Consider the following 72089-nt stretch of genomic DNA (forward strand, 5'->3'; position numbering starts at 1 on the left):
CAAAGTGCATTTAGAGTTGTCAGTTCTGTTTGAGGTTGCAGGAAGGCATGATGCTTAATGCTGTATCGCGGCCGACAGTTTCCATGTATTTGGACGCATGCATGTAATCAATCTCATTAATCAGAAGCTTGATTTTTGCTTCACAGCTCCTTTCAACTTCTGCAGAGTTTACTCCTGCTTTGTGCTAATTCAGAGGCCAGTTGCTGGCAGCCAGCATGTTGGAGGCCCCTGTCCTGCTTTTGGATCATGATGGTAACAAGAACAAGATCTGTCATTTCAAGTGTACTCTGCAAATTAGGGAGGGCTCCATGCAGTGCTCATGTTGCTGCTATTTTAATGGAAAAATTGGTAAATAAAAAAACTAGTATTCCTAGCGACCACCTTTCCCAACTAACATTTTCTCTGAGAAGATTTCTGAATATCTCCAGAGTCTGAGTTTTCCACAAGAAAAGACCACAGGTATTAAAGCTGCAAGAAGCTGAGACACAGATGATACACTCGCTTTTCTGTTTCTGTACCCTATTATAAGCCTTGTTGTTTTGGGTCATTTATTAGAGGTCTCATATATATAAAGAACTGGGAATCTCAATTTTTGTGTTTAATTGCACCTGATAAATATTTCTCCCATAATTTGCACTTTTTTACCCATTTATGATTTTTTCTACATTATTTTCTCATGATGTGGGCAAAGTGTCATTTCATAATGTTTGGCATAGAACAAGAACTTCTTTTTATTTGTTTTAAACACAGTGCCTAAGGATTTAATTCAGTGACTCTTTTCTTGTTTTGTGAGACAGAAGTTGAATCTGGATGACTTTCTTTAATATCCTGTGATGGGCCTTTAGGTAGTTATTAATCCTTTTAATCTCAAGGTAATTGAGACTCCTTATAAAGGTCTTCACAGTTCTTTCCTGAAAGACCTAGACAGAAGCATTAATGAAATATGAAAGTTTTTATAAATTGGATCATTTAGATACAAAGGAGCTTGATGAAGCCTCCAGGAGATGTGAGAAGGCACAGCTTCCTCATAAGGATTATACAATAGAATCATACAATAGGATCACAGAAACATTTAGGTTGGAAAAGACCTTTGAGATCATTGAGTCAGCCATTAACCCAGCCCTGCCAAGTGCACCACTAAACCAAGTCCCTGAGCACCACATCTACACATCTTTTAAACACCTCCAAGGGATGGGGACACAACCACTTCCCTGGGCACCTTCTTCCAATGCTGAACAACCCATTTGATGAAAGAAGTTTTCCTGATGTCCAATCTAAATTTTAATAGTGCAGATTGAGACCATTTCCTCTCATCCTACTGCTTGTTACCTGGGAGAACAGATCAAACTCCACCTGGCTACACCCTACCTTTACAGTTGTAAGGTCCCCCTGAGCCTCCTTTTCTCCAAGCTGAACAACTCCAGCTCCTTCAGCTACTCCTCACAGGACTTGTGCTCCAGAATTTTACCAGCTCCATTGCCCTTCTCTGGACACACTCCAGCATCTCAATGTCTTTCTTGCAGTGAGAGGCCCAGAACTGAACACAGAATTTGAGGTGTGCCCTCACTAGTGCTGAGTACAGGGAGACAATCAAGACCCTGGTGCTTTTGGCCAAACTATTGCTGATACAGGCCAGGATGGTATTAGTTCAGAGTTATTCATATGCCAAGTGATACTATTTTTTAGGTTATTTTTAAGTGGATTGTCTCAAATACAAATACCCTCTAAAGCCCTGCTCAAGATTTTGTACCTATTTGGCTGAGTTCAAAAAGTATTTGAATTTACCTCAAACTTAATGGGACAGTTGTTCAAGATATTCAGAGGTGAACAGAACTCAGGCAAGCTGATTTTATTACCCATTTTCTTTATATCAGCTTTTTTTTCCTCCTTCCAGCCATTCAATATGGGATAACTCTGCAGATCGGATTTTTGTAAAGAAAGTGGATGGATATGAATGTTTCCAAGCTCTTTGGTAGAGAAACTGCAAAAAAAAAGTTGCATTAGCATCTCTTTCGTGGCCTTTTTTTGTGATCCTCCTACTCCTTGGTAATCCTTCAGCTCTGCAGAACTTCCTAGTTCTTGTGGTCTAAGGTTTTATGAGTAACTTTTATACTTGCCTTTAGCAAGTTGTTCTACAAACTCTTCATTTGCGTTTTTAAGCCTAGGTTTTTAGTTTTCGGATCTGTGTAAGCTTCCTTGCTTGCACATAACTTCTGCTTCTGGAAAAATGTCTTTTACCTTCAGATAAAATCTCCTCTATTTAAAATCTCTTCTATTTATCATCTTATTTATCTAAGAATATTTCTCTTTTTTTTTTCCCCCAAGGAATTTGGATTTATTTTGCACCTCTTAAGTTGATGCTTTTAAGGAGTCCAAAATGTCAGCTTTCTAAAATCAGATGCCTAGGAGTGAGATGAAGGGGGACAGTTCAGAAGCCTTTACTATGGCAAGGTTCTGTCTCCAGCTTAAAGGGCAGCTTCAGCCTTTGATACATTGCTACATCCAGTTCCACAGCTGCTCAGATCCTATGAAAACCCAACTCAGCAAAGTTCTATCCCAGGGAAGGGCCATTGGCAGGAAGTTTTCTGCACGGCCCACCCACTGAGGTGGCCTACAGAGAAGGATGGTGCCCCTGCAGCTCCCCACTGCTCCCCAGGTGTAATCCCCTTCCCCTCCTGGCGGAACTGCCAGTGCCCACTGCAGAGAGCAAGACAGTCATAGAAGTCTGAATCTTGTTTTTGTTTCATTTTTACTTTACTTATGTCCTGTTTATCTTTAAAATTTTGGATGCCAAGTGGAACATGGAGCATGGTCACAGGACTAGCAAGGATCTGGGCCACTGACTTCTTTCCCTGTCTCCTTGGCACCACAGAAAACCATAATCTCCTTCATAAATTTCTCAACTGGAATTCAAAAGCAGTCATCTACAATATTTTCCTCACTGGTTTGTTTCCTGTGACAGCAATTGATTTCATTAGAAGCGTCTTTGGGAATCTGAAACTCCCAACAATAAGTACAATATAATATAAAGAAAGGTTTGGCATGAATATTATTAAAGTACACTATGATTTTTTCCTAATCCTGCAGATATTTGAAAATACAGAAATTGCACAGGGGTACAATATGAAATTATCCTCAGCAAGACTTACAAATACAAAATCTTTTTTTCAAGTGACTGATTTTGCTTCAAGAAAAGAGAAATTAAAATAAAGAAATAGTAGTTTTATTATAAAGAAATGAAAGAGATACCCAGTTGTGACTCAAAGTAGGAAGCTCCACATTTCTGTCACGGCATGCCCACAGCAGAAAATAAGTTGATCCCAGCTGCTTCAAAGCAGTTTTCCACTGCTGAACACCACTAAGGTATCTGATTCACTCCTTTGCAGAAAGGATTTTTCTCTCAGTGCCACACTGGGAACACACACATCCCTGAAAAACTTGTTGTCATGGAATAATCATCTCACTCCTAGGCATCAGTGGCTCCTCCAGGCGTTTGTGTTGGATCAGATTCAGAGCAGGTGTCTGCAGGGCTCTGCTCCAAACCCCACGCATGAAGTCCCACCTGCACACAGCAGATGCCAGCCGCATCAGGAAAGGTGAGGAGCATCTCCTGCTACCTCACAACTCCTACCACTGCCTCAGCCTGAAGGGATACACGGCTTGGGTTCTCCCTCAGAAGACATGACCTTGGCACTAAGACCTGTGTATTCTCCTTAGCTCACCTGTTCTCACACAAACAAAGCCCTGAAGGTGACCAGCACACTGGATTTCAGTTTCTGCTGAATGTAAATCTATAGTACAACTACTAACTTTGTGAGAGAATAACTGCAGAATCATTCTTCTGAATAAACCTTCCTTATAAACTGGAAAAGGAAAGACACCTACCAGTTATTTTTGTCATTAAGATAAAAATAGTAGTTTTAAGAGGATTTTTTGAGAAATCAAGCCATCTGCCCAAATAATGAAATAGATTGCAAAGAAATTAATCATTAAAGGAGATACAGCAAATTATATTCTAAGAAAAATATTTAGAGGGAGTGTTGGCAGGACTCCAAACTACAGCTCTTGTACTTTAAGAGGACATTTGGAAAGATCTAATAAAAATGCAACATAATCAACCAATTCTAAGCCATCACCTGAGTTATTTGGTGTTTAAAGTTCCCATTGTAAATAGGATTACTTTAACAACATGGCTTAAATAATCTTAAAAATAGATCCTAAGTATTCTAGGTCACGCCAGAAATATGTAAGAAATAAAACCAAGGGATTTCAGGTTCATGAAAGCCAACCTCATTTTCAAAATGGAATAAAAATCTAATCCTCTGTTTCTCTTTATTTGTTATCATAAATAAATATGATTAAAAGCTTGACATGGTTTGTAGTGTAAACACTGAGAAGCACAGGTAAGATACCCACCTCTATCTGCATTTGTCCAGTTCTCAGAATATAAATGGAAAGTTTCTGAGTATAAGTTGAAAATCTCTGTGCAGATTCTCTTTTCATTTGGCTCTGACTGGATATAGGGAAACAGCTGGATGAAGTCTCGTATGTATATGTATATAAATTGATAGATCAGAGTGTGATTTTCAAAACTGTTTAAAGTGATTTCTAAATAGATAATCTAGAGTCCTTTTGGTACAATTTTAAAAAAATAAAAAACAACCAACGAATCTATGCTATGCTTAAAATGTCTAGATCTTTTAAAAAGCTTTCAAAGCCAGTTTGGTATCATTTGGTAGAATATGACTGAAGATGTTAATTTTGTGTTTCCACTGAACACAGTCTTTAAGACGGAGAACTTCAGCACTCTTCACAGGGCACCATTTTAAGTGGAAAACTAAAGTGGAAGCTAAGACTGCTGATTCCAGGCCAAGGCTGGGTTTTTCCAAACTCCTGCATGAAGGCATGTCCCAGAGGCCAGCAGCCTTGACAGAGGCGTGCAGCTGCACCGCGGCCTCTCCCTGTGCGATGTAACAAGGCTCGGAGCCAAAAAGGGTCACATATGGCTACATCCAGGTGCCAACTTTTTGTCACACGCTCGCTGCTTGCGTCGGGCAGGAGTGGGAGGATGTCCTGTGTCATTTTGCTGGTGCAGTTTGAGGGACTGCAGCCAAAAAGAGGAGAAAGAAAAGGGAGTAAAGTCAGCAAAGCTCCAGGTAAGAGCTGTATCCCTGTTGTTTTCAGGGCACCGGGACCTGCTCCTTCCCCCCACATCAGTTTGCAGCGGGGCAGCTCTGTGCACCGTGAGGGCCGCGGGGGACAGGGACCCTCGGCAGGTGCGTCCCTCTGCGCCGGCTGCCGGGGACGGAGCCCGGTCCCAGCCCGCTCCCCTCTCCCGGCGGCAGCGGCAGCCTGAACCAGCCCTGCTCGGAGTTTTGGGGAATGGTGCCCCACGCCGGCCACCTCCGGGCCTGGCAGCCCCCGGGGCGCGGCCCCCGCGCTGCTCCCGCCGGGACGGGCTGTGGGGACGGGCGCGCCGGGGGGCGGGCACGGCTTCCCACCGCCTCCCGGCGCGGCACCCCGGCACCACATCCCGCGGCATCCCGCCGCCCCCGGGCACGGCCGCGGCTCCCGGCGCAGCGCCATCCGAGGGCAGGGACCTGCGGCGCCGGGTGAGGGCGGCGGCGGCGGCGGGCGGGGGAAGCCGGGGCCGGGCGGGGGGCGAGAGGCGCGGGCGGGTCCCGCTCCGCCCGGCCGTGGCTGCCGGGGCTGGGTCGGCCGCCCGGGCCGGCTGCCGGCCGGGAACATCCCGCAGGAGCGGTGGGGTCGCGGGAGGGGCCGCCCGCCCTGCGCCCGCAAACCGGAGCGTTCCCGGCGACGCGGAGTGCCCAGGTACCGTGCGCGTCCGTCCCGGCCCTGGGCAGCCCTTCGGGCATCGAAGGGAACGGGGAGAAGTTTGGAGCAGAGGGCGGGCGAGGAGCGGTGAAGCTGCGGGGGAGGGTGGTCCTGGGGACGTGATGTCCCGTGGCCGACCGCCGCGTCCCAGGCGTTCTTCGGGATAGGTCACGGGCGATCTGCCTGTGCCTCCCTGCCCTGGATGCTTCCCGACTGACCAGGCTTAATGTTTCTTAGCGCCAGGTATTATTAACCTTTCGGGGAAGCCGCTAATTGGTGTCATACACAGGCTGCCTCTCATCGGGAAGGAAACTGAAATGACTTTTTCTCCGGCAGAAAAGCAATCAGAAGTGCGCCAGGTGCAATTTTTAAGCACGTCTCCTTCCAGAAATTATTTTTATATGGTGAAATTAATCAGTGGTGACAACACGAAGGCTAGAGAGTAATTTACTGCTTAGGTATACTACAACACATATTTGAAACATAACCGTTGTGCATGAAATCCTTAATTTAACTTGCACAGACACGATAATGAACAACTAACATGGAGTTTGTGGATGCAAAATATATTCCTAGAAGACCAGTTAAAATACATCACCGACTTTCAGCTTTCTGTGTTTGCAAGGAATGTCCTTGTATTTAGATCACATGCGAGGCAGGATTTTTTTTCTTTCTGATTGCCATAGAATGTTTGCCATTAGAGAATTGTTTCTTAGTCAAGTTATAAATGATGCTTCTTAGCAGTTGTTGAAGTTATTTGTGGACTCTGCAGAGCAGGCAAGTGTTTCTAGCAAAGAGAGAAGTAAAAGAGTATTAAAAATTCCTGAAGCAATGGATAAAATTACTGTGTACTTTTGGGGTTAATGCGGAAATACACAGGGCATATTGACTTATACAGTATAACTTCATCACCTTCTGTATCTAGGAAAAAAAAAACATTTATTGATAAAAATTTGATCAAAACAGAGACCTTAAAAACAGCTGAAGGAAAGAAAATGACACTTTACCTTTTCTGACTGAAGAAGTCATGGGGATGAGAATGGTCTGAGTTACTGAGTTTTTTTTGTTTCAGCTTATAATATTCTCTTTGAAGTTTTGAATTTGAATATGCATGCCAGGATGGTTATGAAATATTACATTGTGGTTGATAGCAAATACTTACAAATTTAAGTAAGATAATTTGAAAATTAACTATAAATACTCACATAACTTCTAAAAGTACACACTTTAGTGTACTATTAGAGTGTTCTGTACCTTGGTTTTGTAATGCATCCTGTTGGAACAGAGACCAGTCTCTTTTCTTTTTTTCTTTTTCTTTTTTTTAATTAGATGTGTCATGACAGTTACAAATTAAGGCAAAACAGCATAACACATCAGTATGCTATAAAAATATGCATGAACTTGAAATTCACAACAAATGTAAAAATTGATGCAAGTCATGAAATGCAGAGAAACTCAGTCAGGTCGTATTGTTAATCTGTCTGAAAGTGCAAAACTCTTCCCTTGTGTCCATTCACTGACTATTCTGATAACAAATAATATTTTTTTGTTACTATACTGATGAGGGTTTTTAATGAGCCTTTCAGAATGTAACTGTTTCCTTCAGTTTCTAAAACCTGGGGTGAAAAATCTGTGAGGAATCATTTGTACAGTTATCTCCACCAGCTCAAGATCATATGTTCCCTGAACTCCTGCTGGCCTTTTTGCTGTACTTTGTTGATTTCTCCTCCTGGTGAAGATGCCTCAGGACCACTCTCAGTTCTCTGGGCGTGGCTTCCTCTTGGCTGGCTTTGGAGGGAAAGCGAGGGACATTGGTGTGTTCTCTCCGCTTCTTGATGTCCAAAGAACCTCTGTGCATTGCAGCTTCTCCCTAGGGTGCACCTCGTTCTCTCAGATAGTTTTGGGACCAGTGGAACAGTTCAGGATTTTGGACTGATATTTTGCATTCTGTGGCATCCAGACTGGCCACTCAGACCCATGGGATCACGCTCGTCACTGAAAGGGGAGAATTACAAAAATAAATCCAAGTGATCTTGTCTGGTAGAAGTATTTAGACAGTCAAACATCTGTGTTAGAATGGATTAAGATTCTGGCATTTGCGTTTTTACAAGAGGATCATCCTGATTTTCATTGCAGCCTAAGAGTGTGGCTTAGCAGAAATCCTAGAAAGTCAGAAATGGTGATCTGTTTGTGAAAAGCTCCCAAATCTGGCTTTCCTCACGTGAAATAATGTCTTCTGTACTTGACTTAAAAATTCTGGTTTTAGAAGTTTTTCCCATTTTAGATTCATGTTTGTTATTTCTTTCCTTCTGCCCTGACTTTATTAATTTCAGCATGGTTTCCTAAGCAGATGAAGCTGAAACAATAATAATGCTGTCTGACTGATAGCTCCCCTCATTGCCTTGGTGTATTTTGTTTACCCTTGGGGATTAATTTCTGCCAATATAAGCAGAAGAGCAGAGATTTCAAAGTGATGAAATTTTACAAACCTCAAGGCTTCTGGTGGCCAGGGAGATGAGGTTGATGCCTCCACTGAAGGAAACACTGTAACAAGCATTCAGCTTAATAGACATCCGAAAATTTGTATGGGTGCTCCATAGGATGCTGAGCTTTATAACTTCTGCTGCTCAAGGCTTGGTGATTATATTTTTCAATTTCTTTGCTCTATTGGAGTGCACAGTTGTGGAAGTTTTCATTGTGCCTTTTCTTCTCCATAGTCCTCTCAAAACAAGCTCAATAGGTCTGAGATGTTTCTGATAATGAGCTATGAAAACAAACACTGTCGTTCCTTGACTTCATAAGCTGATGTTTTGCTTTTCTTGTCCATAATTTAATACTTCTTGATACAGGGTTGATAGCCAGTGGTGCAATAATTTTCTTTGTTTTCTTGACTCAGTGCAAACACTCGATTACTGTGGTCACAATAAAGCCTAGCTTCTTCCACAATCAGTTTCTCTCAAATGCTTACAAGTTTTTGATTAGACTTTAATTTGCTTCCTACTGCCACTGCTGTTTCTTCTGGTTAAGGCTGCATCTGAATGTCCTCTTTCACTTTTTCTGCACAGCGGGATGCTGTAACACTCTCCCTGTGTCAAGGATAATGGAGGAGAAATATGAAAAGGTGTTGTGAGTTTATCTAGCAAGACCTTTATGAATACATGTGCTTTTATTGACTTTTAAGTGGTGGTTTTTGTTCTGATTATTTGTTTTGTTACACAACTGAGGAGCTGTGTTTACGGGTAATTGCCCATTTTCTCCTTTCTTGTCTTGCCAGCATTAATAGCATCACAATACTTGCGTGTCTTTTCTCTTTCATTATCTCCCTGTAAAATTACTGGGGGTAGGTTTTTTTGAGGTGGTTGGGTTTGGTTGATTTTTTTTTTAATTTTTAATTTTTTTCTTTAGAAAGATTTAATTGTGTATTAAGTTGATTTGCTAGGTTTTTTCCTGTTGTAGAAATTGTATCAACTGGCCTTGCTCTCTGGGCATGAATGTACATATATAAATAATAAAGTGCTCACTGGATCATGTTGATTTCTTTGAAAATATTTTTCTGCATTTACATTGCACAAAGCTCTCTTCTACATCTACAATTATTTATATACATTAAAGCCTTCATTCCCCACTAAAGACAGAGCACCACCATGTTTGTATAGCAATTCCATTTGAGTTTATTCTCTTTGGATATTACCAAGAGGAAGAGAAGTGCACAGTGATGTCTTTTTTTCTGGGAACACTTATGTGGGGTCTTGCCCTGCCTCATCCCCTTGCACTTGGCCAAACATCCTTCCCTGCTGCAAGGACCTGGCCTCCTGGCAGCCCCACATGGCTCTCCCTGTGCTCCAGGTAGCTGCCACCCCACAGCCTGGGCTGGGTGCCTCCCAGCTGGTGTCAGAGACAACTCCCACAGCAGTTTCTCACCAGTGGTTGCATCGCTCCCAGAAACGTGGGATGCAGCATCGTATGTAGGTGCTACCCAGTCTGCTTCGCTTCAAATGCATCCAAGGTATGGATCTGAAAACCCTGCCAGTGGAAGTGCTTAGCTTGTGCTGTGGTGAAAGATTGGGTAGGATGTGCAGACTTGCGCTCTTACCTTGGCAGGGCAGAGAAGGGCGGTGACATTCTGCAGAGAGGGAGTGTGGCCTCTGCCCAGAGACCAGGGGGAGGGCTGGGGTGGGCTGGCAGCAGGAGTCCTTCGCATGTTTTAGCTGTGGCTGAGGCAGCATGTCTGACTGCAGCCAAAAAAAAACAGTCAGCAAAGGTAGGTGATGATTTCACCAGGGTCAAGTTTGCACTGTATGTGGGGAGACAGACCTTGAGCAGCCCTGGGGTGTGGAGCTCTAGCCAGGTGCACCCAGGCTGAAGCACTTTGACAGGAGGATTTCAGCTGGCTTCCCTGTACACAAAAAGCACTAAATATAGGCAGTAGAGGTTTTCTGTATGTCTTTGAATTGGTATGTGGCACACACCTTTCCATGCTGAAACCAGAGGTAGGGTCATTTTCTGTGCTGGGTTGTGTTGCAAGGATGCAGCTCTGAATGAAAAATATTCCATTTTCTGTGTCTCTAGGAAGATCCCAGAAAAACAGTTGCAGATCAGGGAGAACTTGCTTTTTTATTTTTGCTGCTTTTTCTTTTAATCTACAGATTAAGCAGTATTTACTACATATATAATAATAGCAAAGCTGTCTGTTGTCTTTCCCCATCCTGTCCACATACTCCATCCAACAGAGGAAGGTGAACTGGGTTTACAGTACACAGTGATGTTTATATTTGCAGTTCTGAACACCTGCTGAGGCAAAACAGAGGGAATAATTTATACTGCTTTCCAGCCCCCATGGACAAATGGGTAGCCTTTTATTTTAGCCTATTTCAATTACCTTTGCAACCAATTCACAATTTTTTATTGGAAATCCAGATGTTTGTCCATAGGCTCCTGAGCAACTTGGAACTGTGATTAGTAATGCAGCTTTGGAGTTGTTGAAATGCCTTTGGAAGATGTGCAGCATTCAACACCACATAACTTGGTGTTCTGTCTGTATAAAGTTCTGCCCTTTGCTCAGGCTCAATGTCCCTTTTAAGTTTTGTTTTGCCTACTTTGGAGTCTTGTGTCATTTGTATCTTTTAGCTGAGCACCTGACCCATTGATATTTTATGTCTTCTTCATTACAAGGTACTTTGGTCTTGCTCAGACAGATGCAGAAGCATTAGCAGCTCTTAAATATTTCATACTAACTGATGAAAGTGCTCTGTGGTATTTCACTGAGTGATGACAAAGAGATTGTCATTGAGATGATTCTGTACCCTTCCTCCATCAAAAATAGCCTTAGTTCCTGGTCAATACATGGTATGTTTTGTTCATAAGCAATTTCTATCTACAAAGATGGATTTTATAGTTCTTAATTAAGGGAATTTCCATTAAATAGTGTTGGTAAGATTTGTCCTGGAAGTATACCTTGGTATGTCTCTTCCATCTCTTGTGGATGAGGTTTGTGTGGGTAAGAGAACTAAAGGAAGCAGAAGATGCGAAGATGATGCCTAGAAATTCTGTCTCTGAGTGGTCAGGCAGTTCTGAAAATAGTGTTTGAACTAGAATTTCCCCCATAGTACCAAGCAGAAGGATATGGTTTGCCTGAAGTATATGTATTTCTCAGGGCTTAGCCAGTTGGGATGGCATTGTTTGCTTTGGCAGATGACACAAAAAGTGTTAAGCAATCATATGGCACTTCATCTTGATTTAAGTCCACAATACAGAGGGAGTGCTGAAGTTTTTCTGCAGTTTGTACAGTTTGTATGAATAGAAATTTTGAGGATTGGCTTTATATACTGCTCTTAAAAAAAAAAAAAAAAAAAAAGGAAAGAAGGAAAGCCACCCTGGAATTGAGGAGCTGGGCAGAGGTCTGCAATTGCTGCCATTTCTTCCAGAGGATGGATGGGATGCTGCTGGGATGCTGCCACAGAGACAACTTGTGATGGTAAGATGCAACCCTGTCTGTAGCAGAGCCAGGCTTGGACACAGGATTGTGGTTCCCTGGACACAGGGAGTCAGATGTTGTGGCATCAGTGTAGTTCACCTTTCCTGTTTCCTTGCAAAACAGGATGCACTCTCCTCCAGGGAAGGAGCCATTTTCTAGAGTATCAAAAACATGATGGTCATCGCTGGAGCAGTTGCCCCATGAGGAAAGGCTGAGGGATGGGCTGGCTCAGTCTGGAAGAAGATGGCTCTGGAGGTGCTGACAGCAGCCCCTGGTACCACAGGGAAGGAGGAGGAAGCCAGAGAGGTTCAGATGGTGCACAAGGAAAAGAATCTGAGGAGGCAGGGATGTGTGCTGACCACAGTGGCTGTGGCAGTTCTGCTCTGGGGAGTTTCAGCCCCAAGGCAGCGCAGCTGTGATCAGCCTCATCTGACCTTGGTGCTGGACCAGGGAATCCTGAGCCCCATCCAGAGTTGTCCTGTGACCCTGTCATTCCAAGCTCAAAGCTGAGCCTCTGAAAAGTTGCTGTGAAGCCTTTGTTAACCATCTGTGCATGGAAAACATGACTGGGAAGAGGAACTTTATTTAACAGACTGAAAGAAGGCTGGTTGACAGTACCTTTAATAAGAAATAACAAATAGATGCTAACAGCAGCATAGTGGTTTGCAGTCCCTGCCTTAAAATATCTTGCTAATACAGTCTGCCTTAGATATGGTTAAATTCAGTGTTGTAAAACAATTTCTAAGTGTGTGACGTGATCTGTTTCAGGCTTCAAGTCTAATTAAGTCTGCTGCAGCCTTTGTTCACTTAAGAAAAGCTTTCTCCAAGGCACAATACAGTATAATAAAAATGCAAGGACTTCTGTAAACATGTTTTGCTAAAGCTTTAATGTGATAGTTATGTTCTGTGCTCAAAATGAAGCACTGAGCCTACCGCTTTCTTGGAAGTAGGTATCATGTGCAATACTGTGGCTTTAAAAGAAAGGTCGCTAAGTGGGGATGGGGTCTTCTAATGTGTCTTGCTTGTTTTTCTTCTTGGAAAGGTCAGGTGTTAGAAATTCTGTTGTTACCACCCTTCTGATATTTTCTCTAAATTTCTTCTCAGAAGAGCTGTATTGCAGTGAAACCTCTCAGTAACAAAGGCTCCAGAGAAGACAACCACTGACTAATCTATCATTAAGACTGTGAGTTGCTTCTGCTTAACAAAAAAAATACTAAAGAACCATGCCAAAAAGTAAACTATAAGCAATTGCTTCGACAATAGATGGAGTTTCATTTAAGTAAACATCAAGCAAAAAGCTCCTCTCCATGTTGTCAAAGCTGTTTCATAAGCAGTGATTGAACATGTGTTCCCTGAGTAACATAAAAAAGTTGGCATTAAGAAGCCAGTGGTGCTTTCAACCACTTCCCCTCTCTTCCCCATCATTACTCAGAAACTGTCACTAAAAGTGCTTGCTGTTTACCTCAGAGAGCTTAAAAAAGCTTAAAAAGATGAGTGTGTGAGGGTTGAAGGAATATTTGTTTTCTTTCCCCCTGAACTTGCATTTGTTTGCTGGAAAAGCTAGAATTGTGGAAGGAATTAAATTGAATAAAAATAATTCTCAGCCAATTTCTAATGGAAGCAACCTATCATTGATGTGACTGGAAGTTCTCCACTTGAACATAGAAGGTGTTTATCATAAGGCATGATGCTTTAAGAAGAAAGCATCACTGAAAAGGCAATGCTAGCTTTTTCTGTTCTGAATTGGTGGTTTTATTATTTACAGTTTGAAGAGAGAGTACATGCTGTCCACGCAGTTCCTTTTATTAATGAGTAACTCACTTTTATGTTCCTTCTCTCTTTCTGGTTCTCATTAGTTACAGGTAGCTGGAAGTAACACTCCAAAGTAAAACAGAATAAATTGGATGGTGTGTTTCTTGAACAAGAGACTCAGTGTGTTCTATTCTAGCAAGTTTTTAAGCTCAAAAAAAATAAAGATTATTATGATACTAATATTATTATACTGATTCATTTTGCTTTACTGAGTATTAAAATAATTCCAAATGGAAACCTACTGGCTGTAATCCCATTTAAGGAGATGCAATTTCTTGGGTTGAGTCAACTATAATAATTCACACATCTTAGCATGGAAATTGAATGTTGTTGCAGAAACTTAGTTATCTTAAAGGGATGTAATGAGACATTCAGCTGTATATTCATTGTGTTAATTAAGTGACTGGTTAACAATCCAGCCATTGGAGAGAGGTAAATTTTGTCATATAAAGGGAGAAGGAAGAAAGCTGGAGGCCTCTTTCATAGCAGTTGGTGGTCTACAGAACATAGGAGAAAGCTGAACAAATTTATCCAGCTGATCTATTTTGCACATCCGCATGAAGTGATATCCTCCTCATGATTGTGACAACCAAAAAAGTCAATTAAAACTTCACACCTTAATGATTTTAAAAGTTGCTTGTTCTTTAGATTTTTGTAAAACCTAGAACCTGACTCTGGAAGAACTGAAAGATGAGATTTAGAGATGCACCTTTTTTTTTTTTAAATGAAGCTTTTTATGGCTTAACGGCTTGATTAATCCTTATTAGAAATATTAACTATGCATTTTTTCTTAGGCATATATTTGAGAGGGAATGGTTAATTTTTTTTTAATCTGTATCTTGGCCTCATTTCTGTACCTTTTCAGAATTTAGGTAAAAGCATGTTAGATTAGAGGTGAATCAAAGCAAATTTTAAAAAGGTCAGTTTTAATTTGAATGGCTCACTACCTCCCCACTCTCACCTCACCTCGCTCGCTCTCACCACATGCTTACTGTCACCTCTCCTCCCAGTGCTGCTGCATTTGATTAAAGCCATCAAAAAGCTGGGATTTCCAGCCCAGGCCTTTCTGTATGGCTGTCTTTCAGTGTAGGATTGAGTTACTGCTTTTTGTTACTGCTCTATTCCTGGTTCAGAACTGGAGAGCAAAGATAACAGCTGGCAGTGCTGTCTCCGGGGCAAAGGATGTCTCCCGTAATCCCAGTTTCCGACTTCCCAGCGTCAGTGTTTCATGGGGGAGGAGAAGCGAGGCTGACAGCCCGAGCTGCCATCTGACAGGAGTCACATTTGATGTAAGGATGGCAGCAGATCCCTTGGTTGGGGCTGTGGCAGGGGAGGCAGTCCAGCCTTCAGGCTTAGAAAAGCTGGAGCCCCTCAAAGGTGGAACGTAATTGCCATGTGAAGTCAAGCTGTTCCCAGAATGGGGATATTTGTTCAGATGTCTTACCAGGAGCTGGCAGGGGGATCTGGCTTCACTCCTCCTGTGCCAGTCTGAGCTGCTCCAGCAAGACAGCAGGTCCAGTCTATTTATACAACTGAACAAAAGAGGTACAGGGTGAGACCTTGTTCTGGTTTTGGGGCAAAGGCCTCGACAGCAGAACACATAGAGACATGCTCTTTTGTTGGAGCATGTCTTTCTAAGGCTCCGTCTCTAAGTGAGAATGTAGCATTCAGAAGCATGAGGATAGATGGCTCATCACTAAATGGGATGTGATGAGGGGGAAGATGCTCAGCCTCAGGCGGCATGGGAGCTAAAAACAGCTCAGTGGTGTTGCGAGCTGTGTTTGCACAGTGCCAGCACAGCCACTGCTGAACTTGGGAAAGGCTGGAGATGTTCTGGAAATGTTCAGAAGAGCGAAATCCTCAGGGGGTAATAGCCCTGAAACTGAGGAAGGAATATTATGGCTTGTTCTTGTCTGGTATCAGTACAGGAGTTTCAAAAATTGTTAAGAAAATAGGCGTATGAACTGTATAAAAGGCACATAAGCTTATTTTGGGTGAGGAAAACACACGATGCTGTTCTCCTTTTTGCATCTCTTCAGAAAGTATCTTGGCATGTTTTCTGTAGATTTGTGTCTCTGAATTTAGAGGGGGAGGATGAGGAGGAAGGGAAGCTGAGATGAGGAGGAAGGAAAGCTGAGAAGAGAGCGCTGCTGGGATATGACAGAGTTTAGCACCAGTTTGTTTGCAAGTGGAAGATGCAGAGGACCTGCAGTGTGTTATATTGTTAAATGTGTTTCAGTGTAGCTCTGGAGTTGTAGATCCTAGGAGAAATTCCACTCTGCGCAAATATGGCACTGAGAGTTTGTTGGTGAACTATAACATCTGAAATGATGCTTCTCTAGAGAAAAATAGAGTTTAACTATGCTAAACATTCAACAAACACTTATTGCAACTCCAATTTGAATGTTTAAACTGTGAAAAAAATACCAGGAAACACTGTCTAATAATTCTGTGGCATTTGCTTTCTGGAGAAAATTGTGCCCTCATTTTCTAAATTAGAGGAACAAAAATAGCAGTTAATTATTTTATTTTTTCCCTCAGGTCATGCTGCACTTGGTAATAAGTCACTAGTAAACAGCTCATGAACTGTCTGTGCTTCTTCTCTTGGATGTTGAGTTTACAGGATGTTTACTTGGAAGCAGCCACCAGTAGCAGAGGGGGGCAGAGCTGAGGTGACAGAGCAGCGAGAGCTCAGGGAACAAGGTCTGTGGCACGTGCAGAGAGCTTGAGGACCCTTGTCTGTACACTTTGACAATGGGCATCAATGTTACTGAGCAGAGGAGTGAGATTAAAGCTCAGGATGGTTTTGTTTCATAACCAAAACAGACAGGATGTTTGTTGAGGAGAATGGTGCCTGACTAAATGAATGTACTTTGGCAATAGCAGTTGTACCCAGGTGTCGTCTCGTTTTTTGGGGGCTGTGGCACAGTATGCCAATGAAGGTTACTTTCTTCTTCAAGGTAGAAGACACTTTGAATATCATTTTAAATCTTGGGTAGCTCCATCCTCCCTTAAAAAATGAATGGATGCTATAAAAATACCAAAGCTAGAATATTTCCTTTGGTCATAAATTTCCCATAGGAAAACTGCTCCGTATTCAACAATTTAATGCTGCGGTTGGTACTGTTGCTTGGGTTTAATAGGGTTTATTAAAGTATCTTCATTATTTTGAAGAATAAAATTGTTTCGGTGATTGTGCACAATTTTGCACTTCATAAGCAGCACGGTTGTGGTGTGGTAAAGATTGTCTTATTTTTGTCTCCACAATTCAGGAAGAACTGGGACGTTACAGTGTACTGCTGAAACTGTATATCCAGAAAAGATACTGGTAATCAAACACGAACATCTGCAGGAAAGGTCATCTTAGTTATCAGATGCATATGCCCTTTTCCCATCCACCAGCTTGCTGTTTTAATGGCTCTGGGGTGGCACAGATTTGTGACTAATCCTTGCTTTGAATCAGCAGTGCCTACTGAGATAATGCAGGAATTGTTCAGAGCTTTAGAGGGATGGATGGTTCAAAATTAAAAAAAAAAACAACCAAGAAACAAAAAAGCCAAACAGGTCAAAAGAGCTTTTCTATTACCCTACCAAATTGATTACCTCTATTTCAGAAATTCATTTAAGCCATTCTTATTTTTCATAACTTGATCTTGAAGAAACATTTTTACCATGTAACCCTGATTTTTTTCCATTTCGGCTTTTTTTTTTTCCCTGGAACTGAAGGGTGAGGGCAGCTATCCAGTTAATCCAGAATGAGCTTCAACAAAGCATAGATGTGTGGGCTCACAGTACCTCCAGGCAGCATAGCAAGCGCTACCGTATCCAAGGATATAAACACCACTGGCTTTTGCCTCCCACCTCCACCTCGGCTTGGTGGATTTGTGGCTGTCTGTGGCCACAATTTCTGCTCATCTTCAGTCTTTACTTCACCCTGATGATGAGCCACATCTGGCTGTCAGACTTGTTTTGTGGCACAATCTAGGCTATGGCACCTGAAAGATCCCCTCCACCATGGGGTTTGGTGACATGGATGGTTGTGGAGCATCCTCCATTGTCAGTGTTCTTCTGTGGCTGGAGGCCATCCTTCCTTTGGGGATCTTTGAGGTATGAGCAGCTTTTCTCATTAATCTCCAGCTTGTCCCTGCTAAAATGGGAAAACATTGCCTTCTTAGTTGTGACATGAGGCCTTCAAAACACAGAATAGACAACTGTGTCACCAGGGAGGCTTCTTGAAAGACTGAGCTGTCGTGTCCTCTAGTGAGGAGAATGAGTGATGTGCCCTGGATTTAGCTGTGCCTACCATGTGATAAAAGAAATTCATTGTGAAATGTTTATGATCCCAGAAACATGTACTGGCATGCTGCACAAAGCAAGGGTTCTGACACTGCACACAGTGGGCAATGTTTTTTCACTCCATTTGTTTTTCCCTACAGCCTCTGACTCCAGGTCCATTCAACTCTTTTGGGTCACTTTGTTAGCAATCTATAACCACCTTCTACTAAATACAGCTTTCCTGGATATGTAGGTTCAGCACATTTTCTTGTTGCATGAAATCTCAGAGAGGCTATTAGTAAATCCTGACTTTGATTTTTCTTTTTATAGTCGTTTACAATTTCAGATAAAATTGCCACTTGCACAAGTAAAGGACTTAGTGTGTACCTGCAGCTCACTCTCTTTTGACTAGGTTATTTTATCTGTGTCAGTTTGTGATATCTGATGTCTGTTTTTCAGCCTTCAGTTCTGTAGCTGAAAGATCAAAATTTCAGTAGAGTAGTTTATTTGTAGAAGTTGCTTCCTTTTTCTTCACATAGATAAAATTTTCCTATAAATATCTAGTATTTTGACAATCAGCTCCCAGATGTGATCAAAGCACATATCTCTAAAGAGACAATTACTAGCTCATGAAACTCAGTGACCATGGAAACTGAGAGGATGCTGTAGGACTGTTTAACTTTATAGATCCTAAGAGCATCTAGTAGGAAGAGGGTTAGGCACAAACCCCTGACTGACAGTATTTGGGGCAGAGTAGCTTTTGTGCTACTAACAGTTGTGATAATTCTGCTAAATACCTGGTGTCTCCTCTCCTTCTTGCTGCCCTGAGGATTCTTTGGAGAAGCAAAACATTACTAAGGACAAACAGAAAAAACTCAAAGCACTGTATGATAATTTAACTGTAGAGCCTGGACATCCTTCAGTGGGAATGGACATGCTTGAATTGCTATGCGTGAATATTTTTATTATATTGAATAAGACTCTGAAAGGAACTTGGCTGAATACAGGGAATCTTAAGGCCCCATGCCATGTGTCCCTTTCTGAGAGATGCATCCTGCCCTATTTCTGTTTCAAGGGGGTTTTATGCATTTGTTTGGAAACAGTGCATCCTTAGAAGAACTGTTTAATAGCTCTTGGAAAAACAGTTTCCTGCCTCACAGGGTATTTTTAGCCAGCTTAGACCCACAACTCATCAAGACCTGAGGAATGGACCACCCAGGTCTGGGAGGATAGAGTTTTGTGTTAGTACCTGTCTGCCTTGTGGAAGTTGAAGGTAAATTAGGGAGAATTTGGCTTCTGATATGTATCAGAACATCTGTTACAAATCATGCCTGGCTACAGCGGCCTCTCAGAGGGATCTCTGCTGCACAGCGGTACACTGGCCCTGCTTTTTTTTAGATGTACTCCATACCAAGGGCAAATAAAAAAATCTATAGATCTGCCTGCTTGTCACTGTAAAGCTGCATGGTTAATTGATGTGTGCCCTGACCATATGCTTATATAGAGCATTGACATGTGGGCTGTGTTCAGAACAAGCATTCATCCTTTTTCTCAGCATAGGTGAAGGGAAGAATTCACTCCTGAAATGAACAGAGAGAATGTTGTTGCTGTGCATACCTGACAGAGAGACAGACTGGGAAAAATACCTGGTGAATTCATATCAGAATTACAGTCTGCTAAAAGCTGCACAGGTAATCTCCGACCATTTCAGTGGTGTATATATACAGCAGAGAGAAGAGCAAGAACACCACCACACTGCCTGAGGTTTGGTGTCACAGCACACTGAGTCTGCAGGTGACCTTCAGTTCTCATCCATGTGATACCCCATGTGCCAAGGCTTTCTTCCATTGTTTTATTTCAGGTTTGATCTCTGTGACACCAGAAGTGGAATATCACGTGGTCAGTCACAGCCTGTGAGGTCAAAAGAAGCATTAGCAAATGCAGTTACAGAGCCTGTCTGATGGATACCCTTGTGCTGACAGACACCAGTGTTCTTCTGCAGGACACTGCGTGGGGGCAAGGCAGGATGCTGTGACATGAAATTAGAGAGGGCAGTAGTGTTTGAAGACCCTTCTCTTGAGGATTTTCATCCAGGCTTCAGGCTAAATGTTCTGCCATTAATACCAGTTATCTAATATCAGCATCTTACTGTTGTTATTTGCTACATGCAGGTATAAATACCGTGTTTTTACGACATGTAAAATTGCATTCCCCTACTGATAGCAGCAAGGAATCTTGCAGGGAGGATTGCAAAACACTTGTAAAAATCCTGTTTATTGAATGAAGCTATAATTATGTATGCAGATGTTAGGGTTGGCGTTTAATGATTCCTGCTTTTCTCCTCTGCTCTTTGCAGAGATACTGTTGTTCCAGGGAGTGCTAGGGAAACCCTTGGGCTGCAGATGTCTTGGTCTGCAGCACCTTGGTCTGCCCTGCACAATGCAAGAATAAAGACTGAAGAAACTCCTTTTGCACTTCTGCTGTCCCTCTGCATCTCTTTAGGGATCAGATATGATTAATTGTCTTCCCTGGGACTGCCTTCCCCTCACCTCCAAATGCAATTTAACCCTCAGAGAACCCCCATGTGGGAGCAGATTGCTTTAGTTTAATATTGGCAAGTGACCACATCCTGCAGCTGGGGTCTCTCTGAGCATCTGACCTCTTTTCCTTCTTGTCATAGTTTTAAAGAGGGATTTAGTTTTGGAACTGCTGACTTCAGCTCTCACATTTATGCCGATGGCTTTATTAATGGTGGAGGCATCATATAAATTGTCATCTCCTGCTCTTGACTGCCCAATGTCAGAGATGTTACCCAAGATATCTCTGTAGACGGGAAGGCAGGTGTTCATTCTTTGAGACATTTGACTTTTAAGTTTCCTCATCATCATCTTGCTTTTAAAGACTTTTAAAGGCACTATTAAAAGGTTTGGTTACTTGTGTTGGTGCCCTTTCAGAAGGGCAGCACTGCAGGGCTGCCTCTGCATCCACCAACCCAGAGTGGTTGGGTTTGTGGAATTATCAGTATGGAAAAAACTATGTATTCTTCATGTCTTTGTGCACTGTGAAACTTTCCATTTTACCATTCAAGCAGAGTTTATCCCAAGTGAAAGGGTAACACAATTTCAATAGGAAGATAAAATTTATAATCTTAGATTTTTTTCTGATTGAGCTCTTTCAGTCTTTAGAGTGCTTTTTCATTGTCTAGTCCTTCTTTGAAGTAAAAAAAGCCAAAAACTAAACTGAATGAACCGTTAATAAGATCCTTTCCCATTTTCATCAGAAAGCTGATGGCTTATTAGCACAAAATACCCTTGTAATTTTCCACTTTCAAATTCTGCTTTCTACCTCTTGAAAATCAGCAGACACAGTAGACTTCTTGACATAGGAGAGAATAGTCCTTCCTCTCTGCAGGAGATTGTTGTGGGGCTAGTTGGAGGTTATCTTACACACCAGCTCTGGAGGTTGAAATCAAAATTAAAAATATTTTTTGTAGTCTTCTTTTTGTTAGAAACTTGATGTTCTGTTTTGTTAGAAACTTGATGTTCTTTTTGTTAGAAACTTGATGGTCTGCCTTGTCACAGAAAGGAGTATGTTTTCTTAAACCAATGTTGAGTAAATGACTTGGACTTCTTTTTCTTATGGGAAGGAAGTTTTTCTTTTGCTTTGAACTGACATTATGGGGATTTCTTTTGGGGAGTTTGTTTTTGTTTCTATACTTTTGTCCAGAGCAGTTGGGAACAGTTGATCTAGTTCCTATCAAATGGGTATTTAGTGTGAATGTCTTGTTGCTGAGAGAGGTCAAAAATATGGGAAAACACTATGAACACATGAAGGTGCTTTCTGCTGTATAGCCTCTGTGCTCAGCAGCTCATGGGTTACTTGAGCAAGACATAATATTTTTCTGTTTAATAGCTTTTGATAGATTTTTCTTCCTTCAGGTTTTTTATTACCTCCTCAACATTATCAATTACCTTCTGAGCCTCCCACTCAGCTCTTTAGATTGAAAGCAGTTTTCAAATCCAGGGTAGATTTGCTACAGATATCCAGAAATTGCTCCCTGAAACCACCTTCCTGATATCGAGCAGGTTCTGTCTTGAAACAATTGACATTTGCTGCCTCTTAATTGTGTGAATATTTGAAATACTAAGATGATGTGTAACAGAAAGCAAACCATAAATCTGTGGAGGTGTGTGAATTTGCAGAGTGTTGGTTTCTGACAGACATCTGGCCAAGTGACAGGACATCTGGAATGATAGCACAATCTTCCCAAAGCCAAGCCTCATTGCTGCCATATTTCACCTCTCTTTTCCATGGTACTGTTGTCTCATCCTCTGCAAGCTGGTGGAATTCTCTCCTTGTGCCTACCACAGCTGTTGCCATTGTTTTCTTGTCCACTTCAGGTATGTAGAGATGTTGCCAGTGCATTGCAGACTGAGCAGTTTTGAAGGCAAAAGCATTGTTCTTTGCCTCTCAGCACACACATAAATTCTGTGAGGTGAAAAGTCGTGTACGTGTAGTGAACGCCTCTCAGATGACCAATCTATTGATTATGCCAGTGGTTTACATTTCCATGTCCCAGAAGAAAAGAATGAAACAGGAACTCTACTCTGTTGAGGAGAACAAGTACTCGGTGTATTTGAAGATCTGAAGAAAATGTATGTTATCAAAGCAACCAAACTTGTGTAATTAATACTTGAAGCTTAATTACAGCAGATTATTTTACACTCTATCATTTAACTTAAATTCTTAGAGATTCCACATGGGAAATGAACATAGTGAGCAGTCCTGCAAATAAGTATTTCAGTATGTACTTATAGTCAGGATTGTTGAGGAAAAGTTGCTTAATTAAGACTCATTAATACAGACAGTTCTGGTTTTTTGGTTTTTTTTTAAATTCCTGCTGCTCAAAACAATCTTCATTTATTGCTCATTCCTAAATGTTTAGAATAGATTTAGAGTTTTAAATGCTTAACAATAAATATTAATAACATTGTGTATTGAAAGTTTTGGGGTTTTTTCTCTGCATCTGTGAAATTGCTTTTGAGACTAGGAGGATGTCCTTATGCAAGTTTCTGGTAGAGGAAAGAACTGCAACTGTAAGCAAATTTGGCTTAAGCATAAGATAACCTACCAAGTAGCTATAGGATTTTTTTTAACCTTGGTAAAAGAACTCATGAAATGTCATTTCTTTACATATTTCACTGCAGATGATGCTTATGGCACAAGTTGTTTAGCTTAATAGTTGCAATGATGGGTTCGGAAATTGAATTGACCTCCAGTATCTGTTCAGATGTAGAGCCCACCTCTCTCTGTGTATGGGAATGGCAAAAATGTGCAAATTGATAAGCTCCATCCATTTTTGAAAGATAAACTACTCAAATATGGTTCTACAATGTGGAAATCTTGTCTGCCAATATCTTTCATGTTCAGCTGAGGCTGTGTGAGGAGGATTAAGTCATTGTGCATCCTCTCAGGTTTCAAAGATGCTTCACAGAACACAAAATTACTTGCTGCTAGTCCAAACCTGTACAAAATCCCCGTCTTTTACCCCTGTACTTCATTTGAGATCCTGGAAATGTCCCCACTGATGTAAGTGTGAGTTAGATAAAGTACTCCATCCACCTTAACATCACATCTTTGTTTCTTCCACATAGGCACCTTTTTTTTACGTCACTGTACTTTCCCTATACTGAAGTAGGGAAAAGTGCTCTAGATCAATACAATTACACAGTGCACAATCTAAATTGGTACCATATTTGTGTATTTCAGAAGAAAGAGCAAGTTTGCCTCTTACAGCTTATAAGATGCTGTAATTGCAGTAATGGAAAGAGGAAGCATAAAGGACAAGAGTTTGTGTGTAGGCTGAAGTTTGGTCACTCCCCTGCAGTGGAGCTGAGTTCAGCCAGCAATCTTGTGCCTCTCAACAACTGGTATAAAATGCCTCCTAGCAGAGGTCAGCACTTAGGAGGCTGCTCCTAACACGGATGGAAACTCAACTGAAGGCAGAATGAGGCAATAGTTACTATGAATTCTCTCTTAGGAGGCTGTGACAGGTGAGCGGTTTAGGTCACTTAAGGAATCACTGCCATAGGTAATAGCAGCAGCAGGTTTGACCTGAATTTGGGAAAGTGCATCTTGACAAAATTCAATGGCAAGGTTCATTCTATGACTGGCTACACAGACAAAGCATACAGAGCAAACTTGGATTAGAACCAAATTTTAGATGATTTACATGGAGAACAAGGATGAAAAATTATAAAGATCTAAAAGGCAAGGGAGATGATGATCCCGATGAATCATGTGTTTCTAAGAGGAGCCCCTTGCTTTCTAAATTCCTATTGGAGTGTTGGTGCAGTTGAATCCAATCTCACTCCCTGGCTTGGTCAATAGTTTATATCTAAAGGATTTCAGAGGGAAATACAAGGAGTAGTGCACACCATCTGTCTCCAAATGTTTTTGAGCCTTTTTAAGCAATTTAAGGCCATGCTGCCGGCAGCAAGGAGGTGAATTTTTGCCTTTCTTCCACACTGCTTCAGAGGGATGTTGGTTTTTGATGTTTTCAAGTGAAAATTCAATAAAGCACATTAACCTCATTAATCACAGTGTGAAGAAAAATCCTGTCAGAGAATCCAGGCTTTATCTTTGCCTTTTGCTTTTTGAGACACTGAAAGGAGGAGGAAAAAAAGACATCAGATGTGTCTGAGTGATAGTACTGAGACTCAGAAATTGTAACTGGACTAGGGAAAAAAACCTTTTACCATAGGTGCCAGGAATGGAAGTCTGAATCTGACAGGGAAACTTGAAAGGCAGACTGTCTGACTTGCTTTGCTGGAAAGGTCTGCTGTTCTGATCCTGTTTTCTCTTTATGGGCCAAATTTTTATCAAGTTGTTTTTTCATTACTATCTTACACAAGTGAAAAGGAAAATATATCATTAAATCTAGTAGGTTTGTGTTTGTACTTGTATAAAAAGCTCTTCAGCAAGCTATTTACTAGTTATTGCTACTGTACAGCATCAAGGGATAAAGATGCAAGTGTAGATGTGCCTACACAAAGATTGTATTCATAAGGCAGCACTAAAAATAAACACCAGCCTAAACGGCAGATGCCATGTCCACTATCTGGAATCTGGTATTTGAAGTTCATATACATAAGGATAGTAGCAGACTTATCAGAAAGCATCAGGTTAGCATATATTTCAAAACTTGCAGCTCATAGAGGTGAAAGATTTCTGATCTTCCTGTCAGCAAAAGCATATGTAGACCTGATAGAGAAGGTAATGAAAATATTCATGGCAGTTTTGACCCTCACTGCTGTTTTTTTTTGTGCTGACCCTTCATTTATAAATGGGTATGGGAAACAAATGAATCATCATTTTGTGGTGGCAAGTATAAGGTTCAGCTTCCCGGCAGAAGTGCGTAGTTAATTAGTTATTGACGACAATGCTCTTCCAGAGCAAGGGTAGACTGCATTTGTATGTTTCACTGTGTGGATTTTGTTGTTTTCTTTAAACCATGGATTTGGGAAGGGCAGGTTTTGAGTACTGTTTCTCAGACTGATAAAGCACAGGATGCCATAAGAGCTTTCTCAATTCCTGCAACTACTCTCTTGCAGTTGCCTGATATTCCCTTGCCACTTACCTTTGCAAAAGATATTGGGCATAGTTGAAATATGGTTTCTGATCCCAGCCAAAATCAGTGGAATCAATGGATCTCTTCTGTCATTGATTATGTGCAGATTGAAAATCCTAATTGGGTCCTGCCACAAATTAAAACCCAATACACTGTTAAGGACATCTTCGTTTTGATTTTGGAGCTTTATATTTCTATTGTTGGAGCCTGTTGCCCTGTTGAGCAATAATGCCATTTACTATGAGACCCACGTCAGAACCACACTGAATAAATGCAACTTCAGTGAAAGCAGATTTAAAGCTGGATTTCTTCATATAGAACAAGACTGCATGACAGCTAGTGCTGACTTGTAGAACATCACAGACAGTATAAATACCTGGTACAGCTGCTGGGAGTTATTTGCATAACATATTGAGGTCCGAAAACAACTGCCACAAATTTTACATATCATCAATTCCCTTTATTTTTCTAGCATCAAAGCAGCATGCCTCACTTTTCTCCTGAAACACACCTGTAGGCCAATATCATACTAAAATGGGAGACAACTGGATTTTTTTTACCTACCTGAGCTAAACAAGTACAATTTGACATTTCAGTTGGATACATGCAAAGTGACATATATATGTATCATAACCACCCAGTTACTGCACTTTCTTTCTCAGAAAAATCCTGATAACACTCTTACTGAACAGCAATAGTCAAATCTTTTTTTCTAAGTGGCCATCTGATGAGTTAAGCAGTTAGTTCTGGATATGACCAGAACTCTGGAAATAAGTTTTGGAAGCATTTTCTTAATCAGCTTTTGTGTGCAGTGTAGACGCGCTCAAACCACCCGTGGCAGCAGTTCCTGTGCACATAATCTGTTGTGGTTGCTCAGCAGTGAGGAGGGCATAGAGAGGGGGGCCTGTTCTACTGACTTCACTGAGCTTATGGAAGCATGTCTCGTTACCTCCTCGGACTCATGCGGTTTTTCCACACATCTCCAGGATGCCGAAAGAGTTCCTGTGCAGATTTGTTATCACTTCTGCAGCAGTTGGATGTCCAACTTGTGTCAGTCAATGGTATTTGCAGATTCAGTGGCTCTCCTGTTCTGAAATCTTACTCAGTAAAGGAGAGGCACTGTCAGTATGGATGATTATAGTTCTGAATTAATTGAAAAACTGACTGTAGAGGAAATGGAAGATGACAAAGATGGAAACCATCTGAAAAAATAAGTCTTTTTTAAAGGAAAATTAAGAAGCAGACTTTCAAATAATGAAAGTAGCAATAACTTGAGATAGAATTAAACAAGACTATGTTGGAAATACTGCTGAGGCTGTTGAACTTTCTGCATGAGGTATTTTCTGTGATTATTTGTCCTTACTGGGATAAGAGGAGGTGTCAGACTATTGAAAGAGGCAGAAGAGCAGTCACAGCACAGAGAACCCAAAGGCTGTTAGGCTGGAGCTGAGCTGAAAAAAAAAACAACCTGCCAAAAAGCCACAAAGACTTTAGCAACTACATCTGCTCTTTGGCTGATGGATATGTCTGGAGGGCAAAATGTGCTTCAGAAACCACAGTGCCAAACTGAGTGCAAACATCACTTCCTTAAACATATTTTTCTTCTTGTACCCCCACAAAGGAATACAACTCTTATTAATGAAATTGAATTGGGGATTAGAAAGCAAAAAGGGAGAAAGAAGCTGATGACATTTCTGGGGTCTTTTAACATTTGAGGGAAATCTGTTGTCCTGGAAGTTGGGGGGGCACTACAGTAGGCATGTTTCTAGCAACCCAAGCACGGCTGTATTCTCAGAAGCCACAGTTCAGGCTCTGGGGGAAAAATGCAAAGTATCATTTACATGTCAGCTGTACTATGATTTTTGTCACTCTTCTCAACACAGCACCATTGCCTTTTTTATTTTTTATCACTTTCATAAACTTACACAGGATAGGATTGTGTGCAGGGAGAGTCAGATGAAAAGATGGTAAGGTAAAACTTTCATTTTTGTTATAAGAGAGCATCTTCATAGTTTCAGAAAGAAATCTCCATCTATAGTTTTCCAGGAGGCTGTTTCTTTAAAAAGACGTTTCCAAGATTGATTGGTATCAGGTGTTCACTGCCATGTGATGCAGGTGTTACCATGGTGACCACTCCACTCCTTTAGGTAGGCTGTCAGAGGCTATAATTGTGCTTTAAAAATCCTGTGTGCAGTACGATAACCTGCACAGAAATAAGCTGTAGCCTTGCTCAGACACAGGTCTGTCTCTGAATTTGCTGATTTGTGACTGCAAGCCACAGAAGATTGTATACCGATGTTTGGGGGAGATTTCTTTCCTCTCTCCATTTCCATGAGACAAACAAGCACAATAGGCCCTACTATATAATGGGAAAGATTAAATTATTTTAGCCACACTTCCTCCCCAACCCCATTTGAGTCTGTGGCTCCTTCTGGTCTCAGGCCAGGAGATAAAGCTGGTTGGAGTTCTGCTGTGTCTATGTGTCTGCCTTCTGCTAGGGCATGTGAAAAAAGGTGTTTTACTGACACACTGGCGTCTGTGTGGCTGTACTCCAGACAGTGGCAAGCCTGAAGTGCCTTCTCTGCCTTTGGCAAATCTCTGACCAGGGATTAAAATTGAATTACACTTCAAAATGCTGCTTGCTGACCCTTGTATTATATATATCCTAATGCTGCAAATACTAATTTGCCTTTTTACAGTGCAGCTGGCAGCAATACTACATTTGTTCCTTAGCTTCTGCAGGATTAGGGACACAGGTGCTCCTCTTTCCATACACTCCTTATGTCTGTGCAAAGGTAGTTTCCATTTTGCCTGCCACAATCTACATTTCTCCTTCAAGCCAAGTAAGTTTAGTTGACACAAAAAAGTATTAAGATTGCAATGCTTATTTATTACCTAGAATTCTGCATCGGTAAGATGGAAGGTAAAGAGAAAAGTTGTTAAAGAGTGAGGAAATTATAAGGATGGGTTGAAGGTCAAGAGGCAAAGGCTGGAAGTACAGTAGAGTTAGAGGCTATTGTGCATCCTGCCCCAATTCCTCTATACCCCAGCTGCTGCTTCTCAGCAGCAGCCAAAAGTCCCAGGCTCAGATTCCTATGGATACCCTTAAGGAGGATGGTATCCTGGGAACCATGATTTTTATAACTGGCTGTATTTTTGCTCTTTTGGTCTCCTCAGAGGGCCTGCGTTCAAGACCACAGCAGCAAAAGAGCCCTACAAGAATGACCTAGTCTGTTGTGGGAGATCAGATGGCAGGGAAAACTCTTACTGTTAGAAAAGAAAATTTCCCCAATTAAATAAATCTTTCTGATGAAGTCTTTCACATTTCTTTAATTTTAATAGGGTTTGATCTTTAAGTTGCTAAACAGCTTTTACATCTCCCCAGCAGAGGTAGAGAATTGTAGACATCAGCAGTACTCAGTATTCTGCAGAGTTAAGAACAGGAAGTTGACCATTTGGACCTTCTGTGTCCTGGTAGTCTCTCTTAAGCCTCCAACTGCTATTTTGAAAGACAAAATTAGAAAATAAGATTCAATAAGTATTTATGGCCCCAGTTATAGAGAGTGCTTAAGAATGTGTTTTTAAGGATGCAGCTATGAAAATTGGACATGCAATCGTGTGCTCATGCGTACTGGAGCTGTGCACTACAATGGTGCTACAGCTTGGATTTCAAATGGCATTTGATTGTACAGTGTGCTTCAGTTTATTGATTTTACATTATCCTCTCTTGTATTGAGATGTCTTTTGCTAAGTATTAAGTGGGCTTTAATACCACACATAAATGGAACACCTACACATAGTTGAAGGTGGGTGTAATTAGCAATCCTCTAGGTCAACTTTATCATGTCCCCACTGTATTAAGTATGTGCCCTGCAGCTCTGCTGGGCATCTTTTAGAAGCCGCAGCTACTCCAGGGTTCAAATTCTTAAACTGAAATTTCCCACTGGCTTTTAATTAAATTAATAAATGAATGTGCAATCAGTGAGCTGTAGGGAAGTTTCTGAATATAGAAACAACTAAACCAGACCCTAATGCAGTCATCAAGCAGTTTGAATAATTAAATATCAAAAGCAGATAAAGAACAAAAGAAGTCAGACTTTGCATAAGGTAGAGCATGATATGAAGACTGACTGATATCTGAGGGGATGGTAAACAAGAGCATCTGTCCTTTCAAACCCCACATTTATTAATAAATAACATGCATTTTTATGGGTTGCTTTGCATCTAACTGTGTAAATAAGACTGGAAAATGCCAGCCAAAGCTACTATAGACAGCACAATCAAACACTGAATTTTCTGGCATAAAAGTGAGAGCCTCCATGGCTGGTTCCTTAGTGGAGAAAAGTGGCACGGAAAGTGACGTAACTGACTAATTATTGACTCATTCTTTGTGTTTTTACTTCTGTTTCTCTGATTCCTTCCTTCTTTGTGGGGAAGGGCTTCCCATTCTGCTTCTGCTGTGTTCCTCTAAGCAACAGAAACCTGCAACAAGAAAACCATCTGGAAACCGGACTCAGTGCCAACCCTATTGAGAATAAAAGAGCTGATTTTTGATGCCTGATATGGAGTACCACATGCTCTGTTCTGTATGTCTCACAGCCAAACTGGAAATCTGGCACCATGCCCAGCTTCCAAAACATGAAGACTCTTGGAATACAGATTCCTGCTGTTATCAGTGGATAGTTCCCCGTCTTTTTCACACCTGTTGGGTTGAGCAGCTCAACCTGAAAACTCCTGGTAACTGTAATCATCTTACCCTGCTTTGTGCATTGCCCACAGTAAATTAAACTTTACTAACCAAGGAAGGCATAAAAACATCCTGGGCAGCCTTCATTTGACCATGTATGGAAGATTGTCCAGTTTTGCTTCTGTCTTACCAAAAGGATGTTGAGAAACTGGAGCAGGAGTTGTTCAGGGAGGAGCACTTGAGGAGATGATGAGGAACAGGGGCTTGTTCTGTCATGTTGCTGACAAAGTGGAGCCAGGCTCTTTACAGAGTTGCACAGCAAGAGAGCAAGAGACTATGGTTATGAACTAGAAGAGGACAGATTCAGACCTGAGTTAAGAAAGAGCCTTTTCTTCATGATGACAGTGAAACCCTGGCACAGAGAGGTTGTAGAGTTTCTATCCTTGAAAATATTAAATAGCTGAAAGGACAAATCCCTGATAACTGTGATCTGAGAATTATTGACTGCTTTGAGTAGGAGGTTGGAGTAGATGACCTCCTGAGGTCTCTTCCAACCTGAATTATTCTATGATTTTATAACAGTGAGTTTTCAGCCTTGATATATCCTCTGCTTCTGGCTCTTTCCCAGTCACCTCTTCCTATCCTGCTCTCAGAGATCTACACACAATGCAGGGTAACATTGCTGTTCTCCACCAAGAGAACCTTGGTGACATGGTGAAATGTGTGTTGGTTTTGAGATGTGGACCAACTCCCATTTTGAGCAAAACCCTGCCTTGTCTTCATAAGAGGGTTGCTTAGCCAGGACTTTTAGGCATCTGTCCCAGCAAGAAAATGTTTGCTTTCCTTTCATGCTGCCATGTATTTTATTTAGAATGATTCTTTGTTGTCTTTCACATTGCTGTTCATCTGGAAGCTGGTATTTGACTTTTCAAAATGGTGGCTGGCAAGAAGCCATAGCAGTAATTAGCAGGAAGGCAGAACAGAATTCCAACCAACACTTAGCTGAGGTATTTTAGTATCGCAAAAATGAAGGGTTTTTTCTGCTTCAGCAAATGAATAAATAATACAGTCTAGAGTTCCAGCCTCAAGCAAGTTCAAGGAACTTGTATTCAGGGTCCAAAATAAAGTGGAGGAGTTTCTGGGGGTAGGAGCAGGAAAGGAGCCAAAGACAGTGGATACATGTTCATTTAGGCAAAAAGACAGATGGGAAAAAAAAATTAAACCACATACATCAAAACCAGGTGTCATTGGCAAGAGACTGAATGACTTCTTGCATGAGAAAAGTGTAAAACATGTTTCACACCCAGTCAACACCTTGACTGATTCTGTGCCAGAGTTCAAACCTATGCCAGCCTGTCCCTGTGGCCTTGTAAATGTGCCTGGGGAAGAAGATGGTTATGACCAGTGCTGAAGTTTAAGCTACTGATTTCTACCTGACTGCCTCATCCATTTACTCATGTCTGAACATAAGAACTTTGTTTTGCTAACTTGTTTTCACCATGAAAGAGTTGACTGTTCTTTTTTATTTTTTCAGGATGCAGACATTTTAGTGTATTCCTAAATTTATGGGTGTTGAAATTCTGAAGCAAGCATCAGTGGATTGTAACCTCTGAGAAGCCACCAGAGTCTGCTTCCTCCCAGACCTTTCTTCATGTCTCATGCACCCCATCTGTTCAGAAAGTATTCAGCAAAGTCAAGCAGGATTCCTTGCTTTGATTTAAATAGGTTTTTTTTTAGTTGTCCCAGAAGCAGTGACCCTAATTCATTTTTATATGCAGAGCTCTTTTTCAGAAGACTAAACAGAATAAAGTTGAACTACTTTGTACTCTTCCTAATTATATTACTTGTTCCCTTCTCCTCAGCTGACTTTGAGAAGAGCTCAGCAAGCTCATGCTTTTCCTCAGCAGCAGTCAGAATTCATATAGAATGGGCAGATACAAAGACCTCATCCAAAGTGTACTTATGAGTAGTCTGAAATAATGACTTAATAATAAATCTGAAATAATGTTAGGAAAAATCCAGAATTTATTTTCTTTCTTAAAATTGAAGAGACTGCAAGGTCACTTTTTTATGTGGATTAATGAGTGTAAAGTTTCTAAAATTGTGTTGAAGTATATAACAAGAACACTCTTTTTTTGGCCACTGTTGAATGCTTGGTATTGCAGTTTTCCCTAAAAATGTTACTTTGAAGAGGAAACTTGCAAGATTGTCTTACAATAAGAAGAACAAAGAGTCTCTGCCAGAAAACACAGGGCCTTGGGTTGACAGAGAGGTGGAATGATAAGTTTGCCTATCAAAAGTCACTTCATCCAGTTATGCCACCTTGAGAATTGGTCATCATTGTTTTCTTAGCAATTGTAGAATTCACTAACTTCAAATTCAGTTATTAATTTGGGATGTGCCTGAAAACTTCTCTCTAAAAAAGCCATGTAGGCAAGGCTTTTCAGAACTTGGGCAAATCAGCTTTCTGTTTGGTTAGGGGAACAAAAGAAGGGACATTTTGTCATGTGTGATGAAAGATGTGTTGTCATCAGTTCAGGCCTCACTGTGTGATGATCCAGCTCTTGAACTTGTTGCAGCTGGTCAATGTTTGGCAATTGAGGTGACTGTAGGAGTCACATAACAAACACAAAAATTAATGTCCAGAGGGTCTAAAATAATTGCATAAATAACTTCTGCTTATTTTGGACATGTTTGTGGTCTGTTTATCTCTAGAACTGTGTGTGTCTAACAGCTTACACTGACCTTCTTTAGTATTTTCAGAATTCTAACTCCAGTGTTCCTCAGAAACTAATGTATGCCATGCACTTAAACTTTACCGAAGGCTGGCAAGAGGCATAGGGTTTTTTTCATGAGTATAGTTGTATTAAAACTGTCAAATAACTCACTTCAGTGTAAATAATCACTGTTTGAGTTTGGTACATGCAAATAATATAAAGAATTGACAACTGATTCTTCAACTTTCTTTTAATGCGGGTTCTTTCTTTATGGGTGTGGTAACTCCTCATTGGCAGGGACAAATTCTAATAACCACTCCCCCAGGGAGATCAGAAAAACAATTAGGTGTGGTGAGTCATAACATAACACATAAAGAGAGGCAATTACAACTGTCCTGTCATCAGATCAGTAGGTCTGTGTTGTGATTGACCTCATTTACTTCCAGTTGCAAGAAGCATATAAATGACATAAGATGCTTTGTCACTCTTGTCCCCAAGAGAACAGTGTCTTGTTGAGGTCCTTTTTAATCCTTTCTCAGTATTTTGGAAATGTAATGTTGGCAATACAAGAAAAATATTCCCTCAGAGAAACATTCAGCAGTTCCTTGCAGCATAGCCAATGTTATTAGTGTCAAATAATCATGTCATTTAAATAAATATACAATGGTTTTGATTTGATTTTGTTTTGGTTTTGCTCATGTTTGGTTTAACCTTTTCTAAAAGCTCTGTGCTTCCAACAGTTTTTAGCTTCCAGTTTTTAGCTAGGAGCTAACTGGAGAAAAGGACAGGTAAGAATTCATGGCTTGTGGGGAGAACACAAGCACAGTTATTACAGTACTCAGCTGGAAATGTGGAAGTTATGAATGCTTGTCTGGTTCCAAGGACTCTTCTTGTATAAGAAATAGTCACTGCATAAATTACAGAAGCAGGTTTCTTTAGGTTACAAGAACAATATTTTTCCTTTGTATTTCAAGCGGTGGCCTGACAAATGTCAGTCCTGACCCCCAAATTTTGTGACATGGGTTTTCTTTTCACTCAGTAAAAGTATTGCTTTTGCTGTTGAAGTGCAAAGACTAGGACAAAACTGGAGTTGAAAAAAGAAAAATTTCAGTTACAATACTTCCGCACAGTGGATAGCGCTATCGGTCAACTTAATTTCTTCCCTGGGGATCAAAGCATTCACCTAGGAGGCAACAGCTCTAGGCAATTTTTCTTCAAATCCCAAGGTATTCCTCTGTGCATGTTTTCAAGGGAAGAATGGACCATGCCTGGTGGTTTAAAGGAGTCATTGCAGAGGTGATGATTTCTTTATCAGCTGAAGTGAGCGGTGAGTAGATGCAGGTGCTGCCTGGCAATCAGAGCAGGGCAAAGTCTGTGATGAGTGGGATCCCTAGGCAGGCCCTTCTCCTAGATGTTACCTGTTGGTTAGTTCCAGGTGGCTCTTCCTTCATATATGAAATTTGTAGACTGAAGTAATTTTCTGAAGCCTCCAGCTTGGGAGAAAAGTTGGGTTCTGCAGTTTGGCTTCTCTGTACTTTGCAGATCTGCTGCCTCAAGCAAAGGTGACACAGCACCTCTCATACATAGACATGTTCTTGGCTGAAGAATGAAGAAAATCCACCCCCAGATGCTGTGAAGAATTGTGGTGTGTGAAACAAGAAAAAAAGGCATGATCGGTTCCAGGGACAGTAGTGGGCCTTCATCATGACAGTCCACAAAAGGTTTCACTTTGCAAATGACTACTTGCACTGGGCTTAGCTCCACCTTTATTCACTTTAGACAAAGGTGTGGGTTTATTAGTTTTAGGACGACTCCAAACAATTTCATATCCAATGAAATTCAGAGAACTTCTTTTCATCCCTAGTTATCTCACCTTAATGGCTATGGCAAGAGCATTCAGAAATAAAAGAAATTGGATGATGTATCTCCTCAGACATCAATGTAGGGACATCCACACCTAATAATACAAAATAAATGCATGTTACAAATCAGCTGAAATGCTTTTATATGTGTTTCATAAACCTAAGAACATTCTGGACATCAATCCATTAAATTGTTTCATGGTCTAATTTTGATTTCTTCAAAAATTTCAAACAAGATAGCTTGGTTGGTCTTTAAAAAGGCTTAACTGAGCTTCTCAAATGCACTAAATTCAAGTTCAGAATACTTTGTCTGTATGTTAACAAATTAATAAATATAACTTCTTATTTTAGAAAAAGTCAACAAGTAAGAGTCTCAGAAGTATTATCTGGAAAATAAATTTCTTGAAATGCAAAAGTGATTTCATAAATGATGACATGCCAGGGTGGACGTTACACAACCCAAGTATGTTGTTTGGGAGACTCTGAATGCAATCAGTGCTGCAAGACCAACAAAGTTCATCTGAGTTTACAGCAAATAACCTGTCCTTGCATATGTAACAGGCAAACTTTCATTAAAGCGTTCTGCTGCATATTAGGAAGCTCTTAGATGATTATTTTATCTGGCACCAATCCACTTATTAAACTTCGAAGTGTGAAAGGTTGGTTTCTAAGTTGCAGTTTTGGAAGCTGCAGTAACTGTTCAGAAAAATCTATCCTTTAGTTGGTAGAATCCCCAAAGAGCTGCAAAGATGTGTAATATATGCTTTTGTTCTTCAAAATAGAATAGAGAGAACCCATCAGCAGACCTTTTGTATGTGCATGGTGTTTTCTACCTCTCCTCAGCATTTAGGTACCTATAAAGCAGCCAAAATCAATACACAAATGTCAGGTTTGAAAGGGCATGTGTGCAAAGAAAGCATTTTGGGCTAAGCCTGTTGTTCAAATCACTGACTGTACTAACAATTTGTCCAGTAATGTAGTAAAAGCATGGGGTTTGGTCTTCAGGTGAGCAGCAGATTTGGAACAAGACAGCATTTTAGCTTGAGATAACATTCACAATTTGATGCTTCCCTGCTTATACCAGGCATTAATTACTGAAGGGAGGGGACTGGAAGGAAGACAGCAGCTTAGGAAAAGGGCTAATGGTGTTGTTGCCATTGCATTACCCCAGCTGGGCACAGCCGTGTGCGAGCATCAGCATGGTAGCAAGGACATACCTTCTTTCTGCCACTGTAAACAGGTAGTGTGATTCTGATAACATTTTCTGGCTCCCTGTATTCACATTACTCTCTCCAGATCCTGGTTTTTAATTCAAAACCCATTCTTGCTTTGCCTTGCCAACTATTCAAAAGTAAATGGAGCATATATTGTAACTAGTGGCCAAAGAAAGGTACATTGCTCAATTTTCTTCTGGATGGTGTTAATTAAGCAAAACCAATAAAATAGGCATAGCTGATATGCACAAGAAGAAAAGTCATTTACAGAGTGCTGAAAGCTTCAGGCAAGACTCTGGTTTTCCTGTGAATTTATGCTCTCTTTATTGTATTAGCTGCTGTGGCAGAAATGTTGAGGTGGAAGCTGAAAAGAAGCACAACTTATTTTGAAGTCTTTGAGATCCAGTAAACTCTCTGTGATGTACCCATATCTACTTCAAAATGCTGACCTTTGTTAATATTCTAATAAGTTTCTGGAGTAGCATTTTTATAACTAGTAGCTGTGAAACAGGCAGGAGTTCTCTGAGCCCTTCACAAAGTTTGTACAGTGTTTCATGAAGTGATTTCATTATTTCTCAACATGAAAGTGCAGTGAAAAGAATGTTCATCCAAGAGAGAATCTGGGGAAGAAAAGGTTATACTTGCCAAGAGCTGAATTGTTGAATACATTGGTTTAGACTCTAGTGTGGTTTCATATTGTACCCAAATTAATACATAAGTGGTTTGAAGGCTAAATTAATAGCCATTAAAACAATTGCTTCCTTTTTTAACCTTCTTTTCCTGTCTAGGTTAAATATTTGAAATAAAGATGATGCTGTAGAGAAAAGGAATATGTATGTAGGCAAATTATTTTCTGTTTCTGCTACCTAAGTTTATGTGTCCACTGATATCCACTGAAATATCCCTTTTTCACTCTAGTAAATAATCAGCTGATATAAACAATTTGTGGTATGACCCCTATCTCAGTTGCCCCAGTGCACATCTAGAGAAACATAACTCCTGTGAGATTGCATTAGATTTACAGCAGCTGAGTTTTATTCATCTTGGGTCTTCTGTGTTGGAAGAAACCTATTCAGTGGTAAATAAACTCCCTTCTCCCCCTCAGCCCCCCCCCCCATTTGTAGGTGACTGACCCTTGAAAAATGTCAGATAGGGGCAAACTTGACTTGGTACAGAACACTGAATCATTTCCTCAGCCAAGAAGTTAAATTTTTTTTATTGTTTCTTTCCCTTTTTTTGCCCTGCTGACGTACATGGCTCACAAGATGTGTGTGGCTTCAAATTGCTGCAGCCTTTCTGCTTTTTACAAGCAGAGAGGCTTTTCCAGTGGCAATTTGCTTCTCTTGTAGTTATGTGATGGCAGGTTATTTTTGTGGAGACAGTAGAATCTGGAGCTGCTGGCACAGCTTGAGCAGTGGCTCTCTTCTGTAGCTCATGCTGACCCCTCTTGAAGCCATGCTGTGGGGCTGAAGGCATACCTGAACCATGAACTTTAAGGTACTTAGCATTTTGGAGGGCAGAATTGTGCAGATTACCAAGAAGCCATACTAAATGACCCTCCTCTTGCAGGTTTCTTGATTCTTCATCCAAATCAACTGACAGCTAACACAAAATTAAGCAGTGTGGTTATTTCCAGCTAGCTTTCTTGTCTGCTGTGAAACTCTGTGTTGAGATGCTGAAATACAAACTCTGGTTTAGATATTGGCTGAAAATGTGTTGGCAAAGTAGTATTTATCTTAGAGAAGTGTGAAGGCAGTTTTTATGCCACAGTTACGTGTTCTCTGTTTGGATAGCAGAATGCCACAGAACAGCCACGGCTTGTTGCTTACACGGTGTCCAGGCAGCAGTTGCCACCTTTGGGGTGAACATAACAGCACTGCTGGTGCAGAGGGATTTGCCTTCCTTTATGAGAGGATGGAGAATTCTTTAATGGCACTGTTGTTAAGGATTTACTTTTGTACCAGAAGTGCCCTGAATGAAAAGGCTGAAGTCCAGAAGTCTACCTGTATGCCATGCTCTCTGTATGTGAATTTGTCATCTGTTCATTTATTTTAAATGTATGCAAGTTTATCTTCCTTCTTGGCAACAGTTCAGCTTTCCCTTGGTGTTTTGCTGTAGTCAGCTGAGACGACAGACATTGAGATCACTTTCCTGTTGTTTCTGGGTGTTTCTGGTATTCATCAGCCTCCTCTTTTTGCTGTCCTGTAAGTAGCTTTTTTCTTATGCTCTCGTTTACTGTATTGTATTCTGTACCTCTTTTGAGCTGTTTTTAAAACATTTTTGTAGGGTTTCATTAGCGTCTGCCATTCCTAAAGAACTTTAGTTAATGAGCTGTGCTTGTTTCCTTACTGCCTTGAACAGACTAAGCAAATAGAGAAGTTCCCCTTTATTTAAATGTCCATAACCTTGCCAGTGTTCTCCTGTGCTGGATTTTGTGCACTGTGGGGGTCATCTTTATTTTTTTTAGGCTCTCCTTTGAAATGCTAGAGCTATCTTGTTGTTTGGTATAATAAATGTAGTTAGATTAAAAGCCAAAAAAACCTCCATATTATATGTCAAAATTATGTTCTTTGGCTGTGACTACCAGTGTTTTAGGGAATTCCCTGCTGAGAAGTACAGAAATGAGTTCAGTTTCTCGGTGGGTGCATCTTTTCCCTCTTCAGAGGGGAAGAGGGATTCATTGGGTGAAACCATTTATTTGGCCTTTAAAATGCAGACTGTCAGGTCAGCCCTGCAGAGACATCTGTATCAGAGCCAGGTTTCTAGAGCTGTTTGTGACCATGAGGAGTCTGAGATGGAGTATTGGACACAAACAGCCCTGAACTGAGCAAGAATAGCTGGTTTTGCTTGTCCTTGGCCTTCACACAGTCATCACAAATGTGAGGGACTGCAGTTGAGGGAGAAGTGCTGAAACTTCTCAGGCAGGAACAAATCTTACTCTTACTTTTTTCCCTCTGTCAGCATACATGAGCAAGGATTTTGTGGAGGAGTATCTGCAGGGATTTATTTTCTGACAATGCTCTCCTAAACCTCCATTTCATTGAACAAAGCTGTAGTGGTTTTGTTGATGTTGTAAGGAACAGAATGTGACCCATGGTTTTAAAAAGAAACTAGCATACAGTGGCTTTTCAGTGGAAGGCTGTGCCTGTTCATCTGCAATCAAACAAAAGCAGAACAATTTCTGCACTTTTTAAAAAGAAGACATGAAACAAACCTTTCAGCTGCTCATTTTAAAGTGAAACATAAAGATGCAGCAGAGAAGACCAGAAAAAAATGTTACCATGCCTGTAATCTTTGGTAGCCCTTCAAGAACAAGAGGTCATCTGCAGACAGAGTCCCTTGAAATCTCCCTATCTGCAGTTTTCCATCCAGATTCATGCAAGGCTCTAGAGAGGAGATGTAGGCTCTACTCATCTCCAGTGCTGAGAGAAGTTTAGAAAAAGAGAATCCACCATCTTTAAGGATATGCACTCATTGGGAGACCATGATAAGCACCTTCATATTTTTGAATTTTTGAATATATAGGTTTTAATGCAGAACTAAATCCTAGTATATGAACCAAGGAGTAAATATTTTGAGTACTACACTACAGCATCATCCCTCAATGATCTATACTTGTCAGTATCACTTCCAGGCTTTCTTTTGAAATGTTCAACCCATACTTCCACAAAAAAACCCCAAGAAACCCTCCTATGGAATTTCCATTAAGGAATGCACTTAGGTCTGTGTGTTTCTTTGCAGAGTATGTCCTCTAAAATGGTCTTGGTGTTGGTTTTAGTCTATCTAGAAACAGATCTATCACCTTGCAGAAAGATTCACTCAGTGATAATGCCTATCTGTTTTTTGCCTTTTCTCTCTTTCTGTGCTTAATAAGATAAAATAGAGAAAAAAAAAGACTTCTGAGGAATCTGCATGGAAAATAAAAAAATCAAAGAAGACATTAATTTACACTGTCGAGTGTCAGGCTGTAATATGATTATGCTGACAAAACTAGAAAAGGAAATGTTCAGAGCTCATAGGCATTTTAGGAGAGGTCATTAGCTTAGCAGATGGGAAAAAATTGTTTCTAAGCATTCTGCAGTTCCTTAATTCACACATTACACAGGTAGGCACACACTCTGACCAAATGTCATGGAGGCTGCAAAACCTTAAGAGGAGCTTGCCAGGGGGCTGTTATTTCCAGTTAAACATAAAATCTGAAGGCTACAGAATGTCAGTGCTGAGCAATAATCTTTATACAAAGGGAAATGTGTCCTTTTGGGCTCCTCATTCCCCTGCAACAGAGTGCCTTCAGTGAGGGACTGAAATGGCAGGTGTGAGTAACTCCAAATGGCATGTGTGACTCCCCCTCTGCAGGTCGTGTTGCTCATTCTTGTGTGTCTTCCTGTGGGGAGATTCACTTGTGGTGCTGCCTGGGGAAGAGCCTCTGCTGGGATGGCTGTGATCCTTCTGTAGGGCAGGGTGGGAGAGGCTGGGTGAGGAGGGGGACACTGGCGCTTCCTGCATGGAGAGAACATGTCTATGAGCATGTGGATTTGTTGCTGTAGGATAGAGAAAGAGGAGAGAAGGCATTTGCTGCCCTGGGAGGGTAGGAAGACGGGAAGGCAGGGCTAGTGCTGTCTCTTTCAGGGTAAGAGAAAGAGTTGAGGTGAAGGATGTCCCATGTCCTGCATGACCTCTGTGACTGTTTGACTGGGGTTTGACTGTTTTTGTCTCAATGCTGGATGAGAGCACAAAGGAACAAACCTCCTCTGATAAAGCAGATCAATGTATGGGATTTCCTTGCCTTCTAACCTTCTAGGAAATGTGCTGTATCACTGAGGCTGTGTATGGGCTCTTTCCAGAGCAAGAAAACCCAATGAAGTTGTGTTTGTGGGCTTACAGGGGTGAAACCACAAAGTGAAAATTTCAGATGGGTCAAAGAACCTGGTGATTAAAGTAGTGGCCATATCCATAGCAACTCAAGCTCACTGCCCTCTCACCCTGTGCCAGTTCCTGAATACTGGCAAGCAACTCTTCAGGAGCAGTCAGAGGTCTGTGTCTTTCCTGGATCTGGTGAAAAAGTTTTATTAAAATTGATTCAGGAATTACCTGGTACCATCCCTATGCAGTGGAAGTGCAGATTCACCTTTTCCTCTGAGCTTTCAAGATGAAAATCCTATCCAATTCTGCTCCAAAGGGAAGCAATGTTCGCTTAGATAGACCTTGCTTGTTGCTTCTGATTCTCTTGTGGAAGAATGCCATTGCTCTAACATGTCAAAATTACCCACCTCTCACTCAGAATATAGCAGACTGAATGTTAAATTAAAACTAAAAAGATGAGGAGAAAGCAAGCTGATTGTAAAAACTTTTAAATCCAAACGATTCAGTATGTGGAACTTCCACTTAATGTTGTTTCTATGACAAATAGGAACAAGACTTGATTGCTTGTTTATATTTTGGTTTTCATTCCTTCACTTTCCTTAAGACCATGAGAGCCCATGGGTCAATGACCCATGCAGATTAAGAAAGTTTAAAAAAAGTTCTGTGGATCATGGTATCCCAGTTAAAATAGCTTAAGGGTCCAGCCATACGTAGAATCATTCACATAGAATGGTTTGGGTTGGGAGGGATCTTCTGGGGTCATTTAGTCCAACCCCCTGCCAATGGCAGGGATGCCAGCCACAAGATCAGGTTGTTCAGAGCCCAGTCCAACCTGACCTTGAAAGTTTTGAATGATGGGGCATCCACCATCTCTCCGGGAAACCTGTGCCAGTGTTTTATCACCTCCTGTAAAAATTTTTTTCCTTATGTCTAATCTAAATCAATCTCCTTCCATTTAAAACCATTATCTCCTGTCCTGTCACAACAGGCCCTGCTAGGAGTTTTTATTCTAGGCCCCCTTTCAGTACTGAAAGTCTGAGTATTTCATTCAAATAATTAATACAAAAACCCCTTTAACCTTCTACTGTCAGCTTTTAAATCATCCTATATATACTGGTGATTTTCACAGCCTCCTTATCAATTGAGATATAAATACACCTTTTTTTGGTCTCTACTCAAAGCACTTAATCCAGGTGTTTCAATAGCAGGGCATGTTTACTGAAGGATCATTTATCAAAATGCAAAGGGTTCTTTGAAGGCCATCTGCCTTAATTAGAGATAACTTTAATTGAATTAATTTTAAATACATTAATTCAGCTGTGTGGAAATTACCTGTCTGCCAGCCTCATACATGCCCTGGAAAGGTCTGTTTGGTTCTTGTTCTTGAAAAACAGATAGGCTATAATAATTGGAGGTAGGGATTTGCTTTTATGGCTTAGATTTTTTGAGAGACAATAATTTTTCTTAATTGCCAAGTAAGCTTGCTGAGATAATTTCCTTAGCATTTTAGTAGAATTTTGATTGAAATATGTCTTCTTTTTTATGAAAAAGAGTCTATAACTGTGAAGCCCTAAGATAGGAAGGCTGGTTTAGTGTCCCAGGCTAAGGTCATTAGAGGGCAATAGAGATGATTCATATGTTCATAAAATAGAAGTATATTGAAAGACTAAAGAAATTAAACTAAATTAATTCCATGTGTATTTTACTGACTTGTTTAGGCTTGTAGCTACTATGAATTTTACCTATTATGCCTATTCTCCTAAGAAAAAGAGACACTGAAACAGCATGAAAGTCAAGGAGGTTTATAAATTGCTGTGATCGATGGTGTCCTTTCAGCAGAGATGCAGAGGAAACAGAGTCATCTAAAAGTAGGAAGGAGGAAGCAAGTATAGCACTGCAGATAAACCCTTCACCTGAAGTGTAAAATTAATCCAAAATAAGTTCTAAGGAAAAAATTCTTAATGTGTATTATGGATAATCATATAGCCTATTTGTTTCCTTCATTACTCCTCAAGAGATTGTGGAATTGTGAATTTTTGATTTATTTAATTTCTTTCATCAATGATACTTAGTGGAGCAGTGCTATTTCTAGAAAATATAAGAAGAAGATGCTCTCAAATACTTATGCCCCTATATTCCTTATTCTTTGGCAAAAGCTTTTCCCCCATTCTGGCAGAAGAATAAATCTGAGGATTTTGTTACTCTGATCCTTTGTGACTGTGGGTGTTTATACCCTGTGGTCTCTGACCATGGTGCAGTCACAGATTTTCTGGTGCACAGGTAACCAGAGATGGTATCATTAGGTGTCCTATCCCCTGGAGATAACTCTAATCACCAAATCTGAGTGGGACAAATCTGACTCAGTGATCTGCTCTTGAATGTCAAAGCGCTCGTTCCTAGTACTGTGTCCTGGCTGTATTATCAAATTTCAGTGGAAGCAACACAAGCCTTGCAATTAGATGAAGTACGTGGGGAACTGCAGGGTCAAATTGTAAACCTGTGCTATCAGGATATGTCTCAGTATACTGTAATTGATTGAATTTATTTTTTTACTTGCAATTTAAAGTCTATTGTAAATATAATTGAGAAAGTCTTGTGAATCAAGGTCATTATCTAACTTAAATTATAAGCCTAAAAGAAGACGGATTTCTCAAATCTCAGTCTATTTTCTTGGTGAGTCACCATGAGAGGGGGCAAATTTTCCTAGCTGTAATTTCATCAAAATCAGCAAATAGGACCACTGTGAAGATTGAACAGGTAAACTGTGACCTCTGTGAAATTGTGTTAGAATAAGCATGATGTATGCTGGAGAATGAAATGAAAATGAAGGATTATTCATTGAATATTGAAGAAATACTGTTTCTGAAGCAAAAAGAAAATTTGCTAAAGCATAAATATAGTATAAATGGAACATACTGAGCAAGGGAACTGAGGGTCCTCATTTAAAATGCAATTGTTGAAGACAGTGCAGCAAAGTCATATAACTTCTCAAAATGTATCCATATGTCCTATTGATTTTTCATCTTTGTGAATGTTAAAGTCACTGACATGTCAAGGAGAGCAATAGGAAACTTGAGTAACTCATTAAAGGCTGTTTCAGGGCACCAGGTTGACTTGTAGTTGTAGGTTAGCTCCATTTTTCTTATATTAGACTTCAATTGCCAAATGGCTGTTTCCTGCCTGGGCTCACTTTAATAGTCACCAGATTAAATCTGAAAAACACAGTGCTCTCTTCTCTGTTGGTTCATTTTCTCCTGAGGGCAAACTGAACCAGAATGATTTTGCAGAATTTTCCAGCACCTGTAGTGGTCTAAGGAGTATGGTTGAGACAAAATTTCTAGGCAAAGAAATTATATTTTATAAGTTAGAAAAATGTAATTAGAAAAACCTTTAAGTAGACCAGCAAAGATAGCTTTATAGAATTATCCTGCAATAGTTCACTTTTATAAGCAAAACCAAAGACCTTTTACTGTCCTTGAACTGAGTTAATAAAATATTTTATTAACTATTTAAACATTTACTGAATTAAGCAAATATTATTTTCTTTCCACCATCCTATTCAGTGAAAAATGCCAAATGAGGTATTTTGGATTGGATTTCCAGGAGTATTCTTGGATGAGCCAGAAGAATAGTTCAGGAAGCCCAGATAATTTGTGGAGTATGAGACACAACTGAAGTGAGAAATAGATGAATAATTATGGGGGAAATAGTTACACAGAGCTTCATGGCAAAAGCAAAGAGCACTGAGATTCCAAGAACCGTGTTTGAGAGAAGTGTTGGGGTGATGTCTGCAAGATATCTGAGTGGCTCTCAGACTGATACTTGCTGAAAAGGGTGGTAGAGATGTTCCCATCAACAATAAACACTACTGAAATAGCTGAAGTTGTCAACTGCTTTACCTGTCAGGGAGAATAATAAAAAACTTGAAGTGTTAGATTTACAGACTTGTTTATGACAAAGACAAGCAGGCTTTCTTGCAGCTTTCCATGGTAAAGAAAATGAAATTAGCCTTTATTAGTATGTATACTTAGTACTTTTATTACTCAATAAGGAATAGATTTAAGCTAACTTTGTTTTAAATGCTGTTTCCAGTCCTCTATGAGTAAGTAGCAATTTAATACTAAGTTTCACTTCATTTTTGTTGCTTTGGTTAGTGTTGAGATTTTTGCTGTGGTTTTTGTTTTTTTTTTATTAGAACAGAAAGTTATGAGTAATTCTTCTGCTGGAAATTGTGACTCTGCCTTGTGTGTGCTTGCACTATGAAGCCAGAATGCAGAAATTAAAAACTTAAATAGGAAGGTTTTACTCTGGGAAAAGAATGGTGCATGGATTTGGTTGGATTTGGTTCGGCTTTAGCTTTTCCAAAGTGTTCATCAGACATAAACTGTATCATTGTAAGACAGAGAGTATCCTCTCCTATGCTCAGGTGAAGAAATGCTGGGGGGTATGACTGTAAAACTGTCTAACCCAAGTATTTCCACATCAGTCAAGTGAAACTGAGATAAGCATGGAAGAAGTCCATGAAGAGGATGGGATGGTCTCCTGGTCTGATCCAGGCTAAAAAATACAGCTTGTATGTGTGAAGAAGGAATAATCATACAAATTAAATAAAATTAATCTGGCTCTATATATAATTATGGAATGTTACCTGGCTGTGACAAAATAAAATGTCAGCTTTTATTTGCATAGCTAAATTACTTCTAAGAGCTTGTCCTTGCTTTTTAGTGGGAAATGGTCTCAGTCCCATGCTTTGAAGGCTTAGGAGCTTAGTAAGGTGCCTTACTATTCACACTGCAATTCCCGATTGCTGCCAGACTGTTACCACCCAGCTGCAGAATGGAAAGAAGCACAAGCTTCTGTCCCTCACCAATTTCATAATGGAAAGGTAACCCTTTCACCAAACTCACTTCTACCTCCAAGGGACATTCTGGAGGTCTTAATATGAAATAAACAGGGACTTTTCTCCTAGGAAGGGTGCTGCCTGCAGGGCAAAGAAAATGCATGTCTGTGCAGAAGCTCTTATTGGAACTGCTTGTTCTTTTGAGGGAGACAATATTAGTCTGTAAAGGTTGTCACAAACACTACATATTTGGTGGCCAAGGTGTTGTAGCATATGTCAAATTAACACAATAATTTATCCCCCTCAAAAAAACCCTGAGAAGAAAGATTCTTGGTGTAGTAACCAAATTCTTGGTTAAATAACCAAACAAACCTGTTATACTGTCATCTAGTTTGTTTGCTGCTAAGTGTAGGATCTCCATTGTGCCCATCTCTCTGCTCATCCTGCACCACGGCTGGTCTCCTGCAGTGTTCCTCAGAACTGAACAAGCCTCTTCCTCCCATCCTGCTTGCCTTCCAAAGAAAATCCTCATTACTGATTTTGCTCCTCTTCCTCAGTAAGGTTCCCGAGCTCTCCTTTCTTTCTATGTCCCTTTAGCTTCCCGTGTAATTTCTTTGTCTCACACAGACCCTCAGGTAATCTCTCTTCTCTACAACGAAGCACAGTTACAGCTCTCTGTGGTTTTTACTCTCTGTCAGTCTTGTGCTCCCAGCTTTCCACCCTTTGTGCCCACATGTTGCTACCAGGAAATTCCTCTTGCTCCACAGCTCCTCTTCTGTAAGCACTTCCCCAAGGACTTCCCTTCCTGGGAACATACTGTACATACAGGTACACTCAGATTCACTCTGAGCCAGATGGAAACATCCCTCATTCATGTCAGTAAGATCTCAAGGAGATTTGGGCCTTCCCCAATGAGAGACTTTGGGTGCACAGCCACGTTGGTTACATGCATGGGATTGTTCCATTCCCAAATATCTGCTAAATTCTAAATTCATCTTCTCACAAAGCATTGTACATTTCACTGGGCTGATTCCTTTCCTGGAGTGCATTGTGTAAGCGGACTCCAGTATGCTTCAAGCTCTTTGCTTTTCTCAGTTTTCCCAGTGGTTTTGTCAGAATAGTTTTCTTCTACAGAACTGGCAAGTAAAGAACCAAATCCCTTGCTGCTTCTAACAAAGAATACAGATTGACGTACATATGCTGGTTTATGTAGAAGACTTGTCTGTGTTACAGAAGTGTTAGTGGGATGCGGGGGCAGCAGATATCAAAGCAGAAGGGAAAACTTATTTCATGCTTCCCTAAGGAAGTCCCAGTCGAATGGCTGAGGAGAAAGGAGATTGGAGAAGTTAGGGGATACTCATTTCCTTGTGTGCCTTTTAAAGTGCAAAAGATCATAAATAAAACTGAACTGCAATGTTGTAGTTGCAGGGACTCTGCAAGGCAAAATTAGCTGTAAAAATTATTTCTAATTGTGAAATTACTCCTCATATATATTCCTGAAAGTGGGCAAAATTCTCTTGAATTTCAGGCCTGATGCAGATTCTAAGAAAGGATTTAGCAGGTTGGAATTGTGTGGCTGAACTCAGAAACTGGTGTGTGCATTTGCAACAGGAAATGAAAACTGTGGGGATGAATGGACAAAGTATAAGAGGAAGAATTAGGTTGGTCAGTTGATTTGTTACCACTAAGCTTCATTTCTTATTCCATAGTAGGGGATGTGTTTGATTTCTTTCCAGCATGGCCGATGAGTTAGAATTGAAATGTGTTTCTCATGAAGCTGACTAACATTTATGTCTGTCATTGCTCTTGGTCACTCACAGGCATTTGGAAAGTGACATGCTTGGTTGCCTGGTATCGACTGCCTTCAGCTAATGTCACTTCATTTATTACTCACTGCAGATAACTTCTGATTCAGTTGTCAGTATCATGACCCCTTCTCCTCTCTCCCTTATTTTCTCTCACAAAGAGAAAATTGTGCCATTAGTTAGAAGTGCTATTAGTTCTGTAATGTGTTCTCCTGTGCATCAGAGCACTGTGCATACTCAGGGGTTGGACGCAGCTCACAGTCAAGCTTTCTCCTCTGCACGTGTTTGTAGAGGGTGAACTGTACCATTGGTATCTGCACCATTGGTATTCTCCAGAAGCTGAGAATAATCTAGAGAATACCAATACCATTGGTATTCTCCAGAAGCTTAAAGGCAGCAGGATCAATCTTATGTTGCTTTTTTTCCCCACTTGTCTTTCTCATGAGTATAATATTGGTTTTATGGAAGTGATCAGAAAATTCAACTGAAAGTTTCAAAGTTCCATTCTGAGGAAAAAAGAATCCTACGAGCTTTGGCTAAGTTTTTCAGATTCTATGCCCTAAAATCACAGACTTCTGAACAAAAGAATCAAGATCTTGGGTATTCATTTGGTGCTTCTGAGAGCAGCAAATGGAGGAATGGTGCAATCATGATATCCCAGTCTGACCATTTTGGTATTAAGAAGATCGTGTATGAAAGCTGTTTTTGCACACTATTGATAAGGATGTTGCTTCTGGTGCAAGAGTGTAGAACAGGTCATGTACCCAGAGCAGAAGTAACACACAAGAACTTTGTGAAAAATGTCTGTACAGCTGTGTACACTGGAAAGAACCAAAAGGGAAAACCTGCTGCACGATATAGCAAAGTTTCAAATATCATCCCAAAAATGTGTTACATGGGCTGTAACCTACAGACTGAAACACATGTAGAAGGACATGCTTCTTCACTGTAGATTTACTGAGATGGGATATAAGTAGTTTCCCTGCATAGGAAAACAAAAAATTTTTCTGTGAACAATTTTTTTTTTGAAAAGACAACTCTGTTGGTACAGGAAACCCAAATAATCTTTCTATGCAGAAATAATAAAAATTACTCTTGTTTCTAGTTTAGTGATACATTAAAAAACTTGAAAAGTAACAAAATACTTCTTTTTCCTTAGTGGATCACTTCTAACATTCACATAGTTAGCTATATTGCTTCTGCATACCAAGAAATGTGTGATTTCTTGTCCTAAGCCCTAAACAAAATCGAGACTCCTGTGTTTGGACATAGATATGGTAAAGATGTATTGGTAAAGAACACTTGCTTATCTTTCTGTGTGCTTCCCAGCAGTGGGGTTGCCAGTGTGTAACAACTGTGAAAAAACACATAAGAGAAATTTTTCTCACAAAGTTTATGCGAGTGCCCAGGTTACTGTTAGTCATCATCATAATCTCTAGGCTGTCTTCCTTAAAAGTATGGATGTTCCTAGGTGCTTTTTTTCCTTTTCTGTGGTCCAGAAATGCCTCAGGATAATGCATAAGGATTACGTGAGCATGTATAATGAGAATGTTCCTATTTTGAGACCTTTGGTAAGAGGAGACAAAGACATGAGGATGCAGCTGTAGCAGAAGTGGATGTGAAAGCATGGCAACAGCATAGCAAGAAGACGTGGTTTTTATCTCAGTTGCACAGTGGGAAGCACTTCTTTCAATATGTTTTCTGTTCTCCTTACTTAGAAAGTTTTGAACCTACAGGCTTCTGGGGTAGAGGTACATGGAGAACACTCATTGCAAGTAAATAAAGACATACTAAACACCACTTGAAGGACTAAAGTTTTTTCTGAATATATTAAGATGCTGAAATGCATCTTACAGTAAGAGACCCACAAGACAGAATCAGTCAGTCTGGTTCTGAAAGTACTACTTGGCTATTGAATTTTTCATCTATTTTGTGAGAGGATTTCATGCTTTCCAGTTTTTTTCTGCTAAAGGGCATTCAGAACAAACAGTGTTTGGGAAATGTTGCTTTCTCTGATAGCATAGGCAGAGACTATTCATTAGTTTTTGACAAAAGTGTCTGAATAGCAAGGAGTGATGAATTTGGTCTTTTAGGCTCCTGCATGCAGTGGAGTTGCCACAGTGCCAATGCTGGGAACCTTTTGATATTTATTGAGGAATAGTTTGTCCTTCCAAGCAGAACAAATCTGGTGTTTTGTCTGTGTTAGACAGTAGAAAGCTCAGAAGCAAAATTAGGTTTCACAAGTACTTAAGGTGGTGATTTATCTATTTTCTAACAGATAAGACTGAAGAAGTGACAGCACTGACATTAAATGTGGACTGTGGCACCTGCTACAACTGAGCACCTTGAAGCATTATTTCCCTTGATTCTCAACACAAATTGTTTCAGGAGAATTATTTGTTCTTTTCCTGTCATTTATTTAAAGAAATTCTCACCAGATTCTGAATCATTTCCCCCCAAAGGGATGGCTATGCTGTCAGCAAAAGAAGACTCAAAGATTAACAAACTAGCTGTCTTTTAGAGCAAATGCCACTGGTAGTTTACTTGCCATTGTTTTGTCTGGGGACATTTACCTGTATATCTGATAGATCATTAACTGAGTTTTGCTTTTGGCTGTAGTCAGTTTTCACAAGCAGAGCATTTCCTTCCCCAGTGCACACCTGAGTTATCTGTTGTGCATTCTGAGTGATCCTGCAGGCATTTCAGAGGCATATATGAGAGGATTAATCTAATACTCCCAAAACCTCCTTAACACTGTCTTGGCCCAATAATGAGCTTCAAAATTAATCCTAGTGTTGGAGTGCTAGCTGGCATGCCAGCCATAGCCTTCAGTCTCTTAACTGGTTAGATGAGCCCTTCTGGGATGCGCACCTGCCTTCCTACTATTGACCCTCGGCAGACAGCCTCCATCCCTGCCCAGCTCTTCTTTTCCACCCAGTTGCCTTATACTTTTGGGTGGACTGGGCTTTTCCTATGGCAGAAAGGGAACTGGGGTGGTTCAGAACTTTGGGATTTGGAAATCTGGCACTGTTCTTTTGGAACTGTGCTCCATTAGTCTGGTAAGCAGTCACACAGGAGAAAAATGATGACAGTAATTTGGAAACCCAGAGAAGCAACTGCACACAGGCGTTGGCAACATGGCAACATTATCTTTGTCTTGGATAAGGCTAGAACAAAGTAGGTTCAGTGAAGCAGAAGAAGATGTTGGCAGCAGGAGGAGGAGGAGTGGATTTGAGAAAAATAGATGCTGTGCACACTGTAATTATTGTTTATTCTGTGAGTAGGCATGAATAATACTGTGCTTAACAGATGGAGGGAGATGCCAGAAAGGTAGATATTTTCCAGTGAATGTGTTAAAAAATGTAAAGGTAGAAACAGATGAAGAGCAGAGAAACTCTGTATCCTTACTTGGATGTAGGCCTTAGAAAATACTGATAAAAGACACCCTCAGGAATGAAATTGAAGAAATCCCGTAGAACATTAACAAACAAAATGGCATTTCTCTCAAGTACAGCTGCAAGCTACTTTGAATAATGTCTGTCATATGTTTGGAGTTGAGCTTAAGTTTTTGGTTATATGGACCTATAAATGGACTTACATTTGTAATAATTTTGTAATGTCAATTCTAAGCCTCTTGGGGTAGTCCCTCATCTTTCAAATGTACTTAGAGAGCATGCTGTGCTAGTGCAGTGTAGATAGAAGAAACAAAGGTAAAAACCCCTTAATGTAAATGTTATGTATATAAAGGATGTATTTTTAGATAGCTAAATTTGAATTATGGCCACCAGACGGGTGGATAATGATCAGCTGATTTCTGTCTGACAGATGTTCTAGATTTGTCTAGATTTGCATACTTTTTTAATCAAGTACATAAATCAAAATTCACTTACGTGGAGGCACGTCAGACTGTGTCCTTCATCATCTTCCTGGGTTGTCTAGTATTATGCAGTGAAGGGAGATTACATCAGAGGAGAAAGAGATTTGCTGGAGAGGAAAGGGAGGGCTTTGAAACAAGTGCAGAAGTGCAAACTGTAATGCAAACTGTACTGCAGAAGAAAGTAGCTTCATATGGCATGAGTTGTAGACCAGATTTTCTCAATTTAAAAAGTAACAATTTAGGGGCTAAAACATCCATGCAAGAGGGAAAAGTGGGGAGGGGAAAAGTCCCAAGGCAGGCTTGAGAAAATGTGTTTCCATGTTAATGTCATTCTGTAGATCTTACTGAACTGCAGTCTACTCACAACAGTATTTTTGGCTCCACCATATTAATGAAATGAAATTCATTATGAAATGAAATGAGCAGGAAATGCAAGCATGCTGGTATTTTGGCATTGAGAGTAATTTTAACAATTTTACTAAGCAAAAGAAGACCCCAAATGTTTTCTGTTCTGAAGTGTAATTTACAGTGCCTCTACTTGCTGTCGTGAGCATATGAGGAAAAGGATTTAGGACACCTAGAGTTTAATAAATATGAACACCCCCAAAAAGCCATGAGACTGTGTATATAATCATGGATTCATTCTCCTTCTTTTCATATTTCATGCCAAGTGCTGATCTCACACTCTGACAGTATCATGCTAAATCTAACTGAGAATATCAAGGCATGTTTGACCATTGCACTGGATCATCTTAAAGGTCTCTTCCAACCTTGATGACTCCATGATTTTTACTTGTTTTCTGAAAAACGTCATTCTTGAATTCCCATATATAGTTTCTACATTTTGCCGCTGATGGAAAAGTTTCATTTGGATTTGACCTGTTTTCCTGCAGAACAAGAACCTTCTGCTAAATTTCCATGTGATACCTTTCACTTACTGCCCTTGGTTAAAGCAAGCAGTTTATTTGCATGTTCAGTCACCTTTGAGACTTAGCGGTCCTTCTTGTGCCTTTGTTTCTTGTCAAGAAGGATTCATTTCTTCTATTACAAGGTACTTAGAGATACAAAGAAAAATAAGAATATTTCTTCTTGGTTTTGGATTGACACAGCTGAAAGATACTTTGATGGAGAAGAGAAAATATTTGTGGTAGAAATGGCAGGTCAGCATCAGTAAGCAAAGTTCTGCCTCTCCTTTCTGCACAGCAGAGCAAGTAATGTTTGATATCTATTTTTATAATTTTTTCTAGCCATGAAATGAAAGCAATAATATTTTCCAAGCTTAGCAGAATTTTAAAAGGGGGACTGTGATGCTCCGCTTCTTATATGAACAACACTAACATGACTGACACTTTCCATATCCAGTTCTTTGTCTAAATACTGCCAGTTGACAACCAAAAGCTGACAGCCTCCAGTCAGATTGATCTCCAGTACCATCTGTATCCCTTCCCACACAAAAAGTTGACCGTATTTACACAGAGACAACATTCCTGCTCCCACATTGCAAACAGAACTTCATTCATATAGAGCAATTAAATATTGCTTTTGATTGAGTAATGGATTCCTAATTATTATAAATTGGTCTGTTAATTATCACATTATTGTGTAAATGATTGCATTATAGCCTTTTGTGACTGCTAAGAGCAGTTTCCACACACTGTGTGCCACTTGCAGACAAGTATTCTGCTCTAGGTGTTCACACTTCATCCTTTGACTGGGATCATGCAAACATCTCTGAGCCTGATCGAAACCCCATTGTAGTCACAGTTTTCCCATTCTGTTCAGTGGGCTTTGAGACGGGGATCACAGGAGCAGAATAGGTTGGTTTCATTATTTCCAGCATTCAGTTATTTATTAGACGAATGTCACATGCTCAAGTGAAGGTTAAACCAGACTAACAGGCAGCAGAGGAAAACAAGTGGTTTGATATGCGAAAGATAAAGAAATTCTACAAAGAGTTTCGGTTTGTGCTTTGAGAGGTCATTTTATATAGTTTGCTTCTTTGAGAAATTAGTTTGTTCTAACAAGATCCTAAATAAGAATCTGAACAAGATTCATAATAAGGAAAACATGCTTTACTTCACACAGACTGTATGACAACAGAGTTTTCGTTTCTTCCAAGTGGTTCTATGGCAAAACCGCTTAAAAAGAGGGAATAGGTCATAGTAAAAGGACGGCTGGCAGAAAGGGGTGTTGCTGACCCTATTCACAGGTTTCTTGTCGGTGCAGAGTTGTTCATTGTGCTAGTCTGATGTGCAAATGGCACTGTAAGGACATGCACAGACAGTTTTCTATCTTCTTCAGGGGAAGAAATAAAGCTTAAACACTCAGTTCTGAAATGTATGAATTTTAATAACAAAAGAACCCTTGGTCAAAGCCTCTGGCTATTGTACCATTGAGCAGATGATCAGCATCCATCAGGCTACAGCTGTTTTCTTCTTCTGTTTGTTCCATATGCAGATGTTGCTATGAGGAAAGGAGTCAGCAATGACTGATGTAGAGCCTGTGGTCACAGATTTTGCCTCATCAGGACGGTCAGGCCGCCGAAACGCCTTACCAGATATCCTGGGCTCTCCTGCTGGTGCTGGGACTTCAGACTTGCCACACAAACTGGCTGAGCTCTCTGTTTCAGAAGGTAATGGCTGGGCATTCAGAAAAGGACATTTATATGCAGTCGTCATTTGTGGTTTTTTTTTTAAGACTTCCACCACTGTGCAGTTTTGATTCCAATACTATTCCTTTTATCATTTAGAATTAAATTCAACCTTCCAAAGCAGTTATCACTTGTGCCTCCTTATGAGATGAGTTAATATTAACCCATATCCATCCACAGATCCAATGTTAGCAGCTTAGGGAAACAGCTCAGTGCTGGGAACTGAATTCTAGTTTCCTTAAGAGTTGTATGTCCAGGCAACTTGGAAAACACATCACTCCAGCTATAAATTCCAGTGTACTACTGCACTGAGATAACTTTGCATAAGACAGCAGAGCTGTGCCGTTGGTACAATGACAGCTCTCAGAATATATAGGCATATACATTAAGAGTAGTGTTTATAGTATTTTACTCCTGCTTAGTAGGCTTTCAACTTTTCTATCTGAGACCAGTGCCCTATTTTTCCATGTCCTTTAATTTCATAAAGTGCTCTCTTGATAGCACAGGTCTAATCAACACAAGCTTTGTGAGTTCTTTTTACTTTCAGAGTGACTTCAGAGGAATTTTCAGATTCAGAAAAATCTGATTTCTAATGCCTAAGAAACAAAAAATATGGACTGGCCCTGAGCATGGTCTGTCCCTACTTTTTTTCATCTGAATCAGAATATTTTTCAGAAAACCTTTTCTTCTCATGCCCATCACTGTTGCTGTTGTGGTGCCACCACAACAGATGGTCCCACATCCAGTAGCTTTGATGGTGTGAGTGCAGCAAAGGGGAAGGCAAGCCTGCGCTAAGGTGTGAACTGTCCATGAATCTGAACTGAAGTAGATCATTAAAGGGATTCCTAGTCTCCAGGGATGCATATCCTCCTTTTACATTGCCCAGAGAAATTACAGGATTCTAGATGAACAGCCTGCTAACGCACAGTAAAGGCCAGGGGGAAGGATTTATTTGATCTCAAATTGTTTTTTATTTTGGTGATTTAATCTATAGGAATGTGTTTGGGGTTCTGTAATCTAAACCCCACATAGGCCTATCAAAGGACTGCTGAGCAGGTAGAAAGAACATTTCCTGGAGGAGTGAGAAGGGCGGAATGACCATATCCTGACTTGAATCAGGAGAAGTGAGGAAAATGAGAATCTGAATGGATTCTGGAAGAAGGAATTATTTTGTCTTGAGGAAACATTTTTCCCTATGAATATGAAAATTAAGTCCCTACAAAACAAACAGGAAAGAGTGCAAATCTTTTTATAAGAAAACTTATAGCATGGCATAAGATAAATATCTAGCCCTCCAGGTGGCACAGTAGTCCTCCTCTCCTGGTCTCCATCCAATTCATTGAGAAGAAGAAATGAAACACAGCTGCTATGTTAGTTTTAGCAAAAGGTATTGATGCTTTCTTAGAAAACAGGGTCAGTACTGACAGGATTTGAAGAAAATTAAGAACATGGAATTGTCCTTGGCTTTTGTCATTGACATATAGCTGTGCCAGAGCATGTTGGAAGGCAGCACATTCTGTTATCAGCAGTTTACAGTAGTGATAATACAGAGTACAGGATGCAGTTAGGTCCACTCTGACAGCTTGGGTGCTTTCTGGGGATGGGAATTCCACAAGTATCAGACAGAAATTTCAGCTTCATTGTGTTGTAAGTTCAAGCTTGAATGAGATAGCAAGCAAACAAAGGAGAATTCATCAAAATGGAGAGACAGTTTTGAAGTTCAAATGCTGTGACAGGGAAACAGTTTGTTTTGGGTCTCTAACAGGCATTTCTTTTGCCTATTTCTGACTTTAACAATAAGTCGTTAAAAAAGGAAAGTCATTTGCAGCTCAGAACAAAGAAATTAGATAAATGAGAGAAGTGGAGAAGATGGAACATGTGGCTATATAAAGCATGCCCTATTTTGTTGCTACTCTGAAATTCAGATTCAGTGAAGATTATGGGAAATAGTGAGGAGGACTCTCTCCATCTTGTTTCAAATTTAGCTAATGCTCATTGGATCATACATATCCTCTTTCTAAAATGGTGTCAGCTACTGTCATAGCGAAAAGTCAGGAACAGGATGTACTAATACTTGCTGGTTTAGAAGACGAAAGAGACTTCTCTATTTTTTTTATGAATACACAAGGACTGTATCTGTATGATACAGATACCAATGAACTCTGCAAGCCACACAAAACTGATGTTCTTGTGAGATGAACAGAAAACAGCTATTTATCTTGGAGCCTAACTCTGAAATGCAGGCCATCTGTATCATATCTGATCCTCCTCTTGTTGTGTGTAAGTTTTGGAGTGCTGAGACTTTGCACAGGTGGTCTGTAACCACACTGAATAGTTTATTAGTGTCACGGTGATCCAGAGGTTGCAGAGGAGGCTGCAAGTTTGAGAGCAAGAAGCTATACTGGTCTTCCACATTTGGTACCCGTGTTAGGGCATTCTGCCAATAACACTCAGCAGCTTAACTAGCACCCGTTGCACACCTAAGTGCCACCAAGTATGAGATTAGATTTCCTCTAACAAACTGTTTTCCTCTACCCTGTCTGAAAGACTCCACTGATATTAGATGTCCAGCCTGCACAGAAACAGCCAATAGAGTAGATTGCTCTGTCTCCCTTTCCACAACATTGGTGGGCTACATAAGGCTGGAGGGTGTCAAGTAACTTGGTTCCTTATTGCTATAGAACTCCAAAGCCTCTGAATCTCTGAGCAGACTTAAAACATCAAGCAGTTTCTGCCAAGGGCTTTAGCTGATGAATTGAGTACAGCATTATATATTTGCTGTCATATGTAGAGACCAAGATATATAACTTTTTTGGGTGTTTTTGATATTTTATAGCAAGTGAGAAAATGTACCCCTCAGATTATGACTGTGGAGGAGATGGTGGAGTATCAAGTGGAGGACTGTACAGCCAGATGTGCTGAGCAGGCCCCTCCTTGTCCCCAAAAGCTATGGACTGCCATAGGTTTGGGTATGCTATTGCCACTGGTGCTAGCATGTGGGGCTTGAAGGTAATATAAAAATTATTATTATGGTTTGTAAGGAAACCAAGGCAAGAGGAGCTTCTGCTTCTCAATGAATCAAAAGTGATCAGCATGGAATAGTACATATAATGACCAGAGACACTGAGGAGCTTTTATTTATACCAGTCATGTAAGCATTCTACTCTAATCTGTGGAAAAGTGAACTTCCAACTCAGAGTAACAAAAAATCCCCCCATCTTATGAAGACAGGGTAAGTTTCATGTAGGTATTTCTTGTCAAAGAAGGTCAAACAGAACACTGGCATGTCCATAAACTGAAATGTTATCAACCTGAAACCCCACAGTGCTCAAAGGAATGCAACATTTTAATTTGATTTTGGAAATGACCCAGAAAAAAAAATAGTGACAGTAATACAAAGCCATTTCCAATCTATTTTTTATAGCCAAATGCAGATTGATCAGCCTGTGCGAGAAGTGGGCAAATCAACACCAACAGGTGCCTCTCCCAAGTTCTTTATCTCTTGAGTTAATCTCTCTTTCTAAAGCACCCATGACTGTGGTACTAAAGAGCCAGTCCAAACAGAGATGATCAGTGAATCCAAATAAAAAACATTTTAAAAGCTGTGAGAATGTGTATGGTATAAATGTTTAATTCTGTCTCTGTTTAGATGCAGGAGCAGAGGGTGGAGAAGTGTCATCATCCAAAGCCTTGCTGGAAAGTCAAGAGGCGGAAGGAAAACGCAATGATTCCTAACACCTAAGGACTCCTGGGTTAATGAATCCCATCAACAGACTTCCCAGTTTCCCTGTGTCACCCCTTCTGAAGTGTGGTAGCAACTTTAGCGGCACAGACATGACTTTGCAACACACTTGTACCTAGATGATTATGTGGATGGCATACAGTTCTTTCCGCTGTCATCCTTCTAAAGCAATGTTCTACATATCCAAACAGAAAGAAAACTAAAGAACATATCTCTTGTTTTCAGTTTTCTCTCTTGTTTTGGTTATTGTATGCATCCTAACTAATATTCTTTGACAGTTCCAATTAATATACCTACCAGAAGCTAATCATTGTTTCAAAATAAAAATCCTGTTTCTTAATTTCCCATACCAGCTTCTTTCTCTCTGGCACAGAGTTGTGCTCACTCTCCACAACATGATATTAAGTATATATTAGATTACAGACATTATCTGTAATTTATCTCCTGAGATTTTTGTTCTCATTAGACATATGTAGATGGGTGTGAGAAAAAAAAATTACATAAAATTTTCTCCTACTCCTGTCACCAGAAGGTTTTACAAACTGCATAAACATCGGTGTTTGTTTTCAGACTCTCCTTACCTCTGTTTGATTTTGGCAGATCATCTCAGTTCTCCCACTCTTAGCAGTCCTGCCACTTCAGCCATTCATTTTCATGCTGAATATTGTAGCTTTCATGTGTGCCTAAAGTAAAGTAGGTATGTTTGTATATGATGAAAATTGTTTAATCTCACTGTGGAAATTAAATATCTATAATCTTTTCTGTCTTCGGTTGATTTCTTAATGTTTCTCCTGTAGGATAATATTTAAAGCCCACTAATACAAATTTATTTTATTTCATTTGTGTTTTGCTTTGTTGGCTGCTGACAGTGAAGATGTTTCAATCATTGTGATTTTTACAAAGATTTTAGGCAAAGTTTTTTCTCTACCAAAAGGATTTGTTTTGTTTTGGCAATCATGCTCCTGAAAATACTTGGCATTCCCTCCCTTCTTGTAGGAGAATTAAGATTCAGGTACAGACATGAACCTTCACTATTCCTTGGGCAGCAGCCACTTATGTACACCATGAAAATGGCAGAAGCATCTCCAGTGGGTACATCCCACATGTGACTGGTATTCCATCTATGAAATATTTGTGTAATCAAAACCTGGCAGAGAGCTTGTAAGAGCTCAAGAGAGCTTGTAAGGTATAAGTTTCATTCCTACTGAGCATTTACTCATACCCTGGCTTTTGGGGACCATTCAATAAAGGATCCAGTTTAATTCAACTGAACTGACAATTAGTTACCTCCTCTTAAACCTGTTTTCATTTAACAAGCACAACATCCCATTTTTTTTTTTTTTCCAATTTGGAAAGGTAAAAGAACTTATTCCACTGGATCAAAACAGGTGGCTTAAGAAAGTCTGAGAGAGTGAACTAGCTGACACTAGAGGACCAGAGCTGAAAACCACAGTGGAGAGGGACTAGGAGGTAACTGTATTTGTGGTACACACTCTTTTTCTGGGTTGTAGTCCCATTCTCCTATACAAGCCTCCTTTATAGCATCACAGTACATAAAAATGGTAAATTAGAAGAAGCTGTGGTGATCTCATCAAAATCAAGTATGTGACTATTACTGAAACATAAGTCCTTATATGCTTTCCTCTTGGGTCATGGCCTATATCAAATTCTGCACTTCTTTCACAGTTGCAGCATTGGATATATTTAGTTTCTTCTCTGATACAATACAGACACTGAAATTTGGGTTACAGGAATAGATACTTTAGGTACTTTGTTAATCTAAGCTAGTTTGAATTTTTTTGCTATAAAAACACCAATTATGAACCAGCTGAATTTAGCAAATTATTCACGTGCTAAATTCTATGTAAAAAAAACCCCAATCTTTAACAATATAACTGCTCACAAGTGTATAATTTACAACTAGTCAAGAATGCTCAACACCCTGGGGAATTTATTGTAAGCACTCAGGTGTTTACTTTGTACTTGAGCTATATGAACCTGTCTTTGAAAATATGTTGCATATAAAGAAGAATTTTAATAGCAAATTTGAAAAAATGCAGTAGTAAAAACTAACATTTAAAATGCAATTTAATTAAAAGTAGGATGAACATTTTTAAAAGATCTGCAATATGTGTATTATCTAACTGCAAATTAACCAAGTTACAAATACAGAAATGTTTCTTTGCCATGTGCATGTAGGGTTTTGTGTCTAAACAAGTATTAGTCTAGACTGCATGAGAGATCTTTTTTCTAGTTAGTTGTAGCAGTAAGAATATTAAGTAATGCCTGGATTTTACCAATTTCTCCAGTTATGAGCCAAATGCATATTTTTGACAGTATAAACTGACTTACAAACTGACTGATGTGGGAAATATTGCACCATATGAACTTTGGTCTTTGGAGCAAAATTTATTAGTTGTGCATGATTCTTGACTCAGGCAGAAGGGAGCTCACCCTTTTAGGCTGTCTGGGAGGCTTTGTGCCATGCTGTCCAGTACTCTGGGGCTTGGGCAGACCTATGGTCTTAAGGATAGCTGAAGTTGGGGAAGCTTTGGTTCATGTTCTTGTTAGTGTGCTGAAGACAGATAACAGTCCTACTAAACTTTGGCTGAGTCAGTTTCAACCATTATGAGGGCTGTACCAGCCTCCCTTAGTTCAACTAATGGGAAATTGATAGCAGTGCATTCCCTTGGTTCACATGGCCACAATGTTATGGCCCTGAATCAACTGGGTATTTTAAAACATGCTTAACTTTAAATGCAGACGGTGGTTTCACTGCAGTCAGTAGAACTACTTAAGTGCCTAAAATTAGGTACATACTTAATTACCTTGATAAATGACAGCAGCAAACTTCTATTAAGGCTAATCTGGTATTATAATGCATTAATCCCAATTTCCATTCCAGCAAGTTTGGTACAGGTAATAGCATCTTTTTCATCATCTTACAGCACTATCCTGGGCTTTCATAAAGCAAAGAATTTCATTTTAGTACCAAGCAAAAACGGTAACTTTGTTGTCTCCATATTTTAGAACATAATTGAGCAATTATCCATTCTTATCCACTCAGCATGCTAAAAAAAAAAAAAACCCAAAAAAAAAGCAGGAAGTACCCTTGTAATTTTATTGTGCATATATAAAACAATTTAGGTACTTTGAATATATAGAAAAATCACCTTGATGTTTTCCAGATGTCATTAAGAAATTATAACTGCACTTGGTTACTTAAAAACTACAAGAGAGCAGTGGCTATAAGAGGCTTGAACTACACTTTACCACTACTACCATTTTACTTGCCACCATTTGTAGGCTAAATAGCCTTCATGTATCATGCACATAAAGACAAATAACTTCAAGATTTAGCAAATTAATATTACTTCATATTCCTCTCTTCTGTCTGCTACTGCTCTGAGTGTGATAAAGTCCATGAAACAGAATTGAACAAAGACTTCTCCATGGATTTCTCCATACGTGTTCAGTGAGCATAAGCCCCAGAGTGGTGATGTGGGTTTCCCCAGGGCCAGACAGCACAGACCAGTGGGGCTGAGCCCACCGGGATCCCAGGGCACTTGCTCTGAAGTAGAAATAGCAAAGGCTTAAACTGTCCTGCCATCTAGTGGGATCCTGAGCCTGCCAGGTAGGCGGCGCAAGGCAGTGGGGGGAGACACGTTTGAGACTTCAAACCCAGCTGCAAACTGGGCTGGTGAGAATGTCTTTAGCTCATCCAACACATTCACTTCAGGAGTTTTGCTATGGGCCCAGAACCTTGGTGCCTCTGTATACAGAAATCCATGTGATTGCAAGCATTTTGTGTTTTAACCCATAAACTCTTACTGTAAAACAGGTGTCTGAGTTTGGCCTGCAGCCTGCTTGATTTAGGTGCCCACTCTGCGATTTGGGCTTGCATGCAAATCCCACCACAGATGACTGTTTTGACCATTTTTAGGGATAATTGTGTTTCATCTTCTCAACCTGCAGCTTTTCTACTCTCCCTAGTAATTAGCAACTGAGACCTCTTCCTTTACTGTTTTGGTTTATTTCCCTCTTCAGCCCAGTGGGAACCATCCTGATGGATGTAAGCAACAGGAAGCCTGAAGGCCACCTTCGGCCTCAAACTTCATCTTGGCCCGTGCCACATCCTAATGCCAGATCTCTGGATTTTAGAGCAATACTTACATTTGATGAATAGTGTTGTGGGGTTTTTGGTTGTTGTTTGGTGTTTGTTTGTTGGGGGGTGGGAGTTGCCTGTGTGCTGTGGGCTTTTCTGTGTTAAACATATGTACAATAATTGCTTGCAATGTAAATACCCTGATGTGAGGATTTGGACAATCCCTATCAGTGCTTTATTCCTGGGGCTCTGCTGTGCAAGGACTGATGCTGTAATCCGAGCATTTATCACACAATTTATGGGAAAGCTAATCTGTGAGAGACTGGCTTGACCCTACTGTGTAGGGCTTTCTGCACTTTTATTTCCAGACTCCTTGGGCATGTCTGCCAATGATACAGCAGCAGTGTAAACCTAAAAAGAAGGAGCATGCGAACTGCTGCCAATGCCCAGCAGTATTCCAAAAGCAGTCTTCCAGCAGCGCGCCCAGTTTCCTGAGGGTGCAGCAGCATTCCCATTCCCGAGGGATGGGCCCCGCAGCCGTCAGGCGGCACCACAAGATGGCGCCCGAGCCCGCGCCAGCCACACAGCCGGGCCCTCGCCTTCCTCACAGCGTCGCCCCTGTCCGTCCCCCGGCTCCCCGGGCACGGCGGAGTTCGGGTCTCCTTCCGGACCCGATTCTCCTCATCGCTGCCGTGAGGAAGAGCGGGGGCTGCGGCAGCGGCGCCGGACGGAGGACGGGACTCCCCCGGGCGCTGGCGGCAGAGGGCGCCCTTGCCCTGGCGCGGCCTTCGCTGCAGCGGCTGCTCGTCCCCACACGGGCCCTGGGCGCCGCAACTCCCGCCGCTTCCCAAGCAGGGGGAAGGGGACTCAGTAATCCAACCCTATCCCGTTCCTTCCCTCCCTCTTTATTTGTCCTCTTACTCTGTTCAAAGCTTACATCCATCTACTCCTTTCCTGTCTTCTGTGCTCAGCCCTTGCTTCGCTCACACCTCAAGCCAAACATCCACCGTTAGTGCTTTCAACACTCAATACAAGAAACTAATCTCTTTAATTACCTCCGTATTCACTAAAATAAGACGGTAGAAAGACAATTCATTGCTGTTCCTCTCAGCAAGTAGTGGGTAAATTTTACTTTATCAGACAGACTCGTGAGACACCTTTGGGCCAGGGCCAGAACGGCCTTTGCCTTTGTCCCTAACACAGAGACAGGGAAAGCTCCTGTGGAAAACTTATAACATGTAATTATGCACGTAGAGGTGCTGTTGCAATCTAAAAAAGTGCTGAAATAAGCTTCTTCTGGGCATCTTCTTTCAGACAGTCTTTGAACTTTACATCCTTTTTTTTTTTTAGCATTGACTGTTGTGACTTGGAACTTCTAGGTGGATTTACAAAGGATGAACTGAAATGCTGGAATGTAAGAAGGAGTATATTTAAGGGAGGGAAGACAGGGCAATGAAGTGGAGTTAAAGGCATGACAGTTGCACCATGTTTCCTCTCCATATCTCTTCTTTTATCAGAGCATCTGAGCCAGTCATGGTGCGAGGAAGTCAGCCTGGTCCTGCACCCTCCACTGGCTCTGGACTCTGGATGTTTTGAGCTCTGGGTCCAAGGCTGATCAGTCACTCAAGAAAGTTTCAAAGGTCTGGAGGAAGATGCTATTAGAAGCCTTGTTTAAATATTACAAGGTTAGTTAATGATTTTGACCATAGAGGGTCTGGTTTATGTTTACTGGTCTCACTCTGAGGGGGAAACCTTTCATAACATGTACACATGAATGTAGGGAATTAAAAGAAGAGTGACAGTATCTATACCTCCCCACTGGCACTTAGTGCAGTACAGTCCACAAAGTGAGTCCCATGACTATCCAGGCAGAGACTACATCCCTGCTTTCCTTTCTGTGTATATCTGTACTTTTTCCCATAACAGACTCTGGATTTGGCAAAGTACGAATCCACACTTAACAAGTGGGATGTGTTTTTAAGTTTCCTGGTATAAACTTGTCTATTGTGACCAACTCGTGATTTCTTGCGTAATCTAGGATATAGAACTTCTCTGAATTACTTCCTGCATCATGTCCAATAACTGTGGTTATTAGCATAGTTTACAATTTACAGGGTTGAAAAGTTTTGTAAGGTAGTTTGAAAGCTGGCCAAAGGCATAAGTCTCCCCACAGCTAATATGCACTTCATTTTTAATATAAATTTCTGTAGCTCTCACTTTCCTCCAGTGGCTGGAGTTTTGTGTATCAGACTGAAGAGACAACCATTTCTCTGGGATTGTCTCCTAACATCCAGTATGACCAAAATTTCCCCCAAACTTGTCTTGGTTGTAGTCCTTATTTAAAGCTAGTTATGAGCTATTGTAACCCTACAATTCTCAAGTTGCTCTAAAATTTTGTGTTCCAGGAAGTTTATGTATTTAGACTCATGAAAACTCTGCAATGAGTCAGTGCTTGGTCACAAACCAGTATGTACAGCAGGGATATGGTTGCACTCTTGAATGAACCAAGTTTGGTATGTAATTCCAGCGAGGTCACCCAGCATGAGGTTTCATTTCAAATGCCTGATCTGTGTCAGGCATTTATTCATCCATGACAGGCCCATAAATTGATAACCCAATTAAATTATTTATCAAGGCTGTGGAATTCATATATTTCTCCAGATGCACTAGCAGTGCTCTTTAGAACTTCTGAGGAAATAGCTTGCTCTGAGTGAGAGATTCCAATTTAGAGGACATGAACACAGAGGACTGTGGCTCCAGCTGCATCTGGGAGATCATATCTGGCTCCAAAAGGCTGTGACTGTCCTGTCAGTCCCTACCTCAGCAGAAGACAGGAGGACCTTAGGAATATCCAAATGCAGGTAGTTAATGAGCTTAGTTTTAACTTTGCAACAGTTTTACAAATTCAGTAGTTGTTCTCTTAAATTCTTGAATTCTTGAAACTCAGTGAAATAAACTTGATTTTACTTCTTGCCTAAATCTCAGCTGGTGCTGAGAGGGATTTCAGTATATTGTAGAAAATCAAATGCTTTGGGTGGACAAACCGAATGAAGGTACATTAAGCCATTCCAAAAATTTCTTAAATTCAGCCCTGCAAATTGCACAGTTGTTTCTTGTTTTGCTGAAAGGATTTACCTTGGGATTGATTAGCTTTGTTATATGGACTCCAAATGTATATGAGATTTGTTATACTGGACTCCAAATAGTCATGGTTATTTACATATTTGACAGCGTCCATAGTGTATTCTAGGGCTACAGAAAGAGAACATGATATTTATGATGTATGACAACTTAAACTTGTACTTCTAACACTGTAAAATTTATATTGATGATGACAAAAATCATTCCCTTCTTTGCCATAATAGAGAGTCCTTGGACCTTAATACAGAGGGTCTTTCTGCTCCATTAATATTCTCACTAGTCTGCCCTGAATACCAAATCTACACATCTCTCAGAATCAGCTGCAACAGGTCAAATGCAAGTCATCTAATCTCTTTAAACCTATGTGCTATTTTTCCTTTTCTTCTAATATTCTTCTAATATTCTTCTAATAAGAATTATTTTAATTTACTATGTTCATAGTATTCACATGCCTTCTAAATTTCTCTGAGTTATTATTACCCCTGAAATAGTCAGGTTGCTTATTTATTCAATTTTTTTTCTTGATTCCTTATGTATACCCACACTGAAATTGTAAGTCTGGAAAGCTGATTTCTTGTATTGATTTTTTACAGTAACTGGACAGCTATTGTAAGTGACACGCAGTATCAGGCATTTCTGTTACAGTTCAAAGGCTTTTAAATAGTTTTTATATTCTTAAATGTAAAAGAAAGCAAAGACAAATATTAAAATAACAAAGGCCTAGTGGCACAAAATTAAAGGAACTACATCTTCAATAAATTGAACTGGGAGCCAGGAGAGTGGTTTAATGCAGGCTAATTCTTTGAGGAGAATGTCTGACTTGAGTAATCTAAATGTAAGTGACACAGTAATATTAAACAAGAGATAACAACCTCCCAAATGCCTTTCAGAAGCAGAGAACACCCTGGAGATATTTCATAGCATTTCCTTACTTTAAATCATTGTCAACCAGCTGTCCTCCCAGCTTAAACCAATCCAAATATATGTCTAATAGTTCATAATGAGGTATTTGTGGGTGTTTACTTTCCAGGACTCTCCTAAACTCATGTCACACCAATTTGTAACAGAAGAGAGACTCTACAAGAATGAAATGCATGATCACAGACCATTTAGTTTTCACCAATTAGCAACCACACCAGAATTAGACCTTAACATGTCTTGTGTCTAACAATAGCCTGTCCTGGCATTATTTTGCTTGAGCTTTACAGTGGCAGGAAACCTGCTGAACATGTTCCTAAGTTTTGCCCAAGATATGTCACGCTCTTAGAAAGGATATTGTGGTAACATGTCTTTCCTCCTCCTGCCTGCACCTCGCCTTATCTTGCACCTTGCCTATCATCTGGTCCAAAGCTCCAGCAAAGCCCTTCCCATGGCATTTACACAGCACAAAACTGGATTCATACAGATGCTTTGTACCTGGGGACATTCTGTGAACACTTGCTTGTGCAGGTGCATAATTGGGTGTCTTCTCCATGAGGCATTTATCTCTTTTTGAACCTGGGATTTCTAATGAGCTGTCTGTTGATGGAGTAAATAAACCTAGGTATTTTCTGTGTCTCACCAACAGCACTGAGATGGTTTCTTTTTATTAGGGGGATCAGCAAATCTCTTAGACAGCTAGGGGACATATATGATAATTTTAGTTAAGAACATTCTACTGCCCTGTTTGACATTAGGTTTTTCTGCAGCACAAAAAACAAAATCACACTCAGCCTTGAAGAATCACACTCATCCTGTCTGACACAGTAGCTACTAAACTCTGTTCATTTCTCTATTATACTGAGATCAAAGCTGCACAAAGACTTACAGTAGGACTTCAAACAAGCTTAAAATTTACTGAGAACACCCTAGTATGCTGTCCATAAATAGAGGAAACTTATTTCAGCTGCGCATTATTTTCAGTTTCCTTAATTCAAAAGTAGCTCCCTGTATGTTTCATAATACTAAGAGTTTAAAGAAATGCCTCAGTCAGCTAGGACCCTGAATCCTGTTGGCTTTCAATGGAATTCAATTCCTAAAAGGCTTCTGAATATCTGCATCTGCTTTTGTACCAGGGGAGTTAGGGCCCAGTATCACTGCTGCCCTTTGTTGCACATATGGGTACAAGATGTTCTGCAGTTCCTAGACCTTCATTGCCAGAAATGTTTGAATACCACAATCGTCACTGCATTATCTGAAGGTCTTATAACATAGTATCCCCTTAACATAGTATTCCTGGCTATTGTACTACAGAGATGGTGAAAAGACAGAGATTTGAATTGGTGTAGCAAGAGAGCCCTGCCTGTATTATGTCCAGGGAGGGACAGAGAAGAAGGACAGATAAACCTGACTTCAAATATTAGCTGCACCAATTTCCCTACTTTTCTACAGCCAGACACTAAGCCTTTAGTGACTGGCTGTTGTGGTTAGATGCTCAGCAGTTCCTGACATATTTATGAGGAGTCCACATATGACAGGACCGCATGGTCAGACTTTTCTACTACAGCCTGTGATGCTCCCTTCGTCCCCATACCCCTCACACCCTTTTTTTTCCCCCTGAAGAAGCAATTATTTTTTTCTTTCAAGTACAGAATGAAGGCTGAATTTCTGAGAGCATGTGAAGCAGGGATATAACAGGGGGAAAGTAGCCAAAGTAGGTTGTCTGTCCTATATTTCAAGGCTGAAGGTTAGAGCAGTCTCACCAGATGGCCTTTGGAAGCAAGGATTACTCATTACACAGGGATATCTTGCTGCAGAATTTTCATCTTTTAAGCAGACGTTATACAGGGAATGCAAATATGCCTACTTACACTGCTCGGGTGGTGTAAAGGGTTTAGTGTAAAGGAGAATGAGTCCCTGGTTGTTCAGAATCCAGAGATACTATTTGTCACAGGAGTACACAGTCTGTTAAAACCATCCAAGTGCTGACAGCACAAAAGAAACTCCAAGCTGGTATCCTGTGCAGAAACCCAAAATGCACACCAGGTCTATGTATTCACACCATGATCTCTGTTTCAGCCATAACAAAGCATTTATGTCGATCAAGATGACTTGTACTAGTTTTTGATGTTAGCATAACTCTAGCATAAGGCTCCACAATCAAACAAAGGGCATAAGATGCTATGGAAAACATTTTGAACTGTGGCTTGTCACCCCACAAAGGAGTGGGATGTAACATGTAACATTTCCTACAGTTGATTTACCCTGGTCCCAAATCATCACTAATGCAGACAGGTGGGATCTCACCATCATAAAACATGATGTGAGGACTCTGGCAACCTATCCACTTAAGAAGGAATGTGAACATTTAAACAGACCCTGTTTTATATTTGAAGTATGGTTCAAAGTGTTAAAGAATATATTTTTCTTAAGAAATTCTTATGTACTTCCTTCCCCTTATGAGTGGGTTATCACACTAAGTACTTGTCTTATTTAAATACATTGAGAAATCCTAGCAGGACACAGCTATCCCATCAGTGTAGGCATGACTGCCTAGATTATGAAGGATCCTGAAGAGGCTGCCTCCCAAAGGCCTGGCTGCAGCACTGTCTGGAAAAAGGTGCAAGGCAGAAGCGTCCTTGAGGAGTCCAGCTACCAGGGGTGGCACCAAATCATTTTCAGGAGTTTTATATCACAAAGTCCATGAGGCTGGTTGCATACAAGCCTCAGTGAGCAAAGACAGCATGAGCTTTCCCAGGCTCTGCGCACACATCTGCACCAGAATAATAAACAAGGGCTCCAGGGCTACTGCAAACAAAATCTATGTGAGCAGATAACTTTTTCTTGTCAGTACTGGGAGAGGAGACACTGCCAGTTCATGAGAATATTGCTAAAATAATTTAGAACTTAATATCACAGATTCATAGAATGATTTGGGTTGGAAGGGATCATCCAGTTCCAAGCCCCCTGCCATGGTCAGGAACCATTCCACTAGTCCAGGCTGCTCAATGCCCCCCATCCAACCTGGCATGCTTAAATTAAAATCCCACCAGAAATATCATTTGCCCTACACCCAAAGAATATGCCATACTACAAGAGCCTGAAAGAAACGCAAATGATGGTCAAAAACTAGTTTAAAAATATTAGAAAAGTATTCCTAATTGGTTCTATTTTGTATGACTGAACTAGTTGGAAAATTGTTGAGGTTTTGTTCCTAAATCACATAAATTCTATTTCACTCAGTCTCTGAGTTTTGTTGCAAGAGCTGAAGTGCTCTATTCACTATTCTGGAATCCATCCAAGCCATAGGTCAGGAAAAGCTGGCACGGTGGGATGTCCCACAGAGACAGGCTGCTTTCTGTAAAGCACACAAGATGAGACAAGATGACGACCTAATGCCTTCAACAAATTTCAAGGAGCAACTAGAAGGAAGATGTAAAAAGAAAAAAAAAAAAAAAGAAAAAGAAATCGTTTTAAGCTCTTTTTCTTCATTCTTAATCTCCAAATGATGACACTTGTGGAACCAAAATGCCGTTAAGAGCCAGGAACAGCAAATACCAAGTTCAGGCAGCATCCATACAGATGCCATTGTGGGTAAAGGGATCTGTACTTGGCCAGCACCAAAATGGCCTTGAAAATCTTCATGGGAAAACTTTCGGAGTTGGCGTTGTGCAGTAGCATTACGATCCTGTGTTTTCACTCAGTAGCCTTTCACGTTGGGTGCCCGCTTCTCGTTTAGCCCGCGCGTTCCTGTAACAGCGAGGCGGGCGGGCGGGCGGCGTTGTCCCCGGGGCGGCTCAGGCGAGGAGTGGTGCGGCAGGCGGAGGCAGCCCCTCTCCCTGCCCCCTCCACGTCCTGCCGAATGCCCGGCCGGGAACCCCGCGCCCCCTCCCCGGCGGCGAGAGCGCCCTCCCCCAGCGGTGCAGGCGTCTCCGCGGCGGCTGTCGGGGGCGGACCGCGGCCGCTCCCCGCCTCCGGCCCCCCGCCGGGCGCCGGCTTTAAATGCGGGGCAGCGCGGCAGCACCGCGTTCCTGCTATCCTCAGCACTGCGCTTGGAACACGTAGCCGGCCGCCATGGTCGAGGCTTTCTGCGCCACCTGGAAGTTGGTAGACAGCCACAACTTCGATGAGTACATGAAGGCACTGGGTAGGTACGGCCGGGCGGCAGCACCTTAGGAAACCCTGGAATTTTTCACCATCTGGAGAAAAAAAAAATAAATTTGCAAAGGCTCTCCGCTATTGCCAGAAGGGTAGATGAGATATTGGCAGCAGTGGTGGTGATGGAGGGAGTGATTCTGGCGGCTGTGCTTCTATCCATAGAGCTAATTCGATGCCAGTCACTCACCTGCGGGATGGGGGCGGTGGGGAGGGTGTGGGGGGGCGGGTGTGTTTGTGTGGGAGAGGCTCTGGGAAATGCCCCTGGGCTAAGGGAAGCGTGTAAAGGACGAGCACGTGCTGCGTGCAGATAACTTTGAAACAACCAGGCAAAAAAGAAATCATTATGCTGGAGTGCTAAGGAATTGAAACTCTGAGCAGCGGAAGCGATCGTGGCCGTGCGTGGGACCGCGGACGGAGTGCGGTGCTGCCGTGCTCGGTGGCGAGGGAGGGCGCGGAACTAGAGCTGGGCGGAGAGTAGCGGTGGATACTCTCGGTACCAGGGCACGAGAAGAGCGGAAAGCGCCGTTTCACGGGGATAGCTTAAGCTGTAGAGCGGGGTGAAATATCTCGGTACTTCGATAAGTGGGGGACAAAGAAAAAAAAAGTAAAAATTCTGAAGTTTGATGTGTTTCTCTTTTCCCTTGAATGGTCTAGGAGTGGGGTTTGCAACACGGCAGGTGGGAAATGTGACTAAACCCACTGTAATTATCAGCACCGAGGGGGACAAAGTAGTGATCAGAACTCAAAGCACTTTCAAAAACACAGAAATCAGCTTTAAACTTGGAGAAGAATTTGATGAAACTACCCCCGATGACAGGAACTGCAAAGTAAGTGAACTCGGGCTGCAGTCGCCTGATTTTCTTGCCTCCCCCGCTCCCTAGGCTCTGCCATTGGTAGGGTCAAAAGAAAAAGATGTAACTTGTGCTGCTACTTGTTAACAGAGCAGCAAAGAACAGGAAAAAAAGGCAAGATTGAGTCTTGCTTGCCCTGCGTGTTTACGCCATGCCTTTTCTGAATGTACCACGATGCCAGCTCCCTGTCTACTAGTGTCAATTGTGTTACTTGACTGCTTTTCTCACAAACTAAGCATCATTAGGCATAATTCTTCCCAGTCAAAATAATCAGATGCCTCTTTTCCTGCACTTTTGGGGGCTTAACATCAAACATTATTCCAAGGTGCGTCTGAAGCAGGTTCTTGTGAGGCTGGAACTCAAAGGAAACAACTTTTTCATCCTTCGACACAAACAAGAGTTGTGTGGATTTCATGCTTAAAATGAGGATGATTCATAGCATTGGCTTTAAAATGGCTGGGACTCTTTATCATTCTAGATCCACATCCATCTATTGAAGAGAATTCAATAGAAGAGTGCAAGCTGAATGTGTGAGCAGAATCCCAAGTACCTTAAATAAAGGCATGTCTTTGTGTTTCTGGGTATCTCACAGTCAGTTGTGACCCTGGATGGAGAGAAGCTAGTGCACGTACAGAAATGGGATGGCAAAGAGACAAACTTTGTGAGAGAAATAAAGGATGGCAAAATGGTAATGGTAAGTATGGAGCACACTGAGCATTCACATGCACCGCAAACACTCCCAACTTACCCTTATCTCAAATTTTGTGGACACTGTGACTTAGACACAAATCCTTAAACAACTTGGTAGGGAAAGCTAGCAGGGATTTTTTAAATATTTATTGCGGTTTGGTTTGTCTCTTGTTTTACTAACAATTAAAAATTGGTACTGGCTTTAGGCAGGCCAGCCTGTGGATTTCCAGAGTATATATGCTCTTTCTAGACTTTTTGTAAAAACCCAAGAAAAAAGTCCTGGTGAGCTTGTAATGATACAAAGTTCTTGATTAGATAGGGAATTTTCTGTTGGTAGTGGCAATTTAGACTTATTTAAAAACTTGTTTTATGTATACACATGTAAATAGTATTTACTTACACAGAACAAGTAGTTTCCTGTGAAAATAAAATTGCAATATTGC

At 40.7% G+C, this 72089-nt stretch overlaps 2 protein-coding genes across 4 annotated transcripts in view; both read left to right on the plus strand.

Moving 5' to 3' along the window:
* The first annotated feature begins 5589 nt into the window (after positions 1-5589).
* Positions 5590-58474, plus strand: PKIB (cAMP-dependent protein kinase inhibitor beta). Of its 2 annotated transcripts, none has more exons than XM_084202033.1 (3): positions 5590-5612; positions 53849-54023; positions 57691-58474. In XM_084202033.1, the coding sequence occupies exons 2-3, from the start codon at positions 53876-53878 to the stop codon at positions 57774-57776; spliced, it is 234 nt and encodes a 77-aa protein (XP_084058159.1). In that variant the 5' UTR covers positions 5590-5612; positions 53849-53875; the 3' UTR covers positions 57777-58474. The 2 variants fall into 2 exon arrangements, with proteins under 2 accessions (XP_084058159.1, XP_084058158.1); XM_084202032.1 differs by lacking the exon at positions 5590-5612 and adding an exon at positions 38170-38210.
* Positions 58475-69861: 11387 nt separating this feature from the next.
* The window catches only part of FABP7 (fatty acid binding protein 7), a 3345-nt gene continuing 1117 nt past the window's right edge, over positions 69862-72089 (plus strand). Inside the window, exons 1-3 of one of the 2 annotated variants that reach the window (XM_084202971.1) lie at positions 69862-70094; positions 70760-70932; positions 71518-71650. In XM_084202971.1, coding sequence (XP_084059097.1) covers positions 70022-70094; positions 70760-70932; positions 71518-71650 — 379 coding nt within the window. In that variant the 5' untranslated portion in view covers positions 69862-70021. The remainder of the gene's footprint in view (positions 70095-70759; positions 70933-71517; positions 71651-72089) is intronic. The other variant, XM_084202970.1, reaches the window with a different exon arrangement.

Source organism: Fringilla coelebs, assembly GCF_963513975.1.
Source record: "Fringilla coelebs genome assembly, chromosome: 3".
NCBI classification, from domain to species: domain Eukaryota; kingdom Metazoa; phylum Chordata; class Aves; order Passeriformes; family Fringillidae; genus Fringilla; species Fringilla coelebs.

What these genes read in the sequence shown, in the direction of transcription:
- PKIB (XM_084202033.1), top strand. Translation starts at nt 53,876, where the DNA reads ATGACTGATGTAGAGCCTGTGGTCACAGATTTTGCCTCATCAGGACGG. An exon ending in TGAGCTCTCTGTTTCAGAAG is followed by an intron (nt 54,024 to 57,690) that starts GTAATGGCTGGG and finishes GTCTCTGTTTAG; the next exon opens with ATGCAGGAGCAGAGGGTGGA.